The sequence below is a fragment of the Ochotona princeps genome, chromosome 8, assembly GCF_030435755.1.
Source record: "Ochotona princeps isolate mOchPri1 chromosome 8, mOchPri1.hap1, whole genome shotgun sequence".
NCBI classification, from domain to species: domain Eukaryota; kingdom Metazoa; phylum Chordata; class Mammalia; order Lagomorpha; family Ochotonidae; genus Ochotona; species Ochotona princeps.
The window spans coordinates 12,383,422-12,451,289 of NC_080839.1; the positions used below are offsets into that span (position 1 = coordinate 12,383,422).

Sequence of the window (67,868 nt, forward strand, 5' to 3'; positions counted from 1 at the left end):
AATGCATTGGGACACTGCACCCGCGTGGGAGACCCGGAAGAGGTTCCTGGTTCCCGGCTTCGGATCGGCGCAGCATCGGCGCAGCATCGGCCCGTTGCGGCTCACTTGGGGAGTGAATCATCAGACGGAAGATCTTCCTCTCTGTCTCTCCTCCTCTGTGTATATCTGGCTGTAATAAAATGAATAAATCTTTAAAAAAAAAAAAAGAGTGCAGAACCCATTCCTCACTGTCCTGGAGACTGGGGAAGTTCCAGGTGCAGGTGCTGCTCTAACGCAGGCGCACCTTCACCCACAGAATGGACTCAGCATCCCCCTCTGGCAGGAGGGTGGAGAAGGGCACCCCTCCCTCTATACCGTCTGGGGCAAGTCCTTGACCCAAGGGCCTGATGCATCCATTCATAAGGAAGAGGGCCTCAGGACCTAATCACCAAGAAAACCCTGCCCCCACCCAGTGCTGGCACCCCAGAAGTTGAGCTTTCACACTTGAATTCTAGAGGGAAAACACACAAGCCAGCAAGGGCTTCCTTCTCTTCTAGATCTTGGCACCTTGGGACCCTGCAACCGCATGGGAAACCCAGAAGAAGCTCCTGGCTCCTGGCTTCCGATTGGCTCTGCTCCGGCTGTTGCAGCCACTGGAAGATCTTTCTGTCTCTCCTCTCTATAGATCTGCCTTTCCAATAAAAAATAAATCTTAAAAATAAAGGAAAGGCCCCGGCGGCGTGGCCTAGCGGCTAAAGTCCTCTCCTTGAACGCCCCGGGATCCCATATGGGCACTGGTTCTAGTCCCGGCAGCTCCACTTCCCATCCAGCTCCCTGCTTGTGGCCTGGGAAAGCAGTTGAGGATGGCCCAAAGCTTTGGGACCCTGCACCCGCGTGGGAGACCTGGAAGAGGTTCCAGGTTCCTGGCATCGGATCAGCGTGTACTGGCCCGTTGCGGCTCACTTGGGGAGTGAAACATCGGATGGAAGATCTTCCTCTCTTTCTTTCTCTCCATCTCTCTGTATATCCGGCTTTCCAATAATAATAAATCTTTTTTAAAAAAATAAAGGAAAACAGTGTGCTTCTGCTAGGCAGGACCTGAGATAAAGTGGGCAGAGGTGTTGTTGGCTGGGGGCAGGGCAGGGGAGAGGGCAGGCTGTTTAGCTGTGGATTCCACTAGAGAGAGGATGTGAAACTGGGAGGCTGGCATCAATGGAGGGGCTGGAGCACCACGCACGTGCGGGAGATCTGCCATGGGCTGCTGCAGAGTGGCCAGGAGGCGCACCTAATGGGAAACGCACACATGCAGACGGAGAGCAGGCCCTGGAGAAGAGGGTGTGACCATGTGAGGGTCACCAGGGACGGCGGGTGGGAAGAATCAGGCAGAGAAGAGCTGGGGTTAAGGACGTTGACAGGCAGGGTCCACAGAGGAGGCCGGAAGCAACACTTCAAAGTTAAGCGTCGTGCTCCTGCATGGCAAACCTTCCGATGCAGCTAGAAGCCTGACATGCAGGGGTGGCTGTGGCCTGAAGCCAGCAAGAACTGGCTCCGCAGAGACAGAGGTTCCCGGCAAGTAAACACAGGTCCCGGCAGGCAGCAGGCAGCTGGGGAGCCGAGGAATGCAGAGGCAGGGTCAGGGAGAAAGAGGCCTCGGCTGTGCAGCCTGGCATGCTGACAGCCACATGGGTCTACACCCTGCAGGCAGAACTGCCCTGCTCAACTCAGCATGCAGTGTGGACTTCAGGGACAGACGGGACTCAGTGGCCATGGTTTCCGGTGGGGGAGGAGAGGGGAGCAGCTGGGCCCCTCCCTCACTGGCATAAAATCCCTGGCACTCACCAAGCAGCACCAGCTACGCCCGGGAGCGGCCCCTGGCTCTGCTGGCTGGGAACCCAATGCTCCAGTTCTCTGTGCACCCCTTTCCCAAAGAACGTTCTCTGAATACTTAACATTCTCCAAAGGCATACTTGGTGCCCCCACCGTCAAGTTTGGTCCTATATGTCTATAGACCACCAGGACCACATCCATGCTCCGCGTGCACCAAACTCTGTCCCCTTCACCACTCCTGGCTGCTGGAAAAGGCTGCTCCATGGTGGCTGGGTTGGGGCCATATGGCTAATTCTGCTGTGGAAAAAGAGTGAGTCACTTCCTGGCCAAAGCACGGCCTAGAAGGGCTGGGGACCCTAGGACTGTGCCTTCATCAATCTGGTTCCCTGAATCTTGACACAGCTTCCAGACCCAACACCCTGTCTTCCCCTCCTCCTTCCCCCACAAAAAACTACCAATCTTGGTGAAGTGTAACAGAATATGCCGTTCCCAAATATGTCACCTTGGGGCCCGTGCTGTGGCACAGTGGGTTAGGCCTCACCTGTAATACCGGCATCCCTAGTAAGTGACAGCTCCAGTCTCAGCTGCTCTAATTCCCATCCAGCTCTCTGCTAATACACCCGGGAAAGCAGCCTGAAGGTGGTCTGAGTGCCTGGGCCCTGCCACCCACAAGGGAGACCCAGTTAGAATTCCAGGCTCCTGGTTTCATCTGGCTAATATGGCAAGGAACTAGCAAATGGAAGGACAGTCTCTCTCTCTCTCCTCTCTTGTTCTTGCTCTTGCTCTACCTTTCAGACAAGCAAATGAACAAATCTTAAAACCCAACGCAATGCCGTCTTGCCATAAGCATTAGCGTGAACTAAAGACAACTTGAAAAATAACAGGTGCAAGAGAGATATTCCATTCTCCCTGACAACCAGAGACAAAAATCCCACAGGAGTTTTCTCTCCTTATGGGAGAAGAGAACCGTGCTTACAGGGACCAGTCAGCCCAGAGACCCCTGTGCACACAGAGCACGTGGAAGGAGCTGTATTCGTCCGCAGCCTCGGCACTTGGCTTACTCTCCCACCGCCACTGCTTCTGCTGCTCACAAGGACACAAAGGCAGGTGGCTTTTGCCAAGTTTTTTTGTCTTCATTTTGTCACAAAGGCTCCCACATCACGTCCTCCTTACATTATGTTGGGATGTTACTGTCATCTGTCTCAGGAATTTCAAGCCAGGACCCACAGGGGGAAGAGAGACAGTTTTGCTTTCACTACACCCGCCGGCACCAACACGGGTCAGAGTGAGACAAACTCTTGTCAGAGGAAGATACTGAAACCAGGAATAAAGTGGTCCTGGGAGCAGAACCCAGGCCATCTCAACCCACTGCAGCTAAGGGATCTGGCATCTTCAAGTCCTCTTTGCACATTGGCCAGATTTTTCTTTCCTCTTAAACACTTATTTCTATTTGAAAGACACACAGAGAGAAGGAAAGACAGAAAGAGATCCTCCATCCATGGGTTCACTCCCCTAATGTCCACAATTGCCAGGACTGGGCCAGACTGAACCAGTGCCCAGGAGCTCTGCATATGGCAGAGGGCCCAGGGCCTTGAGCCCTCCTCGGCTGCTTTCCCTGGTACATTTGCAGGGAGCTGGATTGGAATTGAAGCAGCCAGGACTTGAACTGGTGCCCATAGGGGATGATGGCACTAGGAGGTAGAGGGTTAGCCTGAGATGCCATCATGTCAATCCTTGGTCAGACCTTGCACAACCTGGCACCAACTACTATCTCCAGGGCCATCTGCCACAGTGCCCGTCCCAGCTTACCGTGGCCTTTCATGCATCCCCTCCCTGCCCTTTGAACATGCTGTTCCCTGACCCCAGGGCCCTTTCTTACTTCTCCATTGGCCAAGCTTCCAACTGCACCGCTCAGGCTGGGGTCCCACCTCTCCTCCGACGGGGTGATGTGGCATCTGTCCCTCCCCCTCACGAGACAGTGCTTCCCAGCAGCAAGGTCATGTCCCAGGAAGAGCACTGAGTATGCTCACTGGGCTGTGGCTCAGAGCACTGTGAAGGCCTGGCTGGGGACAGCACAGCCTGGAGGGTTCAAGGGTCACCTCCACAAACAGCCAGAAAGAGCTTCAACCCAATGCCCCTCATCAGTGCTGGTTATGGGGAGCATTCCAAATGGGCGCTGGTTCAAGGTCTGGCTGCTCCACTTCCTATCCAGCTCCCTGCTAACGTATCTGGGCAGGCAGCAGAGGGTGTACTAGGTGCTCGGGCACCTGCACCCATGTGGGAGAGTCAGAAGAAGCTGCTGGCTTTAGCTTGCTCCAGCCCCAGCCGTTGTAGCCATCTGGGGAGTAAAACAACAGATGGAAGATTCTCTCTAATTCTGCCTTTCAAATAAATCTTTTTTAAAAAAGCCTCTCATGTTGGGGTGGGAGTCCCGAGAGACTCCCTCAGTTGATTGCCTAGGCCACCATCCAAGAGGGGTCCGTCCTTTCTGGTTCCTGACACGTGGGGATCAATACCGTCTCCCACCCCAGGTCCTGCTTCTGCCAGGCGTAAGCCCACCTCTGCTGGTTACTATGGTAACACCTGTATACACTGGCATACGGGGAACAGCACAGTGGGCTGGTGTGATGGCTCCTGGTTCCACGTGGGCTCCGTTCAGGGGCTGCAGGACTACGCAACTGCAGTGCCAGCAACAGTGGTTATCTGGAGCCAAGCACAGGTGCTTATAGGAAAGGGAAAGAAACAGTTGTGTGTGTGGATGTGCGTAAAGTTGCAATGAGGAGCGATGATTTGCAGTCCTTATCAGAAACCCTTGAGAAAGGCGTACTTCCGAACAATAAAAACAGCGCCCAGAAGGTGACGCATCTTCATCCCTCAGCAAAGTGTGTCTTTCGAAAACAATTAGTCCAGCAGGAAACTGCACAGCCCACATAATGAGGTGAACTAGAATTAGAGGGCTAGACATAATTTCAGGTGTGCTTTGCCAAGAACTCAACAGGCCACTCATTTCCCCAAACCTGCACTTAGCACCCATTGCGCATTCAAGCCATGCAGCAGACAAGAGTGATTGGATGCAATTCAGCCATGCGGTTCCCTTAAACACAGAAAAGGAGCAGCCCAAGTGATCGGCGCCACGGACAAGATCAGGGCCCAAAGACAGGCTGAGGCACGACGGGAAAATGTCGGCATTTTTTCTTGTTATTTTCTCCCAATTAGACAAGGCTTCTACCTGTACAACTCTCTTTGGAAGCCATTAGCTCAGGTGTTGTGGCATGCGTACAGGCTATAGTAAGACAAACATTGGCCTGAAAAAAAATGAAACCAAAAAAACATTGGCCCATGAAGCCACGCAGGCGCTCTCAAGGAATCAATAGCAAAATACAGCATGCAGATGTGTGCCAAAACATGCATTTTACATCTCGCTCAGTCGCTAGGCCAGGGGTGTGCCAGGAGCAGCCTGGTGAGCCCAGGTCCCCCCTGGTGGGGGTGTGCCCTGAAGTCCTACCGCGAAGGTTATGGCACCTACCGTCCCCCCAGCACTGGAACATCACGGAGCTCTCCTTATCTGCTGCTTCACCGGAAGTACTGCGAATTTGATAAGCTTTCCCTCCTGAAGCAGAAATGATGCCACCGAGGCTTAGCAGTTACGGCAGTGCCTAATGTCAGACACGCATTGATGAGTGTCACCCAGGCCTGGGGACCAGAGGTAACACGGAAGGGGAAAGCCATGCAGGTGAGCCTCTTGGGGGTGGGGGACTGCTGGAGGGAAATCGTGCCTGCTCTGCCAAACCCTCGCCAAGGGGCTATGCTGTGCCCATGCCTCCTGTTCTGGGAGCGGCTTGCATTTCCGTATGGCTCTTTCCAGGTTTTTACAGCGCCTTAGGCACGGTCCCTTACTCAAGGGTCCTTTATGCACCTGCAATGGTGCCACATGTGCGCCCTAACAGATAGCAGCGGCTCCTAACCACAGCAGAGAGAGGGAGTGTTTGCTCCAGAGGACTAATATGACACAAGGAACCCAGCGCCCCGCCAGCCGGATGACCGCTGCACCACTGCCACCTGCTGACGCCGACGGGAAGTACAGGGCGCGCCGCTCCCGCGGCTGCGCTTTGCCACAAAAATGGACGCAGCTCATTCTAAGGCCTTCCAGGGCAACGACTAGTATCTTTCCTTTTAAATTTATTTTTGAACACAAAAGACGAAAGTCACATACATATTCATTTATGTACATGTATTAGGAACATTCTGACAGACATTGCCTACCTAGATCGTGGCTGATCAGCTGTGAGGAACAGATGGGCACTTGGGGAGTCCATTGCCCGGTCAGCATCAGAACGTTGTCATCGCCCTGGACACGCCTGTGTCCCCTTCTGGGTAGCCCTCTGTCCTTTTCTGCCAATACTGATCGGTTGGTTTGCTCTAAAGCTCTGTCTACATGGAAGCAGAGCATGTTTTGACTTCTCCCACTGAACGTGTTGTTTTTTGAACTTCCTCTATGGGTCAGGCAGTAGCTTGGTTTGTGGTTTTGTGACTGTACCATAATTTGCATTTATTTTCCTGCTGTTGGCCTCTCCGGTTGTTTCCGGTTTGGGCGACGTGGGCAGCACTACTACAATCATGCATGAGCCAGTGTTTTCATGACATATGTTTTCATTTTTCTTGGGAAAACAGCCATTAGTCAGCCTGCTGGGTCAGTGGGCACCGTTATAGGAAAGTGCCAAATCATTTTTCAAAGCGGCAAGAATATTTTTAATTTCTTTTCATTGTTCAGGCTGGGAAGAGTCCAATACTACACCACCAACAGAATAACAATGATTAATGGCTAGCACAGTGGCATAGCACGCTGTGCCTCTACCTGTGGTGTTGACATTCCATATGGGCACTGGTTCAGGTCCTGGCTGATCCCTTTCCAATCCATCTTCCTGCTTATGACCTGGGAAAGCAGTAGAGGATGGCCCAAGTCTCAGGCCCCTGCACCCATATGGGAGACCCGGAGGAAGTTCCTGGCCTCTGGCTTTGGATCAGCTCAACTCTGGCCATTGAGGCCACTTTGGGAGTAAACCAGCAGATGGAAGATCTCTGTCTTCTCTCTGTAAAATCTGCCTTTCTAAAGAAATAAATCTTTTAAAAATTTGTGAAAAAGATAAAGTTCTTGAAAGTGGGGTTAGTCAACTCTGAGTGTGAGAGCTGAATGGGAGGGGAACAGATCAGACCAGCCCCCTGCACGTGTTGGCAAACACAGAAACCAGAGCTGGGGCCAGCCGAGCTAGAGTTATTGGGGGTCGCTCTGACTGGGCTGCAGCTCCTGGTGGTGTATGTGAGGGCCGACTGTATGGAGGGCAGCACTGGGCTGGGCTGCAGCACCCACTGATTTGCATATGAAATTGGGATGGAGATAGATCTGTGTTAACTAACAATGGCAATTGCCAGTGTGAACGTAGGCTGATGTGGGTGACAGAATGATCTGGACCCCATGCAGTTGGGTGCACACACAAGAGATAGGTCTGAGATCACCTCAGATGAGATTTCTTTGAGGGTCCCTCCAACTAAACCACTGGACTTATAACTCCAACCATGTGGAGAGTAACAGGACCAGTGGTCCTACAATAGAGTGCACATGTCAAAACTGGGTTTCCTCAGTGCTTTGATGGAGCAGTAGGCAGCATGCCCAGATGCATATGGAGGATATATCAGACCACTGGAGCCTGCAAAGGACATATGGTACCAAAGCAGAGGAGGGCAGAACAAATTGGTTAACCACCCCAGTGAAACATGAAAGCAAATTTCGGAGCAAACAGACTCTGACATGGACTATGTCAGCCAACGGGCCTTGGGATTTCCTCATCCTTGGATTGGAGAGCTTGACAGCATTTCAGAACTATTGCAATCGCTTAGCAAGCTCCGTATCAGGGCCCCTGGGATGATACTGCCCGGCATTCCCCACGCCAGGGCACTAAGGTGACTGCGAAACTTGGTGTGGCTTCTCCCCCCATCTCCCCCTCCCTCGGGAAACAGTGGTCTGACTCACTTTCCTGTAATCTTCAACCCTTCCCACTTTAATCAACTACACAGTCATAAATAAACAAATGAAAAACGAACAGTGAGGCTGCTGCGGTGCTGTGTAGCAAAGCTAACCCTCTGCCTGCAAGCTCAGGCATCCCATATGGGTGGAGGTTCACGTCCCTGTTGCTCCACTTTAGATCCGGTTTGCTGCTAATGTGCCTGGAATGCAGGGGAGGGCGGCTCAGGTGCTTGAGTCTCTGAAGAAACTCTTGGCTCCCGGCTCCCCACTTCAGACTGACCCGGCTCCTACCACTGTGGCTGTTTAGGGAGCAAACCAGCAGGTGGAAATCCTCTCTCTGTGTGCTTTCTTCTATTTCTGTAGAGCTCCCTATCAAATGCAAATAAATAAAACTATAAAAAAATGGGCAGGAGATAGATATGGAAAGCCCCCTTCTCTTTTTTTAAAGATTTATTTATTATTATTGGAAAATCAGATACACAGAGAGGAGGAGAGACAGAGATTCACTCCCCAAGTAGCTGCAACAGTCAGAGCTGAGCCAATCTGAAGCTAGGAGCCCTGAACCTCTTCCAGGTCTCTCACGCAGGTGCAGGTTCCGAAGGCTTTAGGCCATCCTCTACTGCTTTCCCAGGCCACAAGCAGGGAATTGGACGGAAAGCGGGGCTGCCAGGATTAGAACTGGCGGCCACATGGGATCCTGACATGTGTAAGGCGAGGACCTTTGCCACCAGGCTACTGCGCCGGGTCCTACCCCTCTCTTTTTGTAAGAACACCAGCTGCTAAGAGTAGAAGAGATAACGGGATTAAAAACATCATTTTGAAGCACTAATGTGATGATTGATTCTGGCAAGGTCAAGTGTGGTTGCAAGACAAGTTCTTCACGGATTACGTATTAAGTACAAAGACAGAGGCTATTCATTACGAGGATATTTTCGACAACATGGAACAAAGCAATTAAACTTGACAAAGGATTAGGACAAACTGGGACTCTGAGTCTTCTGACGTGATTTAAACAGAATTAGGCAGCATCTGTGCAGATGCAAATCTGGAAGAATGAAAAGAACAAGGAGGAAGAAGGCCTAGAAACAGAGCATCCTATGTGTCGCAACATGAAGTCCAGTAGTGTGCCAAGGCCACACCACGGGGCAAGGAGAATCTCCCCAGCAAACAGTGCTGGGGGAACTGGGTACCCACAGGCCAAGGGATGAAGTCGGGCCCTTCCTTATAACACGCAAAAACTTCACTCAAGATGGATTCAAGAACAAAATGCAAGAACTGAAATGAGAAGAAAATAGGGGGGCAAGCCTTGACGTTGGACAGGGCAAGGATTTCAGGGATATGACACAGCAGCACAGGCACAAAGGAAGACAAAGACCAGTGGGGCTTTACTGAAACCTCAAACTCCATGTCACAAGAGAAAAAAATATCAGCCGTGTGAAAAGTCAGCCTAGGAATGAAAAATGTTCTTAAATTATTTATCCTGCAAGAGGTTAATCTCAAAAACATACAAACACTACAACTTAGTAGTATCAACAATGAAAACACAAACAACCTTATTTAAAATTTAGCAAAGAAGTTAAGTAGGGGGCTGTGCCGTAGCCTAGCAGCTAAGGTCCTTGCCTTGCATGTACCGGGATCCCATATGGGCACCAGCTCTAATCCCTGTGGTCCTGCTTCCCATCCAGCTCCCTGCTTGTGGCCTGGGAAAGCAGTGGAGGATGGCCCAAAGCCTTGGGACCCTGCACCCGCGTGGGAGACCCAGAGAGGGCTATAGGCTCCTGGTTTTGGATTGGCACAGCTCTGGGGAGTGAATCATTGGATGGAAGATCTTCCTCTCTGTCTCTCCTCCTTTCTGTATATCTGACTTTCCAATAAAAAAAAATCTGAAAAAAAAAAAAAAATAAAGCAGCCTCACTTGTGGGAGCAGGCAGTAGAATGAAGGCTGCCAGGGAAGAGGGGGCAGGGAAGGGGGCGTCGGTGCTCAATGGATGTCTACTTCAGACGGGCAGAGACCCACCGCACAGTGATCCCACACTCCTGGACTGCACGTGCAGAAGGATTCAGAAGGTCAATTTAATTTTTACCACAATAAAAAGGAAAGATTTTTAAAAAGAAATTAAGTAACGACCTATTTTACGATATGCATGAGCTTTTTTGCAAGTTATTTCCAACATTTTTATTTGAAAGGCAGATTTACAGAGAGAGAAGGACACACACACACACAGAGTGAAAGATCTTCCAACCGCTGGTTCACTCCCCAAAGGGCTACAACAGCCAGAGCTGGGCCAGTTGGAGGCCAGGAGCCAGAAGCTTGTTTCAGATCTCCCATGTGTATGCAGGGACCCAGGCTCTTGGGCCATCCTCTGTTGCTTTTCCAGGTGCATTAGCAGGGAGCTGCATTGGTAGTAGAGCGGCTGGGACTCGAACCAGCTCCCATAAGGGGTGCTGGCATTGAAGACAGAGGATTAACCTACTGTACTACCTAACCAACCCCATAGATGAGCTTTTTTAAATTTTAAAATATTCATGTATTTTATTTTTATTGGAGAGTCAGATATACAGAGAGGAAGAGAGACAGAGAGAAAGATAGTCTGTCCGATGATTCACTCCCCAAGTGACCGCAACGGCCAGAGCTGAGCCGATCTGAAGCCAGGAGCTTCTTCTGGGTCTCCCATGCGGGTGCAGGGTCCCAAGGCTTTGGGCCGTCCTCCACTGCTTTTCCAGGCCACAAGCAGGGAGCTGCATGGCAAGCAGGGCCACTGGGATTAGAACCGGTGCCCATATCGGATCCCGGCACATGCAAAGCAAGGACTTTAGCCACAAGGCTGCTGTGCCAGGCCCAGTGTGGCTGTCTTACAAAGGGAAACATTGATGTAAAACTCTATATACAAATGTTTATTCATAAGAACCAAAATCTAGAAATAAGTCAAACATTTTTCAGTGCGTAATTGGATAAAAACATTGTGGTATTTAACATTAAAAACTACTCATAATGACAGAGGAACATGTGACACACATACAATTTGGATGGATCTCAGAGCTATTAGTTCATTGAAATATGAATAATACGTACTTAAACATTTGTCTTTTAAACCTCTTTTTGGAGGGTAAGGGACAGCACCCTTGTATTCAGTGGGAAGAAGATGCTCCTGTAAAATGGGGCAGCCTCAGGGGCTGTGTGAGCGTGATGGCACTGCTCTGGACCTGCATTGTGCTGTTGGGGACACAGATCCACACAGGTGTTCAACTCAGGCAACTTCAGAAAGAAGGACAGCAGGAGGGAGGAAGGAGAGAGAGGCGTGAGATGACGCAGAAAGACAAGAGGAGGGGGCCCAGTGCGGTAGCCTAACAGCTAAAGTCCTTGCCTTGCATGCGCCAGAATCCCATATGGGCTCTGCTTCCGATTCATCGGGGCCCCGCGTGATAACGTAGTGGTTAAAGTCCTTGCCTTAAACACGCTGAGATCCCATATGCGCCCAGGTTCTAATTCCGGCGGCCTCCCTTTCCATCCAGCTCCCTGCTTGTGGCCTGGGAAAGCAGTCGAGGACGGCCCAGTGCCTTGAGACCCTGAACCCACGTGGAAGACCTGGAAGAAGTTCCTGGGTTCGGATTGGCTCAGTTCCAGCAACTGAGGCTGCTTGAGGAGTGAATCATCAGAGGTAAAATATTTCTCTCTGTCTTTCCTTCTCTCTGTATATCTGCCTTTCCAAATAAAATAAATAAATCTTAAAAAAAAAGGAAAAATCCCAAGTCAGTTATTACTATCAAAATTGACAAACTTTGGAAATGGAAGCAAGCAAAAAACAGAGGATAAAAATAAACAATTTCAAGAAAGAAAAAGAACGTGGAGGGGAGAGCATAAGTGTAAATGAAAGTGACCTAACAAAAAATATTCTGAAGAATTTAATGACAAAAGATAAAACTTTAGAAAAACCCAACAAAAATCTTCAATAAGAAATAAAATTTCTGTAACAATACGAGAACTTCATAGTTCAATGGGTGAATGCAATGAAATATTTAAGGAATATAAAATTCCGGGGATGGAGAAAAAAAAACTCCAATTGAATAAATCCCGGAAATGTGGAAGATTTAATCAATGTGATATGTCACATTAGTAAAAATCATCTCAAAAGAGGCAACTATTACCACCAATCAAGAACATTTATATAAAAGGCTCATTTCATTACATCCACTTACTTTCTAAATTGGACATTCATAAAGTATACATAATGGACACGTCATATAAATGACTATACCAACCATACCTAATAGTTACATGCAGTTGACAGCTTACAAAACACCTGGGTGCCTCCCCTTTGTTTTTTACCTAATTCCAACCACTCTCAAGTACTTGGGTACAGATTTCAAAGGACAAAGTGATATCTTCCAAGTCCCAATTATTTTCTTTCTTGATCTGGTTGATTCTTTTGATATCATGTTGCATATAAAATGAAAACGAACAATCACAGAAGATAATACATAACTGGAAAATAATCCAAAACTGTGAATCCAATTCACACACTCTTGGAACAAACATAAAAACAGCAAATTAACCCTATTGTTTTTATTCTTTGTCATATGTATCTTCTCATCTTAAGTTTGTGATCTGCAATTAAGTAGTGGTATTTTCCCAAACTAAAAGTGTTAGGTCCTTCAAAGCTCGGTGATACAGCCAGTGGCTTCCACCAACCAGAGTGGTGGTTTATCTCTAGGGAACCAGTGGGCATTGCCTCAGGTACTTATTCCTAACTGGTTACAAGTGACCTACGTGTGCCACAAACATTTGGGTTGTTCTCAGCATAACTCAATGTGCCCTTTCAGTGTTACATAAAAGATCTGTTATAGGGAAGACTTATGTCTTTACTTCCTCTTTTTAAGTACAGCTAAAAATATCCATCCTGGGTTTTAGATGTAAAACAAGCGTAAGAAGTTTCCACAAGGCAGAGGGAGAACGGAACAGTTAGGGCCCTATAACCTTAGGGACAATCCCGCAGTTCCTTGGTTTTCTTTTTTGCTTCATTTATCTCAGACTGGGTTCTGGAGAAGTTGGCAATCCAGAAATGCCAACAGGCACAGACCAAAAGAAGGAGAGAGGGCACAAGAAAAAGCTGCTCCTTCTAGCCAAAGGACCATGAGGGGGCAACCTAGCAAGATAATAAGCCCTTATGTACCAACTGCCGTATTTGAACCAATAACATGAGGAAAAAGACACAAACACTGCAGCCTCTCCCCACTGCTGTGCAGGAGCCTGTGTTTCTGCCCTCACTGGGCTGTCATGAGGCTCCTTCCCTGGCACCCCCTCATCTCAAGGTGGTGTCAGAGGCCAAGTGCACAGCTTCTTAGGGCCCACCTTACCCTGACCTCACCGTGACAGTGGCCATGAGTCAATGCAGGGAAGACTAGGTCTCCTGCTCTACCCAAAGTCATTTCCCCTCCTAATTGGGGTGGTGCCAGGGGAAGCGTGGTATACTCATGCCCCAGTAATAGTGAGGCCACCCCACCACCTCCCATGGCACCAGTGGAAGGCAGGTGGGGAGCAGTCATGAGACATTCCCATCCTCCAAGTCCGGGTAGTATCCGTGCAGGCCTGGTGCCTAGTGGTGTTGAGCTCCGTATCGAAGATGAACCCTGATAATGAACCTAGAGGGACAAGGCAATGTCCTGTGAACTCTCCGCCAAAGCACTGCCATAGGAGGCCTCCCCAGCAGACGGCAGTGGGATCCTGCGTCTCAGCTCCTAATCCTCCTAGTGTCCAGATGTCAACGGTTAGTCATTCAAGAACCAAGAAAACCTCAGCGGGAAGGAGAAGATAACCCAGTGTGTGTTTTTTTTTTTTTTTACTTTTTAAATTAATTATTATGCATTATGTGACAGTTTCATAGGCTCTGGGGATCCCCCCACCCCTCCCCCCTGGTGGATTCCTCCACCTTGGTGCAGTATTACAGTTCAAATTCAATCAAGATTCTTTCCTTGCAAACATATACCAAACATAGAGTCCAGCTACTTATTATCCAGATGGGTTGAACAGTTTCTTGGGGAGACCACTTCTGGGATGATATTCCACCAGCTCTAACTTTGGCCCAGTGTGGTTTTAAAGCAGCCACCATAAAAACGTCTCAAGGAATAATGAGGGTAAGTTCGACACACATACAAAAGCAGGAATGTCAACAAACAGACACGAATAAATCAGAACCCCAAAATAAAAAAGAATAGTCGTTTAAATAAAACTTAATGATGTGTTCAGTAGTAGAATGGAAATGACATGTGGAGGAAGCAACAAACTTGAAAGTAGAACAAAAAATGATCCCAACAGAGAAAATGACTAGGGACTGAACTGTGTACCCCTAAAAACACATTCTGTTGAGATCCTAATCCCCATTGTCACTAGCTGTGGAAATAGGCTTTTAGGAGGTCATGAAGGTTAAATAAGGTCATAAGGAGATCATAATTCCATAAGGCTGGGACTTGTTAATATTCCCCTCTCCGCCCTCACACACGCACTGCAGGAGGACCACAGGAGATCACAGCATAAGGGCAACCATCTACTAGCAATGAGAAGCACCCTCACCAGGAGCCGGGCTCTACTCAACCTGCTTTTAGAATATCCACCCTTAGAACTTTGAGAAATAGACAACCGGTTTTTGGGCCTCCTAGCTGTGGCTTCTTATTACGCAGGATAAACACAGTAAAATTTTGCTAGCAACAAGTTGCATGCTGCTATAGCAAATAACCTTAGATGTGGAAGTTGTTTTGGAACTGAGTAATGGGTACAGGCTGAAAAAGTTTTGAGGTGCATGCTATGCTAGAAATAGGGATGTTATAGGCCATTCTGGTCTCAGATGGCTAGAGCAAATATGTTATTGAAACTACAGGGGAAAAAAGAAACTAGGGAAAGATCTTTGCTATAAAATAGCATAGAAGTTGTCTTAACTATAGTGTTTTGTGACAAGTGGCGGTAGGGACACATTATCTAGCAGAGGATATCTGCAAGTAAAGTATTGAAGGTGTGATTGAGACTTGCTTACTGCTTAGTGTTGAACCTAGGAGGCTAGAGATGAACTAAAGAATGAGGTAATGCGGAAATGAATCTAGAACTTAGAGCTCTGCAAAATTCTGTCTATCCACATGACAAGAGTCTGTTCTGAAAGTGCTAAGCATGCAGCTGAACAACCATTGCACTGAGAACACAGATGGGACTCATGGTCTTAACCAACCACCTCAACAGGAGCCAGGGATAGAAACGGGATGACGCCAGCAGCATTGCCATGTACGACTTCAGGTGACTGGGAAGAAGAGGTGAAATGAAAGAGGGCTACCATACTTCCCAGCTCCTACATGGCCAGGCAATAGGGCGTGCGGCTGTGAGTATACATCTTCAAGAACACCCAAGAATGGCCCTCAAGGTAAACCTCAGATGACTACTCAGCCTGAGCAGTATGACTGCCCTTCCAAGTCTTGAGCATGGTGCCATCCTGCAGGGCCACAGGGGCAGGAATGCGGCCCCCTGGGTCCAGAGGGCAGAGCATCAGCTCAGAGAGAAGTGTTTCTAAGTCTTCCCAGCTCCTGGAAGCTGTCTTGCTAGAGCTGGGCCTCCCTGGGGAGCCTTCACTTTTCTCTTTTGCCTATTTCTTCCTAGACCTCTTTACCCTGTGCCTGGGTTGTAATTGTATTTTGCAAGCAAATAACTTATTTGCTTTCAATTTTATTGGAGAGGATCTGGCTTCAGGATGAACCATATTCGTGTCTGATTCAGGTGGTTCTTAAATGAAATTGTGAACTGCAGACTTCCAAGTTGATGTAGGGGATGAGGTAAAGCTTTGGAGGCTATGAAGGCAGAAAGAATGAATTTTGCAGGCCAGGATACAAATCTGAGGAGTCAATGATCTTCAAAGATCATAAAAAATAAATCCACACACAGACACATTATAGCAAAATTGTTGAAAATTTAAACAGTATATCTACTGCATTCAAAATTTTTCTAATTATAACTTTCAAAATGCAGTAAAAAAAAAAAACAAAACAAAACAAAAAACAACAACAACGGCATCTGCCTCTATCCAGGAGTAAAACGGTAAAAGGCAAGTGTTCAAAAATCTTTTCAAGCTTTTTATCATCTAGTATGTAATGTTAGTTCAAATCCACAGTAAAATTTTACTATGGAAAAGCGCCGGATGCGGTAGCCTAGCAGCTTAAGTCCTTGCATTGCAGGTACCAGGATCCCATATGGGCAGCGGTTCTAACCACCATCAGCCCCGCTTCCCATCCAGCTCCCTGTTGGTGACCTGGCAGGGCAGTCAAGGATGGCCCAAAGCCTTGGGACCCTGCACCTGCGTGGGAGACCCAGAAGAAGCTCCTGGCTCCTGGCTTCAAATTGGCTCAGCTCTGGCCGTTGTGGCCGCTTGGGGAGTGAATCATTGGATGGAGGATCTTCCTCTCTGTCTCTCCTCCTCTATATGTCTGACTTTCCAATAAGAATAAAATAAAATACATTTTTACTATGGAATGAACAACAACAACAAAAGCTCATGTACAAATGACACAGTACTTTATAAATAAGCACATTCACAGGTAACACAGCTGCAAACTCTGGACACATCAGAGGCCTCTTGTGTCCTCTCCCTGCATGACCCGCAGCTCTTGGCTTTGACATCAACATGGCCCTTGCGAAGCAGCACCTTAACATGCAAGGCCTAAAAGGCCAAAGGTTCAGGGGCAGACCCGCGGGCTGACTCCTCAGCTTCAGGGGAAAGCTTCCCCCATGGGACGCTGACCACTTGTCCACTAAGCAGTCCTACCTTTTTCCTGGTTGTAAATATTCAGGTGAGTGGCTGTCCCACCCAACTGCCCCCTTCCTCTTCCTTTCCCATCTACCTCTGTAATGCTCTTGTACTTAAAACTAAAGCACAACTTGCCACCTTCCACCACACTCCACCCTGGACAGACTCACTGTGAACTCTTCCTCTCTTATTTCTCCCCCTCAAAAAGGACCATTTTTCTCTTTAGAAACATCAGCCCTTTAGCATTATACTACTTAGCCCATCTTTCCACTACGGCAACTTCTTTCTCAAGAATGTGTTAGTTCACACACAGTCACACATTAGTGTGCTAGAAAGAATTCTGTTTCCTCGGGGAAATTCAGGGTCCTCCATGAGGATGCTCTTAAGAAATGTTAACACCCTTCCCCATCACAGTCTAAGTACGCTATGTTTCCTGTCAACGGTGACTTCCAGTCCTTTTGTATCACACTCTTCACATTTCTTTGTTGCCTGCACAGTTTGTCTGGTAAGCACCTAAGCAAAATACACTGAGCATTCCCCGCTTATCCAGTATGAATTCTCTTTTGCTGGCCAAAGCCCGAGTGCTCACTACAGACTCGTCCGTATCCCTTGCTTTTCCCTCTGCCGTGAGTTCTCTGGTGCTGAGAAAGGGACGAACTCTGACTGAAGGCTTTGCCACAATCCTGACACTTGTACGGTTTCTCTCCCGTGTGTGTTTTCTGGTGTTTTGTAAGAGATGAGCTCTGGCTGAAGGCTTTCCCACAATCCTTACACTTGTAAGGTTTCTCTCCAGTGTGTGTCCTCTGATGACGAATAAGCGCTGAGCGGTCACTGAAGGCTTTGGCACAATCGTTGCACTGATAGGGTTTCTCCCCGGTGTGAGTTCTCTGGTGCTGAGTCAGGGCGGAACAGTAGCCAAAGGCCTTCCCGCACTCGCCACACTCGTACGGCCTCTCCCCGGTGTGGGTTCTCTGGTGCTGAATGAGGCCTGACCGATCGCTGAAGGCTTTGCCGCACTCGTTACACCTGTAGGGCTTCTCGCCCGTGTGGATGACCTGATGCTGGGTAAGGAAGGTGCTCTGGCTGAAGGCCTTGCCACACTCGTTACACTCGTAAGGCTTCTCCCCAGTGTGGATGCGCTGATGCTGAGTGAGGTAGGAACTCTGGTTAAAGGCCTTGCCACACTCATTGCATTCGTAAGGCCTCTCCCCGGTGTGAATGATGTGGTGCCGGATGAGGGCCGAGCGGTGACTGAAGGCTTTCCCGCACTCGCAGCACTCGTAGGGTTTCTCTCCAGTGTGAATTCTCTGGTGGAGGGTGAGATGTATGCTCTGGCTAAAGGCTTTGCCACATTCCTGGCATTCGTAGGGTTTCTCTCCGGTGTGAATTCTCTGATGCAAGACAAAAGCTGAGTAGTAACTGAAGGCCTTTTCACACTCACCACACTTCCAAGGTTTCTTTCCTGCACAGATTCTCTCATGCCGAATTATGTCTGAATTTTGTTTTAATTGCCTTTGAAGGGAATCACAGCTATGCAGCCTCTCTCCTTGCTGCTGAACAAGCAGTGACCTCCAACTACAATTTCGTTGACACGCGTCATGTTGATGGTGACTTCTCTCCCCAGATTTCTTTTGAGTCACAACTTCTTGTATGAAATGTTTCTCATGGTTTTCTTGCTGACTCTCCAAGGAATCCTCACACTCACTGGAACCTTCCTTTGGAAATCTCTGTATTAGCATGCCAGGGGCTGGTCCCTCTGTAGAAACATCTTTCTCTAGATTGGGCACCTTGCTTTCTGGTGCTCTCTGCCAGTCTGAAAGAAACAAAATACACAGATATTATTTCCTACTTGGAAAGAAAAGAACTGCTGTGGTAGGAAACTAACGAAACAAAGTATTTACAAGAGACACATGGACTTGAAAGCTCTCAGAAATAGCCTTGCAAACTTAAGAGACTACGAGAAAAGAAAGATGACTGGGCAAAGGAGGAAATGCGCACAAAAGAAGAAAGTTAGCAAGTACTCAGCATTACTCCCTGCAACAAGGTGAAAAATGAGAACAAGCCCAGCACGGTAGCCTAGTGGCTAAAGTCCTTGCCTTACATGTGCCAGGATCCCATACGGGGCCGGGGGGGTGGGGGTGCTGGTTTGCATCCCAGCTGCTCCACTTCCCATCCAGCTCCCTGCTTGTGGCCTGGAAAAGCAGTGGAGGACGGCCCAAAGCCTTGGGACCCTGCACCTGCATGGCAGACCCGGAAGAAGCTCCTGGCTCCTGGTTCCTGGCTTCAGATCAGCTCCAGCCCTGCAACCACTTGGGGTGTGAACCAGTGGATGGAACACCTTTCTCTCTGTCTCTCCTTCTCTCTGTAAATCTGACTTTCCAGTAAAAAAAAAAAAAAAATCTTAAAAAAAAGGAAATGAGAACAAGCTTAAGCTGAGGTAAGGCCAGCACTGTGCTGAAGCAAGTGATGCCACTGCTTCCCATGCCGGCACTCCACGTCAGAGTACCTTGCTCCACTTCTAAGTCAGCTCCCTGCCAGCGCTCCTGAGAAAGCAGCAGCAGATGCCCCCAAATGCTTGGGTCCCTATCTCCCACCTGGAGATCCTGGCTCCTGGCATCCAGCTGGCCCAGCCCTGACCGCTGTGGTCACTTGCGAGAGTGAAGCAGTGGATGGCAGAATGCTTTCTCTCTCTGTCACTTTGCCTTTCAAACAATAACAATAATAGTAATAGTAATAATAATAATAAAGCTAGTGGAAGTGATATGGGAAATTGGCAGACAGAAACCAGATTTGGAGGAGTAATGAGATCAGAAAAAATGATTTCCTGTGAATAACCCATTGTACCCAACCCACCAGAACATCATCATCTTGCCATCAATCTTCCCACTCTAACATGTCCTCTTCATAAGTCTTGTAACAACTATTCCTTTTACACACACGCACACACACACACCTCTGGTTACTGTCTCAAGATGAGATATGAATCCTAGAAACTGGCATTCAACGTAGTTGAGATTTACAAACTGAAATTATTACAAAGTACAGCAATCAGAAAACAATCACTCACTTGATTGCCTAATATCATCGCCACCCACCCCCCCACCACACACACACACTCAGCTAATTAGAAGGAATAAGAGAGAATAAAGTAAAAAAAAAAAAAAGGAAAAAGGGCAGTTAGTGGGGCAGGGTGAAAGGTCAATGGCCTGTGTGCTCAGACTCCAAACTGTCAGGATACCTGTCCTAAGATCCTGGGATCCCCAAAAAGAGTTTAGGGGGAAAGGTTTCATGGCTAAAACTGGACAATCTTCAACACCTACTCCAACCACAGGTCTATATGAACCGGAGCAGTACAACAGCGGGTTCTCACACCCCACACAGGGATGTGTCTGGCTTGTCAAAGCAGTAATAGGGTAAAGGCCAATGGACTTCCAGCTGGCAGAAGTGACAGGCAAGATCTTCATGAAGAACACATGGCCAGCAAGGACAGGAAGGGACCTGCCTGTCTCATGGTAAGGGTTCAAGTTGGAGAATAGAGAAAGCCAAAGGGTTAGGCAGGTGGATTCCAGGAAGCCCTGAAGGTAGGTAGAAGACCAGAAGCATTGGCAGAGTGAGGAACTCACTGGGAATCAAGTAGTACCATTCGGTCTCAGCTATACAGCAATAAAGCTAAAAAAGAATTGGTAGTCTAATATGGTAGTCCAGTATAACAGAAGTGACAAGGTCAAACTCAAATCTTTCTCTTTTTTATTTGAAAGGTTACAGGGAGAGAACTTCCATCTGCTGTTTCAATCTCCAAGTGGCTGCAACAGCCATAGTTGAACCGATCCAAAGCCAGGAGCCAGAAGCTTCTTCTGTGTCTCCCACATGGGTGCAGGGGAGCCATCCTCTGCTGCTTTCAGAAGGTATCTGGATCAGAAATGGAGCAGCTGGGACTCTAACTGGTGACCAAACACAATGCTGGCACTATCACACCAGCCACAAGGTCATATCTCTCAAGACAACATTACTAGATCTAACATAGATAGCCATTGTCAATGGCCAGGTACTATTCTAAACTTTTCACTTGGATTGTTTTTTTTTTTTTTTTAATTTGATCTTCATCACAACCCTGTAAGTTAAGTGCTATCATTTTCCCCATTTTAACACTTGGGGGAGTTTGAGTCACAGAGATACTATGTCACTTGTGAGAGGTCACAGAGCTAGTGAGTAGCTACGACTGGCTTTGAACCCAGAAAGACCGGCATCAGAATCTGTGCTCTTCACCACAATGCTAAGGCAAAGATGAACTCACAGTCACTTGTCGGAGAGCATAGTTAGCAATATCCCGCAAGTTATTCACAAACATCAAAATGTCAGGTTCATTTCATCTGAGAAAGAATTGCTTTGAAAAGGTGGAAAATATTTATCCTGTGAAAGAATGAAATCCTGACTTTATGAATAGACCCTCCTCCGCAGAGCTAGGTCTGGGAACTTCCGCCTTTGCACAGCTCTTCCAGCGAACTCTGAAGGAGGCCACTGCGCAAGCGCGGCCCTGAGCCCGGGACTTCCATCGTCACCACCTCCAGCACTCACTCACCTGCACCGGCTGCTTCCGACACTTCTGTCTCCAGCTCCTCCCCACGCTCCAACTGCAAGATGACATCAGGCTTGGAAATGGGAAGCCCTGTACATGCGAATGAAGAAGAAAAAAGTCTGGTAAAGGACTCAATATTAGCCCCCTTGTTCTGAAATCAGGTGCGTTCAGGGCGGTATGGCCATAGATGACAACGCCAGCTCCTTTGTTCTGATGGACAACAGAGAGAGACGGGCCAGGGAGGGAGCGTTCGACTCATTTCTTTCTCAGCAGCGCTTAGAAGGAAGGACAATCAAGACAGGGGTGAGAGTTTAGAATTACGTTACACGTTTTTACCTTTCCCTATTGGAAGAATAAGCATCTACTCTCTTCACAGCTATTTCCATGAGAAATCTGTCTCAAAATTCTTGGTGAAGGATTGCAGAAGAATGCTAGAGGCCTGTGAGATAAAGGTGCTTGTTTTTAACACCAGCAGTGTTAAACTACATCTAGGGGGCAAAGTAGGGTTGACACTGCCTGTCTCAGGCTGTAGAGGAATTAAGAATCTTTGACTCTAAGACCTTAGTGCTCTGAGGAACTGCAGGAGCCAAGGTACAACGCTGGGGAAACCCACAGGCGCTGGAGGAGGCAGCCTTACCCAGCAAGACCAGATTCCTAGGCTCCTCCAGGACGTCTGCTCCGGGGGGATTCAGCGGTCCCCACGGGCGGAGAGTTCCAGCCATGGCCTTGTTGACTGATCCCTGAAGAAAACAAACACATCGGCACTCATAGCGGGCCTCCTCCCGGAGGCCAGCTGAACCTGACAGCACAGAGGGTGACAGGAAGGACAAAGTCAGAAAAATGACTCCTGTTCTCTCTTCTTCTTCTTTGGTCAAGATTTATTTATTTTTATTGGAAAGGCAGATTTACAGAGAGAAGAAAGGAAGATCTTCCATCTGCTGGTTCACTGCCCTAAGTGGCCGCAATGGCCAGAGCTGAGCCAAACCAAAGCCAGGAATTTCTTCTGGGTCTGCCATATGGGGGCAGAAGGCTTTGTGCCATCCTTGACTGCTTTCCCAGGCCACACGCAGGGAGCTGGATGGGAAGTACAGCTGCCGGGATTAGAAGTGGTGCCCATATAGGATCCCGTCGCATTCAAGGTGAGGACTTCAGCTGCTAGGCTACTGCACCAGGCCCTCAATTTCAAATTCTTATGAAAGCTGCCTACAGTGTCCTTGCATTCTAACTCCACCTCTCAAGGCACCACCTTCACTCTCTCTGTGCTCCAATCACCAGCCATCTTTCAGCTGCCGGAGTTGTGTGCCATCTCCTCTTGCTACCTCTGGTTCCTGCACAACTCCCCACTGCTCAATCCTTTCAGGTATTGCAGTCCCATTGCACACGGGCGCAGGGGTGCCTTTCCAGCCTCTCTTGCAGCACAAGCTTCTGTTCTCTCTGGTTGCACACACGGAAAAGACTTTGTGATTGGCACCTTTCTGTCCCGCTAACCACGAAGCACAGGGGAGCTGGTCCACGGGGCCTCACGCATCCCTTGAAGAGCTCCAATTCCTTCAGCATTTCCCCCAAAGCTGCTCTCCAGGAAGGCTGCTGTCCTCAAGTCTCCAGCAACTCAATTTCCCTGAGTTTTTCCAAGTGCAGTTTTGATCATAAACCTTTCCCCAACATGCCAGGGAATAAAAAGAAATCTTTTGAAGTATCTTCCATGATTTGTATCAGTCAACTCTCAGTTTTAAAAATACATAGTTTGGGACCAGCAGTGTGATGTAGCTGGTGCCTGAGGTGCCAGCATCCTGTAGGGGCGCCGGTTCATGTCCTGGCTGCTCCACTTCCAATCCAGCTTCCTGCTGATATACCTGGGAAAGCAAGTGTTTGAGCCCCTGCACCCAAATGGGAGACATGGAGGAAGCTCCTGGCTTCTGGCTTTCTACCCATCCAGCTCTGGCCCTTGCGGCCTTGTGGGCATGGCCACAGCAGATGGAAGATTCTTTTTCATCTCTCTCTTTCTCTCTCTCTAACTCTGGCTTCCAAATAAGTAATTAAATCTTGAAAAGAAAAAACCATATTTCTTCACATTGTTTAACTATTCACTCACATAGATTTTACATTAGTAAACTCCGTTAGTCAAAGACAAGCAGCTTTTAGAACCTTGCCTCTCAGTTTGAGTCTAATTTACAGCACTGAATGGCCGGGAGTGTGCAGCAAACACTCCAGGGTAGCAGAAGCAATGCTGGCACTTCGTATGCGGTTGTGGTCAGCTCAGTAGGCTGCACCAGCATCTAGGGAACGGCACTGAGAACAGAGGGATCATAAAACCAACTGACACTGTACCCGGGAACCAGCTGTCAGCAGCACCGCTGTCTCGCCATCTTCTTTCGAGTTTCCAGCACCGAGAAGGTCTGACTCCTCAGGAAGGGATCCTAGAAGCGGAGACGGGGGCCAGCACGATTACTCTGGCCTTGCGGCCACACACCAGCTACTCGACATCTAACGAGAATCAACCCAGCAACCACAGAACATTCTCACACCATCTCCGAATCTAGGCAGCCCTGACACTGGGCGCCTCGGCTCCCCACTGGACTTTCGCCCGAGAATCTGGACCTGTAACTGGAACGTGTCTGTCTGTCCTCTCAGCGGTGGGGCAGCCCAAGGCATACTCGAAGTTTCTGTGCATCCGATGCGGGCCAACACTGCTGCCTTCCGGACTAAATGATTTTGTGCTTTTCAGATACAATCCTGGCTATCTGTGAGAAAATGTTGAATCTGGGAAAACCAGGAACACCAGGATTCTGAAGAAATGCTACCACGTCGCGAATCCTAGCTTTCCCTATCCGTCAAAGAGGAAGGACAAAAGGAAGTCTGTCAGACCTGTTGATGTGGAGGTCGCGGGGGTGGTGGTGGTGGTGGGGCGATGAAACCCCTTAGTCTCAGAAACCTCAACGCGAGCCCAACTCTCCTTCCCGAGCCCGCCACAGCCAGAGGGCAGGCTTTCCCTCCTTCTCCCTCTCCTACGTCCCCATCACTCCCAAACCTCACCTCTGCCCTGGACCTCCATGGCGCCTCCCTCCTCCAGTCCAGCCGAGACGAGAACCACAGGAGAAGCAGGGTCGGGGGTCTCGGCTGGGGCCCAGCACCCGCACTCGGGGGGTCTCCCCGCCGCCTTCTTTCCGTGCACTCAGACTGGGAAGGAGCAGTGCAACGATTTGCTTCACCTCTGGCCGCGCCTCAAGCCCGACGTAGCGGAGACAGGCAACAATAGCATCTAAGAGTCATCCAGGCTCAGTGGCTCTGGCCGACCTCCAGCACAGAAACTACAACTCCCAGAATCCTCCGCAGGGTGCGTCCCGCACGCCCCTTCCCAGAGGACCTTGGGGCGTGCCCAGATTTGCTGCCAGGCAGGTGCCAGTCGAAGCTTCTGGGCTTCCTAGATGCCGATGCCGAGCAGGATGCCTGCTGCACTGCCATGCTCTGCGCCTCGGCCCCACGGGGTGCCCGCTGCACTGCCGCGCCCTGCTCAGGAGGAAGGCTGCAGCTTCTCCCTCCCGCGTCGGCTCCCACTGCTGCCCCTTTCGTTGTGGCTCAGATGACTTAAGGTGACCGCAAGTGAGTAGGGATGCGTGCTGCAGGCTGCACTTCGGCACACAACCCCGACGATCCCCTGGGCTCAGCCATGGTCAGCTTCTAAGAAGAACCGATCACTGGGACCGCACAGAGATAGGTGCCTCAAAGCCGCCATTCAGTACATGCCAGCTCTGTCCTCTGACACCTTCAAGTCGCCGCTTCTCCGTATCTCATTCCCCACCTCCAGTTCCTGAGCAAACCCCACAGGGCCTGATCACTCCTCATCAGGCTCCATCGTCTGCCTGAATCTGTGAGATGGCTCCATAAGTTGAACTGCCAACCCGAGGATAATTGACCATTCACCTCTTTAGCGGCTTTTCTTCTTCTGAAGATGTATTTGTGTATTTGGAAGAGTGACAGAGAGAGGAAGAGACAGAGGAGCTGATTCATCTACTAGTTCTCTCCCCCAGATGACCCAGAATGGCTGGGCCAGGCTGAAGCCAGAAGCCTGGAACTCCATCCAGGTCTCCCACTTGGGCCATCTTCCACTGCTTTCCCAGGTGCATTAGCAGGGAACTGGATCAGAAGTGGAGCAGCCGAGTTCTTGGAACTGTCATCCTTTGGGGATGCCAGGGTTGCAGGCGGTGGCTTTACCCATTATTCCACAATGCCAGCTCCAAATATTTTTCTCCTAAGAAGTCACAAGGAAATACATGAGAAAGATAAGGGTGTGTTCAGGATGCCCAAAGATTGGCAGAGCCTAAGCAAAATAACTGCAGGCCAGCATTGCGGTGTAGCAAGCAAATCCTCTGTCGGCAGTGCCAGCACCCATTTGAGCACCGGTTCTAATCCCAACTGCAGAGGGATGAAAGCAGAGGATGGTTCGTGTTCTTGGGTCCCTGCACCGACACAGGAGACCTTGAAGAAACTCCTGGCTTTGGATCAGTTCAGCTCTAGCTGTTGCAGCCATTTGGGGAGTGAACTAGCACATATAAGACCTTTCTCTGCCTCTCCTTCTCTCTGCAAAATTTGCCTTTCAAATAAAACTAATTTTTTTTTAAAGAAAGAGAGAAATCATATTGAAGACCTGACCAATTTGGAGCTATTTTGGAATGTACATTTGAAACTTGCTAGGGAAGTCTTGGTATAGTAAGACTGTTTATTGAGACTGTGGCACTGAAATGGACATAAGCCATAGCTAGACGGTGCTCAAGTGGCGACCCTGATTTTCATGGAGACACTTACCCAGCAGTTAAGATGTCCACGTCGTATGTCACAGTGGAGTTTTCCCTTGAATTGTCTTTGAGGGATTTCTCCAAACTCTCCCTGCAACGTGAGTTTCTTCCTGTCTGCTCAGACTTTTCAGGGTCAAGTGCAAGGCCTAGAGGATCATCTTTTCCTGAGGTTTTCCACTAGTATGTTTTTGTGACTCTACATCCTGTCAAGTCTAGATGTCTGGTCTAAAACAAATAGAAAAACAAATATCACTGGCTTTTAAGCACTAATGCAAAGGAAAAGGCTATTTATTTCAAGAAAAAAAATGAACACAAAACATTGCTGCTCTTATTGGGAGCTCCTTAAAAAAGGAGAGGCTGAGAAATAAAAGACAAATAGAGATTAGAAATGGAAGATGGGGCCCAGCACAGTGGGCTAGTGGCTAAAGTCTTCACCTTGAGTGCACTGGGATCCCATATGAGCACCGGTTCTAATCGTGGCAGCTCCATTTCCCATCCAGCTCCCTGCTTGTGGCCTGGGAAAGCAATTGAGGACGGCCCAAAGCCTTGGGATCCTGCACCCACGTGGGAGACCTGGAGGAGGTTCCTGGCTGCTAGATGTAGGAAGAAGTCACTGGGAGTGTAGTGAACTAGAGAAACATCGTCCCTACCCTCAGAGGGCTTCCATTAGACAGATACACGTATGACACGGTGAAGGAAAAAGCAAAGCTAAACCAGAGTTGGAGAGGGATCCTCAACAAGGGTCGTCTGGAACTGACATTTCAGCTGAGACTTCACTGAAGAGAAAGACGTTTGACCATATGGATGGCCAGAAGAAGAGCACTGTAGGCAAAGCACATGCAGCAAACTGGGAGGGAAGTGTAGGAATGACGGGGCACTGGTTGCATGTTAGGTGGGTAGACAGCAGGGAGGAAGTAGGGAGATAGGCTGGCATCAGAGAAGCGAACTGTCAATGAAGACAGGATGGAATTTGAAAAAAGAGGATGGAGTGGGGCAAAAGATAACCAGGAAAGATGAGAAAGCATTATCAATGTTGAAAGAAAGATCTCAACCCTCCCCCTTTACTGTCGCCCGCAACAGACACCAACAGCCAAGGCCTCGCCATGCCCAGCTCCGTTATTCATCCATCTGACACACGGCTCCATGTGTGCTGGGCACCGTGGCTTCTTCCAGGTCTCCCAGGTGGGTTCAGGGTCCTGAGGCTTTGGGCCGTCCTCGACTGCTTTCCCAGGCCACAAGCAGGGAGCTGGATGGGAAGCGGGGCTGCCAGGATTAGAACCTGTGCCCGTATGGGATCCGGGCGCATTCAAGGCGAGGACTTTAGCCGCTACGCTACCACACCTGGCCCTCTATTTAGCTTTAAAAAGCATTAATACTGAAGGGGCTTGTGTTGTGTTACAGCCTGTTAATCTGCCATCTGTGACATTGGCATCCCACATTGGAGTGCCTTGTTTGAGTCCTGGTGCTCTGCTTCAGGTCCAGCTTGTAGCTAATGCACCTGGAGAGATGGCAGGACTCCCCTTGGAGTTCAAGGTCTTGGCTTCTGTGGCCCAGCCCCAACCCTTGCAGCCATCTGGAGGGTGATCCAGTGAATGAAAGATTTTTCTGTCAGTCTGCCTTTCAAATAAAGCAAATAAATCTGGGGGGGGAAAAAAAACCTTAAGAAATATACATGGGGCCCGGGGGCGTGGCCTAGCGGCTAAAAGTCCTCATCTTGAACGCCCCGGGATCCCATATGGGCGCCGGTTCTAATCCCGGCAGCTCCACTTCCCATCCAGCTCCCTGCTTGTGGCCTGGGAAAGCAGTCGAGGACGGCCCAATCCTTTGGGAACCTGCACCCATGTGGGAGACCTGGAAGAGGTTCCTGGGTCCCGGCATCGGATCGGCGCAGCACCGGCCGTTGCGGTTCACTTGGGGAGTGAATCATCGGAGGGAAGATCTTCCTCTCTGTCTCTCCTCCTCTCTGTATATCTGACTTTGTAATAAAAAATAAATAAAATCTTTAAAAAAAAAAATATACATGGCATAAATATGAACATAAATACCAGCACTCAACTTAAAAGACAGGACCATTAACACTAAGATGGAAGCCCCTCTCTCATCTATTTCTCTCCATGAAGTAGCCACTGTGTAGTTTGATATTCACCATTCAGTATACATAAAGATGAAATTCAAGTAGGGCAGTTCAATTCCAGATAGCCTTGCAGAACCCCATCTGTTTCTACAAATACTTGTAAAAAGCAATGCAGCTGCATGGAGTCAAGGCTGCGTGCTGCCTGATCTTTTATAGTATGGCTGGGACCAGAGAAAGAGGAGTTTGGGAGTCTGCAAATGAAGTTTAGCAATGGGTACTGCATTAAGGAAAATGGGAACTCTTCAAGGAAGTCTTCGTTAAAGAGGGGCTATTTTAGGTGCTGAGGAAGGCAGTGGTGAGGAAAGGAGGGGAAAGTGTTACCGACCGGCCTAATCATAATATGCAAAATATAAACCATGACAATGGCTCTTGGTATAAATCAACTACTGAGGGGCCGGATTCTGGCTTATCAGGTATGGCCAGAAAACGACATACCTTAAACATGAGACTGTTGAGACTGACCCTTAAAAGTATCTCACAAATTCCTTCAGCTTTCCATTCGCCCCTTCACGGTGATCTGGGGGGTTAAGTCTTTGGGGGGGCTGGCATTAGAGCTTCAGTGAGAGAGACATGTTCACTTAGGAGCTGGTGTCTGCATCCTAGCTCAGCCGATGCCTCTTCAATAATGAAGGATGAAGACCCGGAATTGGGAAGTGACCCCTGCTAATAAGGCAGGGCTATAAAAACTCAGAGATGGAATAGGAATCCAGGAGGTGTTCTGAATGTGAAAATGAACATCCACACATTCAGGTATTTACTGAGCACCTATTATCTGCAAGGCACTGTATGAGATACAAAGACCTGAAAGTCACACTTCCAAGTGCTTCCCATCTAGTTGAAGAGATAATACATGTACATAAATTATAAAATAAACAAACCTGACAGAGAATATATTTTGAAGGTAGAACTGTATTTGAGACCTGGCTTGTCCTTCACTAGCTGTGTCACCTTGGGCAAGTTACTAACTCTGAACTTCACGGGCTCTTCTGTAAAACAGAGGGACAGTTGTTCCCTTCCTAGGACAGAAAATCAACCTGTTCCTTCTAAAACTTGTAGCTGAGTGTTGACACCCTAATAAGTGCTCAATAAGTATAGGCTAGTTAGTAATAGTCGTAACAGATCTACAAGCTGGGACACAAGACAGCAATGTCAGTGCCTCCAGAAAGCTCCCAGAGAGAGGAACCAAAGGCTCCAAAAGCAAACTCTTCTGAGGAAGAAACCCAACAGTGCCGCCCTGGTGTCATCTTGCTCTCTCCTCCTGTTGCAGACTGCAGCTGTTTAAAGTGCAGTGCGACACCCTAGGACCTGGGCTCTCAGACCCACAGTGTGGCTGAGGATCTCCTCCTGACCTCTGTCCTCCTGGGACAGATCTCTCCTAAATGTGACCCTTTCATTGCCTCCTTTCTGGCAGCCCGCATCCATGCCATAGGCCACAGCAGATCTAGTGTTTATTCCAAGCTCTGAAGCAGAGGCGGGACAGGAGATCGGCAGCGCAGCCAGAGTGGCCGGAAGGAGCGCAGGACAACCCTGGTGAAGATGGGGAAGACCCACACAAGTGTCACCCCTCTCAGTCTATGCCCTGTTTGGCATACCGCCGCTGATGCTGAATCACGGAGGACTTTGAACTGAAGACTTTCCCACACACGCTGCATTCGAAGGGCTTCTCTCCTGTGTGAACCCTCTGGTGCCGCGTCAGCCGGCATCTCTGGCTGAAGGCTTTCCCACACTCGCTGCATTCGTACGGCTTGTCTCCCGTATGGATCTTCTGATGCTGTGTAAGGGATGAGCGGTCGAAGAAAGCTTTGCCGCACTCGCTGCACTGGTAGCGCGGCTCCCCCGCGTGGGCTTTCTGGTGTCTGTTGAGGGATGAGACGCCGTAGAAGGCCTTCCCGCACTCGGTACACTCATAAGGCTTCCTGCCGGTGTGGATGAGCTGGTGACGAGTCAGAATGCTTTTCTGGCTGAAGGCTTTCCCGCACTGCCGACACTCATACGGGCTTTCTCCAGTGTGGATTCTCTGGTGCCGTGTCAGCGATGACCGGTCGAAGAAGGCTTTCCCACACTCGCTGCACTTGAAGGGCTTCTCTCCGGTGTGGATGCGCTGGTGCACGGTCAGGGAGGAGCGGTCGAAGAAGGCCTTGGCACACACACTGCATTCGTAGGGGCTCTCCCCGGTGTGGGACATCAGGTGTCTGCTCAGGCTGCTCCTGTGACTGAAGGCTTTCCCGCATTCCCGACAGCCGTACGGCTTCTCCCCAGTGTGCGTCCTCTGATGACGGGTGAGGGACGAGTGGTCAAAAAAGGTCTTGCCACAGTCACTGCATTCTTGATCTCTCTCTTTAGCGACAACTTTCTTGGGTGTGGCTGACCCCTGCCTTAAGTTTTTGTCCTGTGAAAGGGATTTCTTGCAACTGTCCACCACAGAGCTTCTCTTCCCAGTGTCCGGCGCACCCTCTGGTACTTGAACTTCAAGTTTAGGACACAGAGGACTCTGTCGTCCCAACCTTCCCCTCAAGATGCCTTCTGATTGTTCTTCCTCTGAGGTCTGTTGAAGCCCAGGCTTAGTCTCCCAGTCTAGAACAAACAGAAAGCACAGATGCAGCTTCTTTTGCTGAGGTAGGAAGTACTACAGTGGGAAAGAGATACTCCAAGGAAGCTGAAATTCCAGTGATTTCTATGTGGCTTGCTCCCCAACTGAGTTTTACACTCGATGGAGAGTGAAATGTGGGACTCAGGATGGTGGCGGGAGAGAGAATGGATGGCGATGTATCAGAACACAGGAGACCGTCCACTGGGAGGATGGCCAGGCTAAGTGAGAGATTAGGATGAGCGGAGATGATGCTGATCAACAGGAAAATGAGAGTGTGAATGGACACTGTACAGATCTGAGACCACTGGCTGAGAAATCTGCGCAAGGCTTTGAGTGAATGCTACTCGATATCCCCAGCCCCCTCCCCGCCCCCATAGAGAACAAACACAGAACTGAACAAAATTCTGCCTCCTCCTGTTCACACTGTTACCTGGACAGGTGTTCTCTGGCCATGCTTTTCCCTCAGACCCATGGAGATCTACTATGCACGGCTCATCCCCTCGCTTCAGTTGAAAAATCACAGCAGGTTGTGGAACCGGAAGCCCTGCTCAGGGAGAGAAGAAAACAAGCCTGGTGGCTGCATAGGCTGAATCATACACAACTACCCCGGAGCTTAAACTCAGCCTCTAAGTTTTTCAGAGAGGAAACATGCCATGGCAGAAGGTGGCACAGGCCAGAAATTCAGAATACAAGGCAGGGAAACCACTCAGAAGGTCAAGACTTCATTTCTAAAAGGGAACAAATGGTACAACGTCAAAGGCAGCTGCCAAACCCACTGTGCTACAATGCCAGTCCCAACAGAATCCATTGGAGTTCATGGGTTTATTCTTCGTTGTAAAATGAATGGGAAGCCCCTGGGTGCAGCACTGGCAGGATGAAGGTCCTTGGCTTGAGGGGTGAGAATGAAAAGGGATATTCTTGAATAAAAGTGTGGGTGCAGGCACCCTTTGGGGGTGTCTATTTCTGGTATTATGCTTTTTTTGGAAACAAGGCAGTCATGTCAGTTGTAGGAAAATAAAAGATACAGATTAAAAAAAATGTGCGGATAATAAAAATCACCTTTCATATTTTGCATTCATTTTTTTCTCTCTTTCCTTGCATTCATTGCTATTGAAAGCTATCTGTAAAAGCCGGATAATGAAATTATGTTGATTTGTGAACTGTATTTTTCACCTAATAAGTTTAAAACAGTGTTTCATTGCAGCTAGCACAGATCCACCTCATCATCTTCATGGTGACATATTACATTTATGAAATAATGTAATCTCATGACTCTCCTGAATAGATGTTTTCCTCTGAGTGTTGTATGATTAACAAACCATGCTGTGATGAGCACTGCTAGATCACAGGCCAGTGTGCGGCTAACGGAGCTCAGCAACTGGGGCCTCTCCTCACACTTGACTCTGCCACCTGCGAGACGGGAATGTGAGGATGTGGATGTGGCTTGAGTCCACAGCCCCAGGGCTTTAGTACTGCACTCAGCACTGGACGGACATGCTGCTACTTCCTGAGGGCCAGCTGGTAGATAAGAACCTACCAATTTGGGGTTATAAAATATGGTTATTCCTGCAACTAGACTTGAGCTCTGAATGTTCTTTTCATGGGGTTCCAACCTGGGAAAAAGAGACCCTTTACAATCAGGCCCAGCTGACCAGTAGTCTGCCTTAATGCCTTCCACACATTCTGTTTCACAGTTTATGCTCCTCTCAATGGATACTCGACATCAAACATCTCTGGTGACCTACTCGGAGCTGTGCACTTCCACGCCCATGTCACCCTCTTTGCAGAGCAACACGCTGTCTCCCTCCATGAAATTGCTCTTCCCCACAGGCCCTTACCTCAGCGCTGAGTCCTCCTGCTGGGGCTGAGGAAATCACCTTACTGGTAAGCTGGGTACATGTGACTCAGCCTCTTCTGCATACCCCTTTAGGAGAACCAGCTCCCTGTGTCGAGTGCACACCCTGCTCTACCATCTGGCTCTCTCACTTCTGTACCAGATGTGGGGGGCAAGCTGCTTAAGGCTAGGGGGAATGCATCTGTTCATACCATGGCAGCAGTGTTAAGCCCTGGTCGGGGCAGACATAAGCCACATCCTTTGATGCTTGTCTCTCGGCTGGTTTGGAAGTCTAGTGTCCGTTTCTGGGGCACCTCAGCACCCCCACCCCAGCTTGTGGACCCCAGATGTCAGCTCCCCACGGGAGGTCCACCTTACCCAGGGAGACCATGCTCTGGTAGTTCTCCAGCATCACCTCCTTGTAGAGATCCCGCTGACTGGGCACCAGAAGCCGCCACTCCTCATCCGTGAACATCACAGCCACGTCGTCAAATGTCACTGGTGCCTGAAAACACACCCCTTCTTACTCATGCAAGTCATAACCGGGACAACCCTGCAGCGTGTGGACAGGGTGGGAGGGGCATGGTTTGGACAAAATAGGGTGAAGCATTTGAGGAAACTGGTGTGATTCCCCCGAGGCATGACTGTATTTACAGCTGGGATTTGTGGGCTCTTTCTGAGACCTACAGAAAACTTGCAGGGACAGAGCAAAGAATTCCCAAATACCAATCACTCTGTTTCCCTAGTGTTAACATTTCTCACATTTTCTTTATCTTCCCGTGTCTGCACATTCAAGAGTACCTATTTTTTAAAGATTGTGGGAAAATGGAATCAAAAGGCAAACTAATTTTGATGCAGAATATTTTGAAGTTCATGCATACTATATCCACAATACACATTTTTTCACTAACTTTACTGAGGATTTCTCACATGCATGAATGTGAAATATCCTTGTACATTCTCCTAGCTTTTCCTGCACTTCTTGAGTCACTGTAAACGTCATGTCCTTTTGCTCCTAAATATTTCAGTGTCTATTTTGTAAAAACAAGGACATTCTTTGGTATAATCACACTTTAAATATACCAGAAAAAAAATCCAGAAAATAGCATTGATATATTACTTTTTAATCTTATTCAGTTTGTCAACTGCATTCTTTTTACCTTATTTATTTATAAATCCTCAGAATGGTATTAATTGAATCACCTTTAGAATCCCTCATTTTGCTCTAATGATCTGTGATTCTGCAAGATCATATGTATCCCTGGTTCTAAAACCATGGTTGAGGATCCAGTGCATCCACAGACATTCTAGAACATGGCATTTAAGATCCTCCACTTTTGGGCAGCAACAGAGCAACTCAAATGTCTCTACCCAGTAGGACCCTTCAGGACGCACTCAGCCTCCTGGAGGTGCTCTGTACAAATAGCTTCTCACCAGCCTAATCCAACAGTCCCAGGGACACCGGGGCCACACACAGAGGTATGAAAGAACAGTCAGGACCAGAACCACCTCTCTGCTCCCCAAATCCTCCAGTCAGACCCATACCATCGATTTTTAGGTAAAATACATAGATTGAGGGCCACGTGGGTTGTATGCCTGGTAACAGGCCAGTGGGCATGTGCTCAAGGCAAGAACAGGACACTGAAGGACACTTTGAGTCAAACAGGAAGGAAATAAACGCCTTCTTCAGCATCCCCTGCAAGTACCCACACTGTGGATGCTCTAATCCTTTATATAAAGTGGCATGGTATGTGCATATAACCCACAAGCATCCTGTATACTTCAAATCATCTTTAGACTTAAAATACCTAATACAATATAAATGCCATAAAATAATTATTATGCCATATTGTTTGGGGGATAATGACAAGAAGTATGTACATGTTCAGCATAGACAAAAATCTTTTCAACTCCGAATTGGTTGAAGCTACAGATGTGGAACCCATGGCTATGGGGGATTAATTGTGCCCTAAGGAGGCCCCATCTGCCTGGCTGAGTCTGCTGGAAGAAGCTTCAGGAAAGAGAGCAGTGGTGACATTACGGAGATTCGAGAACATTTCAGAAACCCAAGAGTCCCCCTCACCTGGCATCTGGTGGTAAGACACGCAACAGCCATTCCCTCCTGGACGCTTGCCTGGAAGAAAAGGGCGCAGGCCTGAGGAAGCAGGGGGTGGGAGGAGAAAGGTGTGAGAAAGACCATCCCTGTGGTTGTTTTTTTTTTTTTCCACGAAACTACAACTCTCCAAATAGTGTACCAGTGAGAGTTGCACCTTCTCCCACCCCTTACACCCTAGCAGAAAGGCAGGTCAAATAAAGCAAACAGGAACAGCCCCGGCCCGCTCAGGTGTCGGGGCCAACGGCCATGGGTACAGTGAGTTAGACCACAGCATGTGCTCTGGAGGCAGAGTTCACAAAATAATCACAGAATCATAGTCCACAGTGCTTTGAATGACAACTAGACAAAGTCCATCAGGGATTTTGTATATGACTGCATGGAAAAGACATGCCAAGTAAGAGCCAAAGCTGCTCCAAAGGGAAAAACACCCCATTCACAACGCCTGCCAAAGCAGCAGCCCAGGGAGCCCCACTGTGTCCCACATGTCTCACGTCTAGAGCCCCGTGGATTAGGGAGCGGGGTGGGCAGCCTGCAGGTGAGCAGCAGATTGAGCTGTGGTCCAGTTTGAATGATGACTCCTTCAAGGACATGGACCAAAGAAGTGTCAGGGCATCCTCTGGGTAATGCGCTGAAAGGCTATCTTGAGGAAGCCAGACCTAAGGATGTGTGGAGAAAAGATCAGAGGACAGGCCTGGGATGGACCAGTGTCCTGGGGCAATGCCCTACAAACTCCTGGCTTTGCAGCACCTTACCTCACCAACTTCCCTGCAAACAGCCTTAATTATTCTTGGATTTCCATATCTCCTTAGGCTCTATGTGAATCCTTATCACCAACCCTTTTACTTGCCTTGGCTGTGCAACTTTATGTCACCACCGTCTGTAACATAAGCTCTATAACAATATGACTGAAATCAAGCATTCCTGGAATCTGTGGCAGTGTAAAGATCTGGTAAGCTCTGGGAAGGGGAAGAAAAAGGTGCCTCTACGGCTCCCTGACTGCTCTCCCGCAGTCAAGGGAACAGGGCCACTGCTCCTGTGACACACTCGCTCAACTTTCCAACCAAGCATTCCCTCGGTACCAGCTACTGACACCGAGCACAATAAACAAGGTCCTTGTCCTCCAGAAGCCATAGCTTGGCTCACAAAACAGACATGGAAGAAGAAAAGCTTTCACTGCACAGTGGGCAGAGGCACTAAAGAGGTGCACAGAGCACTGAGCACCTTGGAGCTCAGCTAACCACGGGAGAGGCAGGTGCGGTGGAGCTCTCTCGGCACAAGTAGGATCAAGTCACGTTGTGACTTGGGAGAGGTGGTTCATTCTAGGCAGGAAACCTCAAAGCTTTCAAACAGGGAAGCAAGTCTTCATGTGGAAAGAATGAACAAGTAACATTCGTTTAGAAGGATTGTAGTCTGGGCTGTGGGCAGTACTGGGGAGAGATGGGCTCGAGATGCAGGCAGGACCCTGGCCCCTGTTCCACAAGCTTAATGGTCCCTGGAGGACTTCAGCAGAGGTGGGCCCTCTTCAGATCTATACTTTGGAAAGATCACTTCCAGTGAGGGCTTTGGGACAGTTCTAGGAGTTCATCTTTAGGAAGGAAGAATGTATGCAAAGCTTTTCACTCTTCATCATCAACACTAACCTTCCTAAGTACTCTACATGTATGATCTCACAGACCAATGCAGCAAAAAGCTGAGACACCTTCAACTTCTAAAACAGGAGAATCGTGTTAATGTATGGTCCAGTCTGTCGACACAGTGGAACACTATTAGGCACACTGGTAACAATCAGCATTTGTTACTTAGCAGACATGCTATTTTTTTTTAAAGATTTATTTTTATTACAAAGTCAGATATATAGAGAGGAGGAAAGACAGAGAGGAAGATCTTCCGTCCGATGATTCACTCCCCAAGTGACTGCAACGGCCGGTGCTGCACCGATCCGAAGCCAGGAACCAGGAACCTCCTCCAGGTCTCCCACGCGGGTGCAGGGTCCCAAAGCCTTGGGCCATCCTCGACTGCTCTCCCAGGCCACAAGCAGGGAGCTGGATGGGAAGTGGAGCTGCCGGGACCAGAACTAGTGCCCATATGGGATCCCGGGGCGCCCAAGACGAGGACTTTAGCCGCTAGGCCACGCCGCCGGGCCCCATGCTATTTTTTATATGGACAATTTAATTCTATCCTCAGAAATCAATAAGGTAGCTACTACTTTACAGATTGGAAATTTTAAGTCTTGTAAGAGGCTGAGATAGAATTTGAACCCAGGTTTGCCTGGCAGTTAACTCTATGCTACCATGATTTATCTTCTATAAGATAGCCACTTCGATAGCAGAACAACAGCCCAGAGTACACGACTATTCATAAGTACAGATAAACCTGGGATATAAGAGATCTCTAAAAAGTTCACAGGAAATGTGCATTATGAAAAAAATGCATAGATTTAAAATATTTTTGCATTAGATTAATAATTTCATTTTTCAGGCCTGGCACTATAGCCTAGTGGCTAAAGTCCTTGCCTTGAACGCCCTGGGATCCCATATGGGCACTGGTTCGAATCCCAGCTGCTCCACTTTCCATCCAGATCCCTGCCTGTGGCCTGGGAAAGCAGTCGAGGACAGCCTAAAGCCTTAGGACTCTGTACCCGAGTGGAGACCGAGAAGAAGCTCCTGGCTTCAGATCAGCTCAGCTCTGGCTGTTGCAGACACTTAGGAAGTGAATCAGTGGATGGAAGATCTTTCCGTCTCTTCTTTTCTCTGTAAATCTGACTTTCCAATAAAAATAAATCTTTAGAAAAATTCCATTTTTCCATGAACTTTTTGAGTAGCTTCATATACTTGCATCCATTCACATACGTGTGAAAAAACGAACTCGAGGAATGGAGATTAAGCAAGCGACTAATCTCCATTTGAGACTAGTCACTACTACCTAGGCTATACTGAGGCCACCTCATGTAGAAAGGTGTCCTCTAGCAAGGAACCAACCTGTTTCTAAAGAAAGTGCCCTCTAGCCAGGTAAGATACTCATAAGGGAAATTGTTTCCAGAAATGCATTGTGATATGGTGGATGAAGCCGCTTGCCTGTGACATCAGCATCTTAGAAAAGCTCTAGTTGGAGTCCCAGCTGCTCCACCTCCATTCCAGCTCCCTGCTAATGAGCCTGAGCAAGCAGCAGAAGATGGCTTAAGCACCTGGGCCCTGCTACCCACGCAGGGCAGCGGGATGAGGTTGCACGCTCCTGGCTTCAGCCTGGCCCAGCCCTTGTCACTGCAGCCATTTGGGGAGTGAAGCAGCAGGTGGAAGATCTTTCTCTCCCTCTGTCTCTCACTCTCTCTGTGTTACTCTCCCTTTTGAGTAAATCTTAATTTTAAAAAGATGCTCAAAGATCAGATCAAGACAGAATTACTGGTTTGTCTGGCAACTTTTAACTCTACTGACTTAATGTTTGTGTGGCTACCTTTTCATGAAAATCCATCATTTTTTTTCCACTGAGTTAAAAGTTGCCAGACATATCTGGATCATTTAACAAGACCTTGAGGGTGAACGTTAGTGTGCAAAAGCTAAAACCTATGTGAAAGGCATGAACTAAAGAAAAAGAAAGTCTAACAGGAAAAACAAGTTTAGCATAGCTTCCTAAAAGCAAACAACTCAACATGGGGAGGAGAGTGGGGTCTGAACCTTGCTGCAAGAGACAGTGGGTAACCTACACACAAAGATCCCATTGGTTGGTAACCAGGCCGTGCAGCTTGTATTGACTGGGACATTGGTGATTTCCACTTTTATCTACTTCCACCATGTTTTCTCCATCCCAGGAGCGTATCTAAATATAACTCTTGGGCTCTAGAAAGACATCAAAGGTAATATTTAGAGATAGAGGAGAGTATAGTCATTAACAGTACAGGCTCTAAAGCCAGATTTCCTGAAAGAAAAATCCAGCACTTTTCCTACTTGAGTTTAGGAAAATTTCTTAATCTATTTAACCTATCTGAAAAACTGAAATAAAAGTACCTATCTCGGGTAGTTGTTTTGATGCTTACATTGGATAATGTACATAAAGCACTTTCTTAACGTGCTGAGTAAGGTTAGGATCAGCTAAAAGTACTGCTATAACCCAAGGAAGGGAGACATAATGAAGATAATTAAACAGCGTTGCCATTTTAGAGTAGGGCTCAGTGTACAACAACTTTGAAATCAAAGTATTTGGATATGTTATGTTAAAATGTGAAAGCTTTTGGGAAAAAAAACCAAACCACATCCCAAATTTTAGTTGAAACACTGCAATGTTTAAATGCTTGAAAACTATTTTCCAACATCTGTTTATTAGGTTACAGCTTCCAACAAACCGAGCACTGAGCACATCTCAGACAATGGTGAGCCTCAGAGTTCTGCGGCCATTACACAAGCAGGTGCCATCTTCAAGGTCCCTATTATCCGTGGGCTTCCAGCCAGGCTGACATCACTCATCAGGTTCAAATGATGATCGGCCCTCCAGGAAGCACTCACTCACGCCCAGGTTCAGATCCACCACTCACGCTAAGTAACTAACGGCCAGCCGGGGTCATCCCCACCTCTGCTTTTCTCATCCCCACACTAGGATCTCAGTCTCCCTGCAAAAATCCCTCCTCGAGCTCCCATCTCTGTCTCCCAAAGAGCCTGTCCACTTGCCTGGAAAGCTTTCACTGCTCCAATTTCAGCTACACAGCCATTCCCAACCGCAACTCAACCAGGGGCAAGGTGTGGCTGACCAAGGCACAGTAGACCTTACTAACCAATCAGACTTCAGGGCAAGCGAGCCTCAAGATGGTTAATAAATACTGGATTGTCTTAACACAACGCGAGGCCTCTTTCGGGTGGCAGCCAAATGCTGTTTTGCAGCACTCATCCACCCAGAACGCGTCTTCAGGATTCACCTGTGCTGAGACAAGGCCATCGATTCTCCTGCAGCGGGCGTCTCAAGAAACTGCGCTGACACTTCCGACGTACAGAAAACAGTCAGTCTGCCTATCTGACTTCACTCCGAGCCCCCATGTCTAACTCCTGATCATGTCTTCCCAAGCTCAGCTTTTCCTTCTGAATTCCTCAGAAAACCCAAACCGTCTTCACTGGGGAGGACGGTAACACTTGAAATGGCCACCTGCTACCAACAGAATAAACTTTCTTTTTATTACATCCTCCAATCTGTCTTCATTACTCTGGTTTGGCATTGTTGACAAGGACCGGACCTGGGGTAATAAAACCGTTCTTCTTTTCTACACAGCTATTCCAAACTTACATGAGCACCAGACGGAGAGTCTCGACAGGGGGCAGGACCGTGTGGCAGAAAGCATTTCACAGACATGAATTATCAGAAGCTAAGCCTTGGGTTACAATTGGCTTCCGGATTAATGCCTAACCTCACAGAATGCTTATAAGACAATCAACATAAAGCATTTGTCAGAGTCGGCTCCAAAAAATCAAAGTTCTCCTTTACTGCCGCCTGAGGCCAATTTATTCAGGCACTCATTTGTTCCATTATTCAGGAAAGATCTACTAAATACCTGAGGTGTGCAAGGCAGTGTGAGATGTGGGGTGACAAAACAGGCCCTGGGGTCTGCCTCCAGGCCTTTGTGGGTTAGGCCAAGGGTCTTTCTTTTTCTTTCTTTCACTACTCTTTCCTTTCAGAACTTCTTCACTGTCATTACCCAGTCTTTTCTCCACCTCGCCTATCATTTGTTTCTCCCCGCGAGCAAGTCTTCTCTTCACTGAATTCCAAGGCTTCCTGCTGGCAAAACCATCCTTCTGTAGGGCTTTCCTTGGGACAAAACTTCCTGGATGGGAAAAACACACGACGGATTCTACCCCAGTGGCAGATACTCTTCTGGCTTCTGGGAGTCTGCTCCCGGCATACTGGAAAATCACCAATGCTTTCCTGATGTGACCTTCATGTCCTTGCAGCTCACAAGCTGCTACTTCTTCAAGCATTCACTGTTGCTATGATCCTACACAAGCCGTTTTCCACTACAACTACTCCGCCACTTTGCCCCAGAAACACGGATGCTGCCCACAGCTCAGTCTCCATACCAGGCTTTCTTCATATCCCTCACACAAATTGTACCTACAGCTAGGGGACCATGTGCCACCTCAACAGAGCTGATCCTCAAGTCCGGTTCTAACCCCTTTTCTAAACTGATCTTGCATTCCCAAATGACTGGAAAGTCTGAACTAGGCAATTTCCTTCACCAACTACTCTGGCTTTACATTTCTGTCAGATATTCTATTATTTTCCCCAGTGTTCCAAATTCAAACTCCAGTCTCACTCTCTTTCCTCCCAATCCCTATTACCTGGTCCCTGCTTCCTTCGCAGCATTACTCTGCCCTTTCCCTAGCATGTACATCCTAAATCCAGATCCACAACATCTTGCTCACCGGGCAATGCTGTGGCACAGCTGGCTAACACATCGTTGGACATCCTATATCCGAGTGCTCAATGAATTCAGGCTGCCCTGCTCGCCTTCACCTTCCTGTTACTATGCCTGGGAAAGCAGCAGAAGACAGCCAATCACCCACAGGGAAGACCCAGATGGAATTCCAGGCTCCTGGTTTCTACCTGGCCCAGTCTTGGTCATTGCAGCCAGTTGGGGAGTGAACCAGCAAGTGGAAGATCTGTCACTCTGCTTTTCAAACATCATCACACAATCCTAACTGGCTCCTCGACCCAAATCTCTCCCTCCCTCCCTCCCTCCCTCTCGTCTGAACCTGACCTCTAGAACAGGGAGTCCTGGGATTAATCCACACAATCCAACCTGCTTCTGGGTCTTGCCCTGATACCTTTGTGTATGGCCCCAGTGTACTTTCCTCATGCTATTCCTGCAGAACAGTTAAAACAGTCCCTTAAACTCATGCTTTGCTACTTTTTGCGCTCCCCCAACACCCCTTATAAAATCCTGCCTCCTCCAAGCAGCCCTGATGAGCATCCCTGAGGAGGCCCAGGTCAGGGATCTGAAACAGTCACCTGAGGCGTTTTCTGGGAAAGAGGGAGCAACCAGGGTGGGTGGTACCCTAGATGCAGTGTCAATATCACCCACATTCATTAGGTCCCCATTACGAGAAGGAAGAGGGGATGGGGAGCAAAGGAAAACTCCAGACTTACAGTCTAAAAGCTGGTCCCTGACCTACGGGGGATAAACACCACGGATAACAGCCCCGCACACGAACACACGCACACACCTGCCGGGTGAGGGGAGAACTTTGCGCCCGCACCTCGCGGAGCTGGGACACCTCCACACTCTGCAGTTGGCTCCGCCCGTGCCTCCCCGATCTGCTCCCCACACAGCACCTCCCCTCCTCTCGGCCGCTCTGCTCCCTCGGCTCCTCCAAGACGCACACCGGCAACCCTCACCTCCGGCACACAGGGGTAGGGCTCGGGGCAGACGGCGCCTCTCCAGGTCAGGAAAGCAGCGCGCCTGCGCCCTGGGCCCAGGCGGCTGCGCTCCCAATCAAGGCGCGGTCTTCCCACGAACTCCATCTCCCAGAAGTCTCAGCAGCCGGTAGCCTGCTAATATGACGTCTGCACATCTGCGCCAGCTCGGGCTGGTTGGTGGTGCTGGCAGGGTGGTCTCTGCAGCCGGGATGGGGTGTCTGGGTGCACTTAGGGTCACCCTGAAGTACTGCCCGGGTATGATGTCACTGCCTTCCAGTCTCCGAAGGGAGCGCCGTCCGACGAAACTCTCGGATGCTCGAACCCGTCCCCAGCCCTTGGAAGACAGAATCAGCCTTCTGAGGCTGCTTGCTTCCTTCTTTCAGGAACTGGACTTCGCAGTTTGCGCCAGAGAGGACCGGAGTCTGGTCCTGAGGGTGAGGCTGCGTTCCGAGGCAGGGTCTGAGCACCTGAGTGTGCTGGAAGGACGGCTCGGGACGCTTGCGTGTCTGCCTGGGCAGCCGGCCGACTCGCGATGAGCTGGGGGGCCCACATGGCAGGGGTTTTCAGTGTCACCGGAGAGCTTTAAACGAAATGATGGACCTAGTGTGCAGTCGACATTGCTGAGCTAGAACTTAAGGGGAGACCAAAAATTACACAAAGAATGTGGTAAAATCCTATTTCAGGAACAAGTAACTGGTAATTCAGGGCTCCAAGAGTGTTCCAGTGAACAGACAAAAGTTTCCTGATACAGCCTTGCCCAGGTCTCTCAAAAGGAATAGTATCGAAGAATTTGTGGCCATTAGAAGAAGGCTGCCACACGGGATTTCAGCCTCTCCCTTTTGCGGATGTTTCTTTATGAGAGGTGGGGGTGGGTCGAGTGTAGGAGAAGGGTCAGTCTGTTGATGGTTTGTGATGTCTCGATTTTGCCATCAGCTCTTGCTATACTGCTTGCCTGGGTTGTTGCCTTCTGAACTGCTGCCACTTGCTTCTTCCAGCCACCCCTGCTCCATCCTGGCCACTTGCGGCCCTTCCAGGACACAAAGTCTCAGAAGACAGTGTCTTTGCCTTCTAGCAGGCACCCTTTTATCAAGCTGGGACTTTAGCTAAAGGACATGATCCCTGCATGATAGGTACTTAATTTTGCCACTCAAGGCTGCAAGGGAGGGATGTTTGATTTGCTAGTGAAGGGAATTGGGTACTTAGTGGTCATATTCTGTATGTTACCAGCTCTCATTTCTAGGGTTCATATGAATCATCAGGAAGCTATGGAGTGGGGTGGATGAGCAACATTCAAGCATAGTTTCACACTATCTCCCCCCCCCCCCCCCCCCCAGTTTCTTTGTCTGATACCCAGGTCTGATTCCAATTCAGTGCTTAATGCCTTTTAGTGAAAATGGCTGCCATCAGGTCTCTGGAATCCATCAGAAATGACTGCATAAATTGGAGCCCTGGTAGTGAACAGGTTCCCGTTTGTAACTGAGGGGTCCCTTACCTGGTAAGTCAGAGGGTGGAGATGGTGCTTGTTCATTCCCACCCTAGTTCAGGAGGCCTTGTCTGCCAGAGCATGGAGAGGCTCGCCAGGAGTCTCTGCCTTGTGAAAACAGCTGCCAGTCATTCACACTTTTTGTTGTTATGCTTAGTTCTTAAAATCTTTTTTAAAGAAAACTATTTTTACTTGAGAAGCAGAGTGACAGAGAAGGGGATAGACAGATAAAGAGGTTTTCCATCTCTTGGTTCACTCCCAGAATGGCAAGGGTTGGGCCAACCCTAAGCTAGGAGCCAGAAACCCCGTCCAGGTCTCCCATTGTGGGTGACAAGGGATCAGGTACTTGGGTCATCTTCTGTGGCTTTCCCAGGTTCCTGAGCAGGAAGCTGGATCAGAAATGGAATAGGTGTTTCTCAAACAGGCATTGCAATATGGGATGCTGCTCTGGCAAGTGGCAGCTTCACCCACTGTACCACAGTGTGTTCCCCCACCTCCTTTAGCTCTTTAGAATAAGCAGTCTTCTTCAAGCTGCTATGGTTTAAAGAGATGGTCCTGTTATTTCTCTGGATGAACTAGTGTATCAAGGTTGTGTTTAAATATTGATTTCATCTTTTATCCTTTTATTCCATCTTCCGTGGAAATGGGATTTTTGGTGGGCACAGGAATACATACTACATTTCCCTGCAGCTGGTGTGGTCCTGTGTTCTAGTCAATGGAATGTAGTAGACATGTTATGTAGCACCTTCTACCAATTTCCTTAAAAGACAGACTCATAATAAAATGGAATATTGATGGCTCTTAGTATCCTTCCTCTACTTTCAAAACTGGCATGGCAGTATTGGATGAAGTGTCCTCATCACACCTCTGTCCAGACAAAAAAATGTTCGTTGTTAAGCAGTCATGTTGGTAGACTGCATTCAGTAGAGTGATCCATGATTCTCTCCCCATTTCAAGGTCTGTGCCCTTAATTGTACTGCAAAGTCCTTTATGCGATGTAAAGGAACCTCTTCACATTTCTTGGGATTAGGGTCTTGACATCTTTGGGGGAGATCATTCTGTCCACCATGATTCTATGTAGGAAAATGACATGTATTGTCCATATATGTATATTATTAAATAATAATGGGTGTTGAGGGAGGACAATGGAAGACATGGCTTGTCTTGTGGCATGTGCTAAGCCTAGAGACAGAGAGAGATTTCAATGGCTATATGGGAGAATTCTCCCCTGGTAGAATTCTAAAGGAATGTGGGAGGCAGGGATGCAGCCGGTTCCACTATGAAGGAAGACACTTGCTGGAGAACAGTGTTACGTAGTAGGGGCTGGATTGAGGGAGTCATAGTTCATCCTGTACATACTGGAGAGCCTCTGGAGGGTTACTACCTTGGAAGAAACAAAAGGAAAGGGACGTTTTAAGAAAGCGAATATGAGGAGGGGCTTCCAGAGAGACTGGAGGGAGAAGAATTGGAAGGATCTCATCCAGGGATCTAAGCCTGAAGAGTCTGAGGAGCAGAAGCAATGCCAGGGGGGCTTACAAGCTCTACATCTTTCATCTGTTTTTCTTTGCTCCCTTATATTTAACGTTTCCCCTGTCAGTCTTCCTAGTCTAATCTCATCTTTATAGTCTTTGGATTCTTTCTATGTATTAGAATCCAAACAGTTCTCTCAGGGTTTCCCAATCTCTATTTTACCTCTTTCTTTTCTTTTCTTTTCTTTTCTTTTCTTTTCTTTTCTTTTCTTTTCTTTTCTTTCCTTTCTTTTCTTTTCCCTCCCCTCCCCTCCCCTCCCCTCCCCTCCCCTCCCCTTTCCTTTCCTTTCCTTTCCTTTCCTTTCCTTTCCTTTCCTTTAAAAACTTGACAGACAGAGTAACAGAGATTATCCCCAATGGCTGCAAACAGCCAGGATGGGGACAGGCCAAAGGCAGGAGCCAGCCCATCCAGATCTTCCATAATATGTCAGGCATTCAAGTAATTGGGCCACCATCTGCTATGCTCCTAGACGCATTATCAAGAAGCTGGATTGGAAGTGGAGCTGCCAGGACTGGAACTGGCACTCTGATATGGGATGCCAGCAGCATAGGCTGTGGCTTAACTTGCTGTACCACAACACCAGCCCCTGTTTATTATGTATTCTTGATAGCTATGGAAACTTCTGATGTAAGTCATCCTTGAAAGACTCAGTTCAGCCTTTTTAGATGATATTTTCAGGCTTAATTATTTTGCATCCTTTATAGTTTACTTCTGCTTGGCACCTAGAATTTTTTTTTTCTCAAACAGATGGGAAGAGGAGATCTAAAGTCAAACAATCGATGTTAGGTTAGAGGTTCTGCAAAGAAGAATTATTGCAGGTAGCATCAGTGGAAAAGAACATTTAAGATGAGCACTAGTCCACCAAACTCAAAGTGGCCATGACTGTGATGCCAACTTAGAGATGCAGCAGATGTGTCACGAGAAGCATTTGAAAGGGATGTCAGTCCCTGCTACCAACCCTAGGACAGATCATGAATGGAATGAATTTGGAAGAAGTTTAGTGTTAAGACCAGTCCTTGATAACAAATAGGACAGTGCTCCTTAGGAGGACCCCAGTAATGTGACAGAGAACTCACACAGACTCTGGGAAGAAAGAACTCTTGGTGAAGTCACCTAGGCAAGAAATCCTGTGAGTGTGATGGACGTGGAAAGTCCTTCCATTTCCAGTCAGAACTGAGGCACCATCAGTGAAGTCACACTGGAGAAGAGGCTTATGAATGCAGTGGATAAAGATGAGCCCTTGGTCATACTTCATGCCTTATTAAACATCGGAGAACTCCTACTGCAGAATAGTGTTATGAAGGCTGGGAATGAGGGAGAGCCTTCTGCTAGAGCTCATCTCTCATTCAACATAGATTTCATATTGGTGAGAAGCCTTACAACTGTCATGAATGTGAAAGAGCTTTTGCTCACACTGTATCCTTATTAAAAATCAGAAGTCATGCTGAAAAAAAAAAACCCACGAATTTAGAGTCACAAGGCTTTCAGCTGCGGTACAAATCACCAAATCTCAGAGAATTTATTCTGTAGAAATCCTGTAAGTATTACCAATATGGGAAGACACATCTCATTTGACATCAGACAGGTACATACTAAAGAGGTCCCATGTATGTCAAGAGAGAGAGTGGATTTTCATTCTTATCCCACCTCTTATCAACCACTGGAGAATTCATACAAACCGAGGAACCGTGTGAATGTCATGAATAAGAAGAGCTTTCAAAGAGAAGGCACAGATTATCTAACACCAGGTATCTTATATTAATGAGTATGGCATGGCCTCCAGTCAAATGCTGTTTCTTAAAAAATAAAACAAGGGTCTGGTGCGGTAGCCTAGTGGCTAAAGTCCTTACCTTGAATGCACCAGGATCCCATAAGGATGCTGGTTCTAATCCCAGCAACCCTGCTTCCCACCCAGCTCCCTGTTTGTGGCCTGGGAAAGCAGTTGAAGACAGCCCAAAGCTTTGGGACCCTGCACCCCATGTGGAAGACCTGGAGGAAGCTCTGGACTCCTGGCTTTGGCTCAGCTCAGCTCTGGCCGTTGCAGCCACTTGGGGAATAAATCAGTGGACAGAAGATCTTTCTCTCAGTCTCTACTCCTCTGTGTATCTGACTTCACAATAAAAATTTAAAAATAAGTCTTTAAAACAAAATAGTAACTCACACTGCAGAGAAATGCTACATGTGTGGCAAGTGTAGAAATCCTTTCAATGATACTTTTATTTCTTTAGTAAAAAAATGTGATGATGTTTCAGATACACACACACATATATATTTGAAGTGGACACTTAGGAATGTTTTTGTTTGCTTTAAAATTTTTATTTTATTTTTAATATTGTTTACATAGTTGGGAGGAATACCTGCTCATGTGAGCCTCAGTTATGGTGGGGAGGGTCAAAGTAGGAAGGAAGGTGGGTGGGACATGATTTTCTTCTTTTTTTTTTTCTTTCTTTTTCCACTGTATCTGGGACAGGGGAGGTAAAGAGAGAGGGTCTCTGCTTGCCATCAAACTACATCAGCACTGGGGGTGGGAGACGGTCATTTGCTGATGCGTTAAAGATCTTAATGTGGGGAAGCAGGTTCTGAAGATGTTACTGCAGTGGTTTTGATAGTTCTGAGACATCGTCAGCTTTGTTGCTCCAGTGTTGAGAAAACCTTTTCAAAGTCAGTTGGTTGACAGGGCCCACGTTAGTGCCTGCACAGACCCAGACACTTGCTACAAAGCTTGGGCAGGAGAGCCATCCCCTAATGGGGCACTCAGTATCCCCTGCTGGCCTAGATGAGGGGGCTGCCATGTCCTTTGAGTGCATCTGTGTATGCTTTCCCACTGCACGGGCATCAGGAACTGAGGATGCCCAGACCCGACATGTACATTCTGTGGTTGGACCACATATCTTGTCATTTTTCTTGTGGTTGGGTTTGAGCCCAGTAGTCTAGTTGGGGAGTCCTCCAAGAAAACTTGCCTGAAATGACCCCAGACTTGATTCTTGTGTGTGCCAGCCAGGGCAAGAGGGTCAGGCTTAGTCCTTCACATGCACTAACTAATGCACATATGTGGCTCCACCCCCAACCCCATCCCTCAGGTGAACCGAGGGTGCTGTGGCCTAGCCCAGCCCAGCCTGCCACGGGCCCCGTCTTCACGCATACCAGTGGGTGGCCTAGCTTAGTCAGGGCGACCCCCAGTAGCCCCCACCAGGCCCACCCCCAGTCCCTGGTTTTGCATGTGCCATCATGTGCTGTGGTCTAGCCTGGTTTGTTCCACATCCCTCTCAGCTCTTGTACCCATCCATGGGTGTTGGCTTAGCTCAGTCTACCCCCCTCCAGACTCAGAACACATATATGCCAAAGGGTGCTGTCATCTTGTCCATCCTGGTCTGCCCTCAGCCCTGGTTCCTGTGCTCACTAGCAGTAGGTGGAACCCACAATTCCCCAACCAGGCCCACTCCCAGCCCTTGGTTTTACATATGCTAATAGGTGCTACAACCTAGTCTGGCACGGCCATTTGCTGGTGGGTGCTACAGGCTAGCTCTGCCTGGCCTGCCTCCTGTCCCAGCTCACATTGGTGGGTTTTGTAGTGCAGCCCAGCCTGGCCCACCCTCAGCCCTCATGTGAGATGGCAGGTATTGTGGTCCAGTCTGGCTGCAGCTGGACCCTGTCCTGGCTCTCGCACATGCCAGTGGGATCTGCAAACTGATCTAATCCAGCCTGCCCTTAGATCCAGCCCACACATAGGTCGATGGGTACTGTAACTGGCTTGTGCTGCCCCAACCTTAGCTCTCATACTCACAAGTGGGAGCTGTGGCCTAGCTGGGGAGTTCCCCAAATTCCCCTATCAGGCCTGTTCCCAGATAATGATCTCCTATGGGTGCTGGTGGATGCTCAGCCCATACTGATAGGGGCTATCTCTCACTGCACAGACCCAGACACTTGCTACAAAGCTTGGGCAGGAGAGCCATCCCCTAATGGGGCACTCAGTATCCCCTGCTGCCTTATTCTAGCCCTTGCCAGCAGGTGCAACAGCATAGCCCTGCCTCGCCCATCCCCAGACCTGGCTTTCATGTGAGCCACTGGGTGCCATGGCCTATCCCAGGCCATCCTGCATCCACTCTGGCTCTCATGAGCACCACCAAGTGCTGGGACCTACCCCAGTCTAGTCTGTCCCTGGATCCAGCCCACTCACATGCTGAGAGGGGCTGCACTCTGCCCGGCTCTTATGCTCACCAGTGGGAGCTGCAGCCTAGCAGGGCAGACCTCATAGCTCCTCACTCCACAAGCCTGCTCCCATCCCCAGATCTTGCTCACACCCGTGGATGCTTCGACTTAGCCTGGTACGGCTCTCCCCTAATCTTGGTACTTGCTCTCCTGAAGAAAATTCTTGGGCTTGGTTTACCCACTGTGCATGACCCCCAGGTACTGCCTGAATGGACAGTTATAGTCCTACCACCCCATTCTGGGCTGATTCTGAAGTGTAGTGGGAAGGGACTCCCCCCAGTAGGAACATCTTAGAGCAGTACAGCTGGTGGTTCATTTTGCTGACTAAGCATGGATCTAGGCTCTCCCAGGGACTGTGGCTAGTGGCATGGCTGGATGGGCAGATGCCTAATCAGGGACATATCAGAAACTTGCTGACAATGTGTGGGGAAGACGAGGAGAGATTTCAGTGACTGTTCTCATGCAAATGCTTTCTAAAGGAGGAGGATCTTAACAAGGTGGGTAGAATAACCCATCTATAGATGCCAGTTTTCTTTTCTGGCCGAACGGACCTGTAGATAAAGGGCTGGGGAGGGAGGTTATGACCAGGCTTGCCAGGGCCAGCCTGGACAGCAGGCACCAGTGCTGTGACATCACTGGGACTCAGCCAGCTCTGACAGTAGGATGGTAACAGTGGGCCAGTTGTATCTTGGGAGGTACAACACCGTCAATTCTGGATATGGATCTTCTTATCTACAACGCTTCTGCCAAAACAACTACTACAGAATGCTTCAATTGCCATTATGGTATTTTCCCCAGAGTTGTTTCTAGCTCAGGATCCCACTCCATAGCAAAGGGAAGTGTGGAGTGTGGAGTGAACCCCTGCTCCTGGGTTTAGCTGGTCTTGCATGTTCCCAAGCATCCTGAAGCAGCTGACTTGGTAAGTGCCTGCAACTTATCTTCCTTCATTTATGTATTTACAAGAAATGTGCCTGTTGGGCCCGGCGGCGTGGCCTAGCGGCTAAAGTCCTCGCCTTGAACACCCTGGGATCCCATATGGGCGCCGGTTCTAATCCTGGCAGCTCCACTTCCCATCCAGCTCCCTGCTTGTGGCTTGGGAAAGCAGTCGAGGACGGCCCAAGGCTTTGGGACCCTGCACCAGCGTGGGAGACCTGGAAGACCTGGAAGAGGTTCCTGGCTCCTGGCTTCGGATCAGCGCGCATCGGCCCGTTGCGGCGCACTTGGGGAGTGAATCATTGGACAGAAGATCTTCCTCTCTGTCTCTCCTCCTCTCTGTATATCTGACTTTGTAATAAAAATAAATCTTTATATATAAAAAAAAGAAATGTGCCTGTGAGGAGTGGGCAGGGCGTGGGTAAGGGAAAGAGAGAGAGAGAGAGAGAGAGAGAGAGAGAAGGCACCTGTTGTTTCAGTTCTCACATGCCCCCAAGGGTGCTGGGTCCCCTGGGGGTGGCAGTAATCCCATTCCTTGAGCCAACACATGCTGCCTCCTGGGGTCTGCATGAGCAGGTCGCTGGAACCAGGAGTCCCAGCTGGGTATCCAATCAAAGTACCCTGATAGGATGTGGACACCTTTACCAGGGAAGTCAAAATGCTCAGCTCTCTTCATGTAGTTGCAATCGTGAAAGGACACACACGCAAACTGCCAACTCTACCACGGAAACTAGCATATTGAGAAATAACAGTCCACAGCACGTGTCTCTACCACCAAATCGCAGAATTCTCATCACTATTTATGATTATTTTCTTCCTTTTTCTACTTTTGTAATATCATGATACATATATACATATACATATATATGTATATATATAAGAAATTAAGCCTGTAACAGTGAAACAAATGACTATGCCAGTGTAATAACCTGGGGACAAATAGAATAGAGGGAGGGAGGAGAGGAAGAGGGAGGGGAAGAGAGGAGGCATGGGAATCTGTATCCAGGGCAACAAGTTATATATATGTATATATATAAATATAGTGATTTACATATATGGGCATTGAAAGTAGCAGTGCATTCCAAAATAGGTGGGTATGCAATAGGTTGTCTGCTTCAACAAGACAAAACAGAAAAAGGGTCAGAGGAAATGCCCCAATCTTTTTTTTTTAAATGGAAAGTCAGATAATACAGAGAGGAGGAGAAACAGAAAGATATTCTGTCCACTGATTCACTCCCCAGGTGGCTGCAATGGCCGGAGCTGAGTCAGTTTGAAGCCAAGAGCCAGCAGCCAGGAGCCTCCTCCAGGTCTCCCATGTGGGTGCAGGGTCCCAAGGCTTTTTAGGCCGTCCTCAACTGCTTTCCCAGGTCACAACCAGGGAGCTGGTTGGGAAGTGGGGCTGCCAGGATTAAAACCGGCGCCCATAGGGGATCCCAGGTGTGCAAGGCGAGGACTTTAGTATCTAGGCTATCGCGCTGGGCCCTGCCCTAATCTTGATAGTCTAACCTGTCACGACCTTCTACTTTTCCTCTGTTCTTACTTTCTAATACCACATTCAGAACCTGGACGGCTGAGTAAGAGCCGCAGGCTTTTCCAGGACACCCCGTGTCCTTGCTCCTCCCGTGTTGCAGGGGTCATGGCCGAGGGACTCCCTGCTCATGCACACCCCGGGGGGAGCAGCAGATGATGGCTCAGTACCTGGGTCCCTGCCGCCCACGTGGGAGCCCTGGACTGTGGTCCTGGTCCAGCCCAGGTCCTGGCAGCTGCTGGCTGATGGCATGTCTGTCTCTCAAGTCAATAAGTAAAATTACAACAAAACACCCTCAAACGATGGCCCCAGACTGAGATAGGCGTGTGTGAGCAAGTATTAGCATCAGGAAGGAACGAACACACACACACACACATACACACTCACACTCACACTTCCAACGCCTGACTCCGCCCACACCCGGCCCGCCCCAGCCCCACCCACGGGTCCTAACGCGAGGACCCCATCCAGGCTGTCCGCGGAGTGCCGGATTCCGCCCAGGTTGTGTCCCGCCCGGGCTGACCTTCTCCCACCGTCGCCCGCGCCGAGGGCCGTAGGAATTGGGCCGCGGGCCGGGGCCCGCCGTCGGCCGAGGAGCAGCCGCGGTAGCCGGTGGACAAGGCTTCCCCGAGCGGAGGTTGGAGGGCTTGGCCGGCTCCAGCATGGCGGCCGCGGTGCTGGCCGCGCGCTGCCTGCCCGCCCTGTGCGGCGTGCCGGCGGGTGAGAGCCGGGGTGCCGGGGATGCGGGTTCGGGGCTGGCTTGGGACGCGGAAGGGGTCGTGGCTCCTCACACCGGGCCCCCGTCCCGCCGAGTGCTCTGTGTGACCTCCCTCCCTGGGCTGTGCGTCCCCTGGTCTCTAAGTGGACGGTAGACCGGTTTACCACGTTTTCTCCTGGACTGGCGAGGGTCCCACACAGGGACCCAGGGTCCAGCGCCGCCTTCCCGGCCACCCACAGCGTCCAGGGCAGGGTGACCCTGCTGGGGCCGTGCAGCCCGGGCAAGGACAGTCTGTGCGGAACTGGGACCTCTAGGACCCGCCTGGTGATGGTCGGTCCCTTCCCTGGACCCCTCCTGTGGAGGGATGTTGCATCGAATCATCTCCCCTGAAAACCGAAAATTTCCTTCCCGGCAGCTCTGTGGCGGCAGGCCTGCATGGACATTGCATTCCACGTCTGCTTTCTCAAGCCCCTCCAGCCGGGTTCCTATAACCAGGGGGGCACCTGCTCTATGGCCGCTAGGTTCCGCCTATACCCCCTCTTCACGTGCTCGACACCTTAGGTTGTGAAGAGACACTCTTGTTACTCCCGCTTTCAGATGAGGGAAATGGGGGCTGAGATCCCGCTCGAGATGAAACCGACAGCACTTGCAGGTTTGCACGCAACACCACTTGGCATCAAAGCTTGTCTAATGTCTCACTATGTCTAATTTTTTTTGGGGGGGAGTACTGTTATTGAGGTGTAATTTGCATATGCCCAGTTAAAGTGTTCATTTGAATGATTTTTTTTAAAAAAAGATTTATTTTTACTGGAAAGGCAGGTTTTACAGAGAGAAGGAGAAACAGAAAGAAAGATCTTTCGTCCACTGGCTCACTCCCCAGCTGGCTGCAACGGCCGGAGCTGAGCTGATCTGAAGCCAGGAGCTTCTTCTGGGTCTCCCTCGTGGGTGCAGGGTCCCAAGGCTTAGGGCCGTCCTCAACTGCTTTCCCAGGTCACAGGCAGGGAGCTGGATGGGAAGTGGAGCAGCAGGGATACAAACTTGTGCCTGTATGGAATCTCTGATGTGCTAGGGGAGGATTTAGCCACTGAGTCATCATGCTAACCCATTGTTTTTTTTTTAAATAAGTATTTTTATAGAGCTGTGCACAAGTTCAGAACATGTTCATAACCCTCTCAGTTCTGTGTTGCCACCAGCTCTGGGCAGTCATTAATCTATTTTCCATGCGTAGTCTGCTTGTTCTAAACACATTCAGTGAATGAAAGCATGTAGCATCCTTTCCCTTGTGGCTAAGGTGGCTCAGTCGTGACGTTTGCAAGTTTCCCCTGGGCTGCAGTGGTGCGTGTTGGTGCTTCATTACTTTTCATGAGCAGGTGCTGTCTAGTTAACAGGAACACACCTTCTTTCTACCCATTCTGCAGTTGTTGGACATCTGGATTGTGTCCACTTTTTGACGATTGTGCCTACTATTTGTAAAAGCTTTTGTGTGCGGTGTTTTTTATGTATGTATTTTCTTGTGTATATGTCTAGGAATGGAGTTGTTGGATCAGCTGGTAACTTCGTGTTACCGTCTTTAAAAAAAAGGTTTTATTTATTTGAAAGGCAGAGCTAGAGAGAGGGGGTGAACTGGAGATCTTCGACCTGCTGCTTCACTCCCCAGATGGCCAGAAGTGCCAGCGCTGGCCGAGACTGCAGCCAGGAGCCAGCACTTTCCTCTGGGCCTCCTAAGTGAGTTCAGGGGCCCAAACAGCTAGGGCTGTGTCCCACTGTTTTCCCAGGGGCAGTAGAGGGAGCTGGATGGGAAGTGGAGCAGCCGGGTTACAAACCAGCACCCACATGGAATCCCAGCACTCGCAAGGCAAGGCTTTAGCTACTAGGCTACTGTGTTGGGCCCAAGAGTTATTTGTATTTTCTAGATCAGAGTCCTTACCAGAGACATGATTTGCAAGGGTTTCATCTGCAGGGAGCAAGGGATGGTGCAGGATCAGGAAGCTGTGCCCAGAAGGTGGCATTTTAGACAAGCGTGGTAGGACTGACTGCTTTGGGCAAGGCTGGTGGAGAGAGTGGAGAGGGGCGGGCGGCTGGAGCGGATACTCAGGGCTGTGGGACTATTGCAGGCCATACCGGTCACTGGGAACCAAAGAGTGAGCTCTCAGGGCTGTGAAGTGAGGTGCCTGTTAGTGTAGGAAGGTGGCCAGTTCAATGGGGAGAGACTGCAAGCAGGAGGAAGACCTGTTAGGAGTCTGCTGGTGCCCTGTGACTGAAGAGAAAGCGAGGCACAGGGGTCGCAGAGGAGAGAGGCAGCTGACAGGTTGGCCAGTTTTTGAGGAGTAGGCTGTAGGGCTTGGTAACTGGCGGGATGTGCGGTGAACGGAGAAGATGTGTGATGCCAGCTACCTGGCAAGTGGTCTTTAAGAACCACTCACCTGTGATTGGTCCTTTATTCTGTAGACATTAATCTTATGTGTTACTGTTTAAAATGTCCCTTCCCCAGCCCCAGTGTGTAGAAATGTGTCTTTACAATGTTTTCTTTGAAACTTACAGGTCTGTCATGGTCCAGACAGCTTTCTCTCCACACCTTCCCAGCAGCTTCTGTTCTGGCGTTGAAGACTTCGCTCAGCAGTGGTGAGGCTCATGGGTCTAACTGCCATTTCCATAGTTTCCTAAGTGAATGACACACACTGTTTGTAATGAAAAGGCCTGGAGTCCCCAGAGTGTTTCTCGGATATTTTGTGGTAGCAGAGTTCAAGTTCAAGTACAGAGAAAGAGGTCTTCCATCTGCTGGTCCACTCCCCAAAGGTCTGCAACAGCTACAGCTGGGCCAGTCCAAAGCCAGAAGCCAGGAGCTTCTTTGGGTCTCCCACATGGCTGCAGGGGCCCAAGGTCTTGAGCCGTGCTCTGCTGTTTTCTCATGCCGTTAACACAGACCTGGATCAGAAGTGGCAGTGCATGTCACTTCAGAGCAGAGGCACAAAGAACCACTCCCTGCTTCTGCTTTGGCTGTTTCTCTGCCACAAGAAAAGCTATCCCAGGGCCCAACGCAGTGGCCTAGCGGTTAAAGTTCTTGCCTTGTACGCGCTGGGATCCCATATAGGCGCCGGCTCTAATCCTGGTGGGCTCGCTTCCCATCCAGCTCCCTGCCTGTGGCCTGGGAAAGCAGTCGAGGACGGCCCAAAGCCTTGGGACCCTGCACCCGCATGGGAGACCCGGATGAAGCTCCTGGCTCCTGGCTTTGTATTGGCTCAGCTCCAGCTGTTGTGGTCGCTTGGGGAGTGAGTCATCGGAAGAAAGATCTTCCTCTCTGTCTCTCCTCCTCTATGTATTATCTGATTTTACAATAAAGATAAATAAATCTTAAAAATTAATTAATTAATTAAAGATTTATGTATTTTTACTGGAAAAGCAGATTTACAGAAACAGAGATCTTCCATCTGCTGGTTCACTGTCCAAATAGCTCCAGTGGCCAGAGCTGAGCAATTCAAAGCTAGGAGCCAGGAGCTTCTTCTGGGTCTCCTCTGCTACTTTCCCAGGCTGTAAACAGGGAACTGGATGGGTACTGGAGTGCTGGGACATGAACTGGTGCCCATATGAGATGCTGGTGCTTGTAGGTATAGGATTAGCCAGGTGAGCCACTGCGCTTGCCTCACTTTTTATTTAGTGATTTCTTCAGTGAGCGCATAGGTTTGTGTGTCTTCTGAGGTCTGCTGCCATGTATCTGAATAATTCCTCTGGATTTGTGGTTGGTGTTTCAGTCCCATTGTTAACCAGTCTTCTGTTCTTGGGCAGATCCCTAACTGTGTGGACCTGTGCTTCCCTGTTCTGAAATGAAGGGGTGGGATTAAATGGTCTTTAGAGATGCAAAAGAGACCATTCCTCTATTTTCAGTATCCATATGCAGCGGAGCTTTTTTGATAGCTTATTGGAGCCATTCAGTATTGCTTTTCCCCCGATATCCCCCCAGATTGTCCCTGTCTCACCATTGAGCCTGCCTGGTGTTGGCCCGCTGTGATGAGGAACAGCTGTTATTGGCTTCTCCGTGACCTTGCTTAGCCTTGAAAAAAACCACTGTGGCAAAGTTAGCTTTTCCCTCCAGGGCCGGTCCTCAGCTCTGTCACTTCCCTGCAGTCTTGGGCTGCCTAGCGACACTCAGAGCTGGGGCGCATGCTGTTCTTGCTGGACTGCTCCTCTGTCCAGCCTTCTCCCTGACCTCCACCTCCCAGGACACTGCTGCCCATAGCATCAGTCCAGTGACTGTGGCCAGCACGGGCTGTTTTAGGATTTTTTTAAATCATATGTGCAAATGGTGAGAAGAATTAAAAAAAATAGAAAAGCACGAGCCCCTCATACCCAACCTCAACTGCGTTTTTCTTCCCTATAGGCAGTCGTTATTATCAGTTGCTTGTATATACTGCTCGGGTTAGTCTGGAAAAGACTCTGACACCTCTCACCTTGCTTTTTGAACGTAAAAGTTAGGTAACTCCAGTCACTGTTCTGCACCTTGCTCTTATTGCTCTTCTAACCAGGTCACGCCAGGGTCTTCCCACCTCCGCATGCTGCCTAGATGCAAACAGCAGAGGGCGCTGCTGGCTCAGAGCAGCCCTTGCTGAGCTTGGGTTCGTGCAATGCAGACCCTGAGGTGGACACACCTGCTTCCTTTAGACAGCTCTGTTATGTGGATGAACTGTAACTTCTCCAGGATGGACACTCTTGGTACCAGTCAAAGGTTGTTTTCAGAGTGTCCTCAAAAAGATGGTTCTTCTAAGCTCAGGATTTTGATGACTTGATTTGCCTGGAGATGATTGCTTGGTGCTGGTAGTTGATCTGTGGCCCAGGAGTATCTAAGTCAACGGTTGTGTTCCCTTGCCCACAGCCTCTGCGTCGTCGTGGGGACGCCGAGACAGCCGTTGGGACGCCAGCCTGAGCCGTGCGTTGCAGACACAGTGCTGGGTTTCTCCTCCCTGCAGCCTGCCGGGCCAGCAGCACAGACCCTACAGTTTCTTCACTAAGCGTATGTATTGTGGCCACAGTCATCCCACTTCACGAAGCAGGAAAAGAAAAGGTGTTTTTGTCTCTTGATTTTTTTCCTGCTTACATGAGTTGGTGCTGTTGTGGTAAGTTTGTGATGTGCTATCGAAGATGTGCCTTTGTGTGCTGCCAGCTGTGCTTCGAGGAAGAGGGCTTTACTTGAATGCCCTCGCGGGGGCCCAGTCCCTACTGATCTAGACTCACACGCAGAAGGCGGCCCATGCACTGTGTTTACTTGTGCCTTACTGAGTTGAACAGACAGGCCATCTGATTTGGGGTGAATTCGCCATTTGCATTAGAGAGAATAAAAGAAGTTCGGATTATAAAGACAGTTCTTGATCCTTTTAGAATATTCAGTAACTACAGGGGGTAGTGCGGACAAAGAAGCAGCACACTGCCTTATTCTTTACAGACACAGAAATACTGAGTGTGCTGTGTGACATGCAGCAGTGTGCCCTGCTTCTCTGTGTCCTGCTCCGAGCAGCACTGTGACTCAGGTGTAACAACAGATCACCGGAATTGGGAAGTCTTCTAGTAAGGAGATCACTTCACAGCAGAGCAGAAAGGAGGACCCGGAGTAGGGGACTTAGCAGTGTCTTTTTTTTAAATGAGTCTTAGTTGCACATGTGGGTTTAGGATTGATGAGAAAAGACAGACAGAGTTGGAGCCCTGAGTCGTTCCCCTCGGTGCTCATGGTCTCAGTTTTTTCGTAAGAGTTGACTTTGTATATTAAATTGCCTGTATCTGATTTATAGACCTTGAGATTTATTTTTTGAATAGTGATTAGCCTGTTCTAAAAACACCTTTTTGCATATTTTAAAAGTTATTAATTTATTTTTATTTGAAAGGCAGAGTGGGACTGGATCTTTCACCTTCTGGTTCATTTCCCAAACGCCAGCAACAGCTAGGACTAGGTCAACCTGAAGCCAGAAGCCAGGAACTCCACGGGTTTCCCAGGCACATGAGCTGGGAATTGGGTTGGAACTGGAGCAACTGGGACTTGAACCAGCACCGCAGGATGGCGTGCCAGCATCACCAGCGATGGCTTAATGAGCATTGCCACAGTACCAGCCCCAATTCCTTTTTAGCATTAATGAGTAATTTACTTATTCTAAGTGAAGGAAAACGTTGTAATTTGTCGATCTCGTAGTAATTCCATTACAAGTGAATGTTCACGTTTTTGGTAAAATTTATATGGGCCATTATCTAAGCAATAAAACAGCGAACTCTGCCAGTAGTTCAGTTTGAGGTTGGTGCTTTTGTCTTTAGCTGTGATCTTGTTGTGTGAGTTGATTTTGACTGAAGGTGGAACTTCACCCTTTGTTTTGATCAGAAATGCACACAGTAGCAGGGTGTGTAGAATCTCACTTTCTCTCAGCCTCACTATCAAGATTGGTTGTAATGTGGAAGTATAGTTTGAAAACGGCATACTATATAGACACAAAGTACTGAAAAATATTATAAACCCAAAACATGTTTCCTTTTGAAGTTACCTACCTCAGGATCAAAGTAAGATGTTTTAAGATGCAAGCAGGTAGTTTTTAAGCTCTAAGTGTGAAGGGAGAATGAAGACATGTGTTTGTCTTCCGGAAGTGTTGAGTAGTTCAGGTGAACAGATTCTCCTGTAGGTATCTGAAGAGTTTTTACTGGAACAGCATTTGTGAGGCTCTGATGATTCAATAAGTTGGTAATGGGATAGAGCCTGTGAGTATGAAATCCATGTGCATAGTGAAAGGCTGCAAGTCCTTAAGAAGGCAGAATTTAAATCCAATCAATAATGCTACCCCAAGAAAAATTTCAGTAATGGTCAAAAGTAAAGAATTTAAATATCTTACAGGTTCAAAGGCAAAATACTGATGGAATTTGTGGATGATAGGAATTCGCAGATGGGGTTAGGCTGGCCCTGCCACGGTCCACATGCCGTATAAAAGACGAGTATCATCTGAGGAATGCACACACACATCCAAAGTCAACTATCAGATCCCTGGTACTCATTCTGGTACTGAGTAGACTCTGACTGGAGTTCAAGGTGATTTGATCATCTTGGCTAAGAGCAAATGGGTGCTTCAGGCATTTACAGAGCAGAGCACACAGCCTCAATCCTTACGCTATCTGGGATCAGCCGGGCATGTTGCTGTGCATTTGGACTTAGCTGTATTTAGGAAGGTTAATTATTGATTATCTCGATGGAGGTGAAAGGACAGGGAAGACACTGTACCATGACTGATAGCCTGTCAGAGAAGCAGATCTACTGGTAAGAAAGTATAATTAGCTGTTGTCCATCTCTTGTTGAGGGGAGTGATGGGGTTTTCTCCTCTTGGGCATCCCAAGTGTAAGCACAGGATTCAGGCAAAGGGTGATTCTGTTTCGCTTTCCTTGCCTCAGTGATGGGCATGAAGTTGGCCTCTTCTGGCTTTGCGTGCTCAGCCGGTGATCACAGATGGTTGCTTGAGACTTGCAGTTTTTAAAATCCTGTTTCATTCCAGTGACAGCGGATGAGCTCTGGAAAGGCGCGTTGGCAGAGACTGGTGCTGGAGCAAGAAAAGGCAGAGGCAAAAGAACCAAGAAGAAGAAAAGAAAGGATCTGAACAGGGGCCAGATCATCGGGGAAGGTGAGTCCTCTCTGCGGTCTGGATGTCCTGTTCCTGCCACGAGTGGTTTGGGGGTGTTTTACCAGTTTCTCATGAACAGTCCGTGAGTCGGGCTAGGTGGCCTGCGTGCTGCCTTGGGATCCTGGGGAGAAGTTCCACAGACAGGGAGTCATGACGTAGCCCTGTGGCATTGCCTGGGACGGTTCTTGCTTTCCGAGAGCAGCAACCGTTCCTTTTTGCCGGAGAGCTAGATTCCTTGGGTTTTTGGCTTTTACAAGTAATGTTTTCGTGATCATTCTGTCCAGCACACATGAGCCTTGTATACTTACTTACGTGTGAGTGTCTCTCTAGGTAATACTGTGAAATAGAATGACTAGTTCACGTAGTAGTTACATTTAAAATTTGGATAGGGCTAAGAGACCTTGATCAGATCTCACTGACAGTTATTCATTATCTCTGTATGATGCTGTGCCTCACATTTTAACATTAAAGACTTTACAAATTTTTACTTGTGCATCTTGTTAAATCCTTAGGGCGTTCTGGTTTCCTCTGGCCTGGTCTGAATGTCCCTCTTATGAGAAATGGAGCAGTGCAGACCATTGGCCAAAGAAGCAAGGAGGAGCAGGCGAAGGTCGAGGCCGACATGCTCCAGCAGAGGGAAGAGTGGGACCGGAGGAGGAAGATGAAGGTTACGCGGGAGCGAGGCTGGAGCGGCAACACCTGGGGAGGCGTCAGTCTTGGGCCCCCTGACCCTGGTCCCAATGGAGGTAGCGGAGTTCTGGTTTTCCTTGCCTCTGTGTGAGAGAGTACTTGTAGTTCATAATTTCCTTGGAATGATTTTACTTACGTGTCTATTTAGATTACCTTTTTCCAAAAGGTGATTTGTGCCTCTTTGAAATAACTCCTCATGGTGTTATCTCAGCTGCATCTTGCAGAATGCTAGAGGTGCAGAGCCTCGCAGGAGATAGCAAGCAAGGCCCTGGGTTTCCAGAGGCTTTATCACATGGCCTCTCAGAGCCAGAAATGTGATGGACACCATGGCTGTATAGCAGCTGCCGATGGGACAACTTCCCAGCAGTGGGCCGCAGGGGTCCCCGTGGAACCCCAGGCCTTGGCAACGCCGTTCTCAGTCTCGGAAGTCAGCCAAGCAGTCATTGGGTCCCATCAAGGTCTGCATGAAACCCAAGACTGAAGAGTCTTAAGCCGTGAGCAAACAAGAGCTCTCCTCCCCTGAGTACGGAAAGAAGTGGAAATCATCTGAAAAGCTCTTACCAGTGGGTAGAAGAAATAGGCACCAGGGCACCAGCTTGGCTGCCTTCTGGGGAAGTTTGGCTTCAGGAAGAAGAGAGAGGCAGGGACAGAAAGATCAAGGTGAACTTGCTTGGAGTGGAGCAAACGTTTCTGTCAGAGGCTGAAGCTGTGGGAGGGGGAGAAGAGAATCCATGTGCTAGGTCCCTAGTGAGAGCCCCAATCCAGTGTCTAGGTGTGTGAGTTCACAAAGGCAGGGCAGGGCAGAGCCTCACCTGAGCCGTGTGGCTGCTGAGTGGTGTCTGAGAAAGCGCTGGAGTCACCTGCTGAGAGTGAGGGCATTGATGATGAGCATAGCTGCCAGAATCCTCTCGCATGTGGGGGTGGGAAAGCTGGCCGTGGCTTCAGAGCCACCCCATGGGGAAGGTGCTGGGCAGAGCTTGGAGCGGGCATTGACCCTGAGTGGATGCTGGCTGAAGCTGACCGGTGTGTGCTGTTGAGCTGTAATCCTCTACAATAAAAAGCTCTGAAAAAATGTAATAGGACACAGAGCACAAAATAGCTGCTGTGGTGAGCAGAGGCTACAGTAAAAGAGCAGGGAGGACTTGGCTGACTGGGAGGCTGTGGATCTGTGGCAGCCCGAGTGTGCACTTTGCCCTCTGTGCAGGTGCCCCAGCGGGCCAGGGGTGGCCAGGTGGCCGTGTGGACTCAGGGCTGGAGAAAGAAAGGAGTGAGTAAGCCGAGGAGTTTTGCAGACTCAGATGAGGTCCTGGCTGAGTGGGAAAGGTTACGAGACCCCCCACCCACCCGGGGGCAGGGACCTAGGGGTGCTGGGAGCTGGGAGACTGTTGTCTTGGCACTCCACGAGTGTGAGTGCTGAAGCGGCAGGAGGGTGTGGCTGCATTCAGGGAGGTTGGGGACTGAGTTCATGAATATGCTGCTGGAACAGTCTGAGTAATGGTGGGGTCCAGGGCATGGTCCCCAAGATTGTGAGATCCTCACCCCAAAGTGTGGATGGTGTCTGTTGGAGAACACCTTCATCTGTAGGTGGGACAGACATCTTTATCTTGTTTCCTCTCCTTGCAGAAACGTACGAGGATTTTGATACGCGTGTCCTGGAGGTAGGCATGCTGAGTCTGACACCGCTTAAGCCTTTGGAGGGGCAGGGGTGGGCGCAGGGCAGCCCCCGGGGAAAGGCCTTTGGTGCACAGCTGTCTTGGAGACCCGCAGCTGACTTCTGCTAGGGAATAATGGAACTTTAATTGTAGTTATTGATAATGATTGTCCCAACTGCTGTCCTTTTAAAATAAAAAAAAAAAAATTAAAAGATCCATTTATTTGAAAGGCAGAGTGACAAAGAGAAGGAGGGGTGAGAGGGCCAGAGACAGAGAGGGAAACAGACACCTGTCCGCTGATTCACTTTGAAATGGCTGCAACGACCGGAGCTGGTTAGGCTAAAACCAGGAGCTCAGAACACCATCTGCATCTCCCACATGTGTGCAGGGGCCCAAACACTCAGCCCATCGTCCACTGCTTTCCCAGGCCTGTTAGCAGGGAGTTGGATGAGAAGTGAAGCAGCCAGGACTCAAACTCGCACTATGGTACAGGATGCTGGTGTTGCAAGCTGGCCCCAACTGCTGCCCTTGCCGGGAGGAACTACCAAGGTGGCTGTGTAAAGTTAACAGCAGAATTTGGGGATGCTGCTTGTTTCCGTCTTCCTGAAGCTGAAGTAGCGTTACCAGTCTGTCCTTGCGTTATCGGCCACATGTATATAGGGAGCAGCCGCAGGAAGCTGAGCGTTAACCGTGAATCATCAGTGCTTGAGGGCAGTGCTCTCGGGGCTGCCTGCAGACCTTGGCACAGCAGTGTAGCCCAGGTAGCTTCAGTCTTTGTAGGACATTATCTGAAATAGTCAACTGCCTCTTGAGCCGATGCTGCTTGCTTCTTAAATACTGTTAACTGTTTTTGCGGGATGATTATTGAGCGTGTGGCCCAGCCTTGCCTCATCTCATGCCTCATTCTCATTGCATGGTAGAAATGAGATCTGTGTCATTTTTTGTCTTGGACATCCCAGCTGTTAGCATTTGTAAGTCTGTCCTTTTAAAGAATCCTGATGCATGCAAATGATCTCCTATCCGATTGTCCATGGCAGTGGTTTCAGGCTCCTTTTGCTTTTAACCCTACCTTAAAGGGACCACCAAGAGTGGGGAGCTGCCTGCTGCATGAGCGGCCAGCCATCCCAGCCCTGCCTCACACAGGCCTGGACTCCGAGATGGCCTGCAGCTCAGCAGCAGCAGCGACCACCGTGTCTCCTGTCTCAGTTGAGCCTCACAGTTCCAGTCCTGTGCGATCATTTCCATAAAATGCACTGTATGTTTTAACATCTCTGATTCTGGACAGTGTCTTATCAGTAATAAATAATGTTCAAGGTTAATCAGCAGCTGTTTTCTTTCTTGCATATACTCATTAAGATAAAGTTCAATCAGCAGTAAAGGGCCATTCATTAAGATAACTCTGTTGCGTAGTTTCAAAATTCCTGTTGCGATAAAGTCAGCTGAACATTCCCAGAACCCTGTGGAACTGGGAGAGAAAGTCTTTTCCGTTTGTTCCCCATGAAGCAGTCTGAGGGAGGCTTCCTTTTGGAGACATTTTACTTGAACTGACAGAATTGGGGATAAAATGTGCCGAGTCATCGTGTGGGGGTGGTGAGTGTGTAGTGAGAAGGGGAGAGAGTAAATCAGACAGTTCCCTCTGGGGGCCTCCCTCAGAATTTTCCTAAGGTGATGGTAGAGGGACATTTTGTCTTCTAGGTGAGGAATGTTTTCAATATGACAGCCAAAGAGGGCAGGAAGAGGTCCGTCCGGGTGCTGGTGGCAGTGGGCAACGGGAACGGAGCGGCAGGTGAGAGGGCGTGGTGGCTGTGCGGGGACCCTGGGTTTAAAGCCTTAGTGGTTTAACCTATGGTAAGCTGGGAAATCCCTTAAAGAAAGGATCAGTCTTCCTATGTCTTAATTGTTCCTCTGGAGGCGTTAGATGCTTTCTTTTCTTTGAGAGACACAGTCATGTGGACCCAGAGAGAGCTCCCATCCCCTAACTGACTGCCCACATGCCTGCAGCACCTGGGCTGGAGCCCAGAGCTGGGGCACAGTCCACACTGCCTCCCAGGGTCTGCTAGAGCTGGGAATCAGACCCAGGCACCCCAGTGTAGGATTAGGCATAGAGCCAGTTTTTGAACCACTCCAGGGGTAGGGGTAGGGAACCCTTTGTTCTGAGGGCCATTTGGAGATTTATAACATTATTCATGGACCATACAAAAGTATCTATTAAAAATTAGCGTGCTATAGTTTCATTGAATTTTGAGTCCTGTATGCAGATGCCAGATCAAGTGATTTTGCAGCCCTTACCCAGGCTGTAGGCTGGATGCTCCCCACCCCTGCACCAGGCCGAATTCCTTCCCCAACATCAGATGTCTTAAAAGACTTAATGATGTGTTATGAATATTAGTGAAAAATTAGGGGACAAGCACTAAATGTTTAAAAGGCTTGTGGTTATAAAACAGTGTAACTATACAGTATAATAATATTCTATAGCTATTAAAGAATTATGGAAGACTACAACATTGCCTTGGCAATATATGTGAAATGAGAAAGTTACTTACAAAACAATACTGAGTCAAAAAGAGGAACTTTTATTTAAGCCTGTACATAATCCCGGTTTTTTAAAAGATGTCTGTGAAGAAAAAGCTAAAAACTACACTGAACAAGTTAACAGTGTCTAGTCCAATGAGTTAGTCTGCCAATCATTTAAAATTTTGGCCTTTTTAAAAAATATGTGCAGTGAATGTTGTACAATGTGTGCACATCATCCTTTATAGTGGCTGAGATGCCAGAATCCCACCTGCAGTGCCTGGCTCTGGCTCCTGACTCCAACTTCCTGCCATGCAGACCTTGCTGGGTGTAGGGATGGCCCTAGGTCACTAGGTTCCTGTCACCCAAGTGGGAGACGCGGATTTCTCGGCTTTAGCCTTGTCCCTGATGGGGGCCAGAAAGGGTGTGTGGGGGAGGTGGTGGGGGGAGGAAAAGATGTGTGCTGAGAGAGCAACACCCCCAAGCTGAGTGGGGGGTCCATACCCTCACTGTCAGAACCTAAGCAGTATGGTGACGTGGAGTGGGGGATCCATACCCTCATTGTCAGAACCTAAGCAGTATGGTGACGTGGAGTGGGGGGTCCATACCCTCACTGTCAGAACCTTAGCAGTATGGTGACGTGGAGTGGGGGGTCCATACCCTCACTGTCGAACCTAAGCAGTATGGTGACGTGGAGTGGGGGGTCCATACCCTCATTGTCAGAACCTAAGCAGTATGGTGACGTGGAGTGGGGGGTCCATACCCTCACTGTCAGAACCTTAGCAGTATGGTGACGTGGAGTGGGGGGTCCATACCCTCACTGTCAGAACCTAAGCAGTATGGTGACGTGGAGTGGGGGATCCATACCCTCACTGTCAGAACCTAAGCAGTATGGTGACGTGGAGTGGGGGATCCATACCCTCATTGTCAGAACCTAAGCAGTATGGTGACGTGGAGTGGGGGATCCATACCCTCACTGTCAGAACCTAAGCAGTATGGTGACGTGGAGTGGGGATCCATACCCTCATTGTCAGAACCTAAGCAGTATGGTGACGTGGAGTGGGGGTCCATACCCTCATTGTCAGAACCTAAGCAGTATGGTGACGTGGAGTGGGGGTCCATACCCTCACTGTCAGAACCTTATCAGTACGGTGACGTGGAGTGGGGGATCCATACCCTCACTGTCAGAACCTAAGCAGTATGGTGACGTGGAGTGGGGGGTCCATACCCTCATTGTCAGAACCTAAGCAGTATGGTGACGTGGAGTGGGGGGTCCATACCCTCATTGTCAGAACCTAAGCAGTATGGTGACGTGGAGTGGGGGGTCCATACCCTCATTGTCAGAACCTAAGCAGTATGGTGACGTGGAGTGGGGGGTCCATACCCTCACTGTCAGAACCTAAGCAGTATGGTGACGTGGAGTGGGGATCCATACCCTCACTGTCGAACCAAAGCAGTATGGTGACGTGGAGTGGGGGGTCCATACCCTCATTGTCAGAACCTAAGCAGTATGGTGACGTGGAGTGGGGGGTCCATACCCTCACTGTCAGAACCTAAGCAGTATGGTGACGTGGAGTGGGGGGTCCATACCCTCATTGTCAGAACCTAAGCAGTATGGTGACGTGGAGTGGGGGGTCCATACCCTCACTGTCAGAACCTAAGCAGTATGGTGACGTGGAGTGGGGATCCATACCCTCACTGTCGAACCTAAGCAGTATGGTGACGTGGAGTGGGGGGTCCATACCCTCATTGTCAGAACCTAAGCAGTATGGTGACGTGGAGTGGGGGATCCATACCCTCATTGTCAGAACCTAAGCAGTATGGTGACGTGGAGTGGGGGGTCCATACCCTCACTGTCAGAACCTAAGCAGTATGGTGACGTGGAGTGGGGGATCCATACCCTCACTGTCAGAACCTAAGCAGTATGGTGACGTGGAGTGGGGGGTCCATACCCTCACTGTCAGAACCTAAGCAGTATGGTGACGTGGAGTGGGGGATCCATACCCTCACTGTCAGAACCTAAGCAGTATGGTGATGTGGAGTGGGGGGTCCATACCCTCACTGTCAGAACCTAAGCAGTATGGTGACGTGGAGTGGGGGATCCATACCCTCACTGTCAGAACCTAAGCAGTATGGTGACGTGGAGTGGGGGGTCCATACCCTCACTGTCGAACCTAAGCAGTATGGTTACGTGGAGTGGGGGATCCATACCCTCACTGTCAGAACCTAAGCAGTATGGTGACGTGGAGTGGGGGTCCATACCCTCACTGTCGAACCTAAGCAGTATGGTGACGTGGAGTGGGGATCCATACCCTCATTGTCAGAACCTAAGCAGTATGGTGACGTGGAGTGGGGGTCCATACCCTCACTGTCAGAACCTAAGCAGTATGGTGACGTGGAGTGGGGGATCCATACCCTCATTGTCAGAACCTAAGCAGTATGGTGACGTGGAGTGGGGATCCATACCCTCACTGTCGAACCTAAGCAGTATGGTGACGTGGAGTGGGGATCCATACCCTCACTGTCAGAACCTAAGCAGTATGGTGACGTGGAGTGGGGGATCCATACCCTCACTGTCAGAACCTAAGCAGTATGGTGACGTGGAGTGGGGGATCCATACCCTCATTGTCAGAACCTAAGCAGTATGGTGACGTGGAGTGGGGGGTCCATACCCTCACTGTCAGAACCTAAGCAGTATGGTGACGTGGAGTGGGGGATCCATACCCTCACTGTCAGAACCTAAGCAGTATGGTGACGTGGAGTGGGGGGTCCATACCCTCATTGTCAGAACCTAAGCAGTATGGTGACGTGGAGTGGGGGGTCCATACCCTCACTGTCAGAACCAAAGCATTATGGTGACGTGGAGTGGGGGATCCATACCCTCACTGTCAGAACCTAAGCAGTATGGTGACGTGGAGTGGGGGGTCCATACCCTCATTG

The 67,868-nt window shown here is 49.0% G+C and overlaps 3 protein-coding genes across 4 annotated transcripts in view; 1 reads left to right on the forward strand and 2 right to left on the reverse strand.

The window, feature by feature from the left end:
* Positions 1–16,998: 16,998 nt before the first annotated feature.
* ZNF892 (zinc finger protein 892) lies at positions 16,999–24,346 on the reverse strand. The gene is made up of 5 exons (XM_058667606.1): positions 24,215–24,346; positions 23,510–23,598; positions 21,819–21,921; positions 21,185–21,271; positions 16,999–18,418 (listed from the first exon to the last, which is right to left on the reverse strand). The coding sequence occupies exons 1-5, from the start codon at positions 24,231–24,233 to the stop codon at positions 17,148–17,150; spliced, it is 1,569 nt and encodes a 522-aa protein (XP_058523589.1). The 5' UTR covers positions 24,234–24,346; the 3' UTR covers positions 16,999–17,147.
* A 4,839-nt stretch (positions 24,347–29,185) lies between these two features.
* Positions 29,186–42,167, reverse strand: ZNF2 (zinc finger protein 2). 2 transcript variants are annotated; one of them, XM_058667607.1, is made up of 5 exons: positions 42,020–42,167; positions 34,616–34,687; positions 32,911–33,037; positions 31,129–31,242; positions 29,186–30,682 (listed from the first exon to the last, which is right to left on the reverse strand). In XM_058667607.1, the coding sequence occupies exons 1-5, from the start codon at positions 42,143–42,145 to the stop codon at positions 29,676–29,678; spliced, it is 1,446 nt and encodes a 481-aa protein (XP_058523590.1). In that variant the 5' UTR covers positions 42,146–42,167; the 3' UTR covers positions 29,186–29,675. The 2 variants fall into 2 exon arrangements, with proteins under 2 accessions (XP_058523590.1, XP_012784023.2); XM_012928569.2 differs by lacking the exon at positions 42,020–42,167 and adding an exon at positions 41,848–42,013.
* A 9,999-nt stretch (positions 42,168–52,166) lies between these two features.
* MRPS5 (mitochondrial ribosomal protein S5) overlaps positions 52,167–67,868 on the forward strand; it is a 21,592-nt gene continuing 5,890 nt past the window's right edge. The window contains exons 1-7 of the mRNA XM_004590752.4: positions 52,167–52,443; positions 54,983–55,063; positions 57,309–57,446; positions 59,950–60,075; positions 60,588–60,821; positions 62,389–62,423; positions 64,113–64,203. Of these exons, the coding sequence (XP_004590809.1) occupies positions 52,386–52,443; positions 54,983–55,063; positions 57,309–57,446; positions 59,950–60,075; positions 60,588–60,821; positions 62,389–62,423; positions 64,113–64,203 (763 nt within the window). The 5' untranslated portion in view covers positions 52,167–52,385. The remainder of the gene's footprint in view (positions 52,444–54,982; positions 55,064–57,308; positions 57,447–59,949; positions 60,076–60,587; positions 60,822–62,388; positions 62,424–64,112; positions 64,204–67,868) is intronic.

Excerpts from the sequence above, each read along its gene's own strand:
- ZNF892 (XM_058667606.1), bottom strand. Across the intron at positions 21,272-21,818 it reads TAGGAATCTGGTCTTGCTGG|GGCTTCCCATTTCCAAGCCT; the intron begins GTAAGGCTGCCT and ends TCGCATGTACAG. Across the intron at positions 18,419-21,184 it reads GTCGGAAGCAGCCGGTGCAG|ACTGGCAGAGAGCACCAGAA; the intron begins GTGAGTGAGTGC and ends TGTTTCTTTCAG.
- ZNF2 (XM_058667607.1), bottom strand. The coding sequence starts at position 42,145 with ATGGAGTTCGTGGGAAGACCGCGCCTTGATTGGGAGCGCAGCCGCCTG. Across the intron at positions 31,243-32,910 it reads CCAGAGCATGGTCTCCCTGG|GGCTTCCGGTTCCACAACCT; the intron begins GTAAGGTGGACC and ends CTCCCTGAGCAG. Across the intron at positions 30,683-31,128 it reads GCCAGAGAACACCTGTCCAG|ACTGGGAGACTAAGCCTGGG; the intron begins GTAACAGTGTGA and ends TGTTTGTTCTAG.